This window comes from Lynx canadensis, chromosome A1 (genome assembly GCF_007474595.2).
Source record: "Lynx canadensis isolate LIC74 chromosome A1, mLynCan4.pri.v2, whole genome shotgun sequence".
In the NCBI taxonomy this organism is placed as follows: domain Eukaryota; kingdom Metazoa; phylum Chordata; class Mammalia; order Carnivora; family Felidae; genus Lynx; species Lynx canadensis.
Window position 1 is genome coordinate 112,615,755 of NC_044303.2, and position 70,294 is coordinate 112,686,048.

The window sequence follows — 70,294 nt, forward strand, 5'->3', positions numbered from 1 at the left end:
AGCTGGGCAAGCTGCGGGCCTGGAGGACAGAGACTTGTGAGGAACCCAGCACACCACCGCCCCGCTGTCCCCGCTGCCAGCCCCCCCACACCCGCTGCGCTGCCGGATGACCCGTGGCCCCGGGGAGGGCGCAGCGGGGAGCGCGGGCCTGGGGCTGCGGGGGTGCCGTGCAGCGGGGGCGGCGGGTCGGAGGCGGGGGCGCCCGGCTTCCCCGCCCCTCGCGGCCGCTCCCTCCCGCTCGCCGCCTACTTAACCTGGCCCGCGGCGGCGGCGCTCTCACTTCCCGAGGTCCGCGTCCTCTCGCTCCATGGCGCTCCTCGTGCGGCTGCTGCCCCTCGCCCTGGCGCTGGCCCTGGGCCCCGCCGCCACCCTGGCGGGCCCCGCCAAGTCGCCCTACCAGCTGGTGCTGCAGCACAGCCGGCTCCGGGGCCGCCAACACGGGTAAGCCGGCCGCCGCGCCGGGGGTGGCCGCGGGACGGGCCGGGGGCGCAAGGGACAGAGCGCAAAAACGCCGAGCAGGCAGCACGGGGAGGCCGGAGGGACCGGCCCTGCACCGGGTGAGGGAATGAGGTGGGGGACCTGGAGGGCAAGCCCGTGGCACAGGCTTCGTAGAGGAAGGGGTGGGAGAACTGAGCGGCAACACCGGCCCTCGGGACCAGAGCACCGGACGACCGAGGCTTTCAGCTTCCTCTCCCAGGGGTGGGAAGGGGGAGTTGGCGGCCGTGCCCAGAATAACCGTGGAAAGGTGGCCAGGGCAGAGAGGAAGCCCACCCGCAGGGCACATGGTCCAGTGCAGCCAGGGCCTTGTCCAGAGAGCGCCTACAGATGTGGCACTGGAGCGGCACAAGGTGGCACCGTCCAAAGCCCATGGGCTCCTGTTCACCTGGTCAGGCTCCACGCCCACCACCTGGCTCCAGACAGTGCTCACCAGGCACCCCAGGGGCCGAGCGGCACCTCCTCCCCTGCCAGATGAAGAGCAGAATTCCGTGGGCCTCACGCACGCTGTGTAGACTGGGAAACTGAGTCCAGAGAGGACACATCCCTTTTCTCTAGTCCTGCACTGGAGCCAACACTGGAATCTGCCTTAAAACACTAACTGGGATCATAAATGTGGCACATGATCCTCGCAGATATTCCTTTGAGACACTGACACTGATGTGTTGGCTGAAGGAGGCAAACCCAGGCAGAGGGTCTGACCTGGTAAAGACACCAGCCCAGACCCAGGCAGGGACAGGTGATATTTCTACATCCCAGACTAGACCATCCCGCTTCACACTCACCCGGGCTTTGCCATAGCTTCCAGCCCGTCCCGTTGCACCAACTCTTTTTTCACAAGTAAGTAAAACCATACGTGGATAGAGTCATGCCACTGGGTCTGGCATTCTAACCCAGGTGGTGCCCTGGGCACATGACTGGGCAGACCTGTACTCAGGTCAAAACTCACTGTTGGGGGTGACTACAGGTGACTTCAGAGGCCTCACCATGCCTTGGCTCCCCACCCTTAGGAGTGCTCCAGGGGTGGGTGCTGGCTACCCCCCACAGAGAGCAGTTGTCCTAGTTCCCTCTGCCTTGGGCTTACCTGGCCTTTCAGGTGCCCAGGGCTGCGGGGAGGGGGATTTCTGCAGACTGGCAGGGTGAGCTGTGGCCTCAGTGCCCTCCTGGAAAGAGTAGAGCACGGGAGAATGTCCTGGGGTCTTTAGGGAAAGGGGAGAATCACCTTCGACTGTGGCTGTGTGTACAGAAGGGTGAGGGGGCAGCTCAAAAAGTTGAGGGGGATCATAAGAGACGTAAAAGTCAAAAAGTGTGCGACTGGCATCTTCATTGTCTCTGCCCAGCTCACCTTTCCCCTCTTGCCTTTCTTGCCAAAGAAGCATGTTCTGTTTGGGTGCCGCAGTCTGCGTGGGAGGTTTCTGTTCCTTCTGTACGTTAGCCACTAAGTCAGGAGAAGGTCCCGATAGCATGCCGAGCAGTGCTGTCCCCCAGAGTGGGATCTCCATGCACACCACAGTGAAGCTTCCCCAAAGGTGTTGTCAGGGCTCCACCAAGAGTCATCTCGATAGAGAAGCTCCTTCCCTTCAGAGCTCAGAAGAGACAATGACCAACTGAAAAATAGGACTTTTTTTTTTTTTTAACAAGGCGAGTGCTCTTTGTTATGGATTTCAGATATTAGCTCAACTTCCTCTGCACCCCTCTTCCCCATGCCCCTGCAGGCCAATCCTGTTGTTTTGCTTCTTGGGGGGTGCAAAGGAAGGCCTCTAGGAAGGCCTATGGAGATCGGGGATGGGCAGAATGGTCTGGGAAGTCACACACACACACCCTCCCCAGTAAAGTGTGGGTGTGCAGGCAGGTGAACTGTGACCAAACGCTTGCAGGCACGGTTGCATTTCCTGTGATCTAACTGTCCCTGAGAATTCCGAGGGACTGCCTGGCCTTGCACATAGGTGTGGCACCCTGTGCAAAATGGGTAACCCTGTTCAAGCCCCAACCCTTCATTCAAAGTGAGAAGTGGCGGAGAGGGAAGAAAAATCTGCTCTTTTCAGGCAATGCGGCATGCTCCAAGACGTGTAGGAGAACTAGGAAGTGTGCCTTGCCCACGGACAGCGTTTTATCACCCCACACCCCCATCTCCACCACAGCGCGGGAGGTCGGTCGTTCGTGTTCCCATCTTACAGGTGGGGAAACTGCAGCTTAGTGGGATGGAGTGACTTAGTCCCAACATGGGAAGCTGTTCGGAGAGTAGAGACTATGATGTGACCTCTTGACTCCCAGCTGCATCCATGTTGCTACAGGGAGGGGAAAAGAAATACGGACAGAGAAGTAGAAACGCATTTGCACTTTTTTTTTTTCAACGTTTTTTATTTATTTTTGGGACAGAGAGAGACAGAGCATGAACGGGGGAGGGGCAGAGAGAGAGGGAGACACAGAATCGGAAACAGGCTCCAGGCTCTGAGCCATCAGCCCAGAGCCCGACGCGGGGCTCGAACTCACGGACCGCGAGATCGTGACCTGGCTGAAGTCGGACGCTTAACCGACTGCGCCACCCAGGCGCCCCCGCATTTGCACTTCTGACTCCCAACATCCAAAACTGGACTGGATTTCCTGAAGCATTTGAGTTTCTTTTTTTTCTTTTTTTTAATGTTTATTTTTGAGAGACAGAGCAGGAGTGGGGGAGGGGCAGAGAGCGAGAGGGAGACACAGAATCTGAAGCAGGCTTCAGGCTCCGAGCTGTCAGCACAGAGCCCGATGTGGGGCTCGAACTCACACCAGGAGATCGTGACCTAAGCTGAAGTCAGACGCTTAACCCACTGAGCCACCCAGGTGCCCCAAGAAGCGCTTGATTTTCAAATCCGAGTTGAACAGCAGAACTGTTGTGCTGGAGGCAGAGGGCCCAGAAATGGCTAGGTCATTTCTATTAAACTTCAGCCTAGATTTCCTGTGTATACAGCCCACCCCTCCCCCCGCTGCTGTGAGTGGGAGCCACCCCCAGCCTCTGCTCCTGTCTCAAAGGGGCCGCAGCAGTGGAAACTCACTCCACAGAGGAATGTTAGAGCCACATCCACAAGAGACTCACTGAAGATTCGCCAGCCGCCTACGGAAAGTTGCAGGGAATTCATCGACAGTAATTGTTTCCTGCTTGGGCAGATAGAAGAACTTCTGAGGGTGTACAGCAATAAACAGTACCTAGGGCTGGAGTGTGGCCAGCGGGGACTCTCCAGGGGTTATTTGGGGACGGCTGTAACCTGTGAATCCCAGGCGGCAAACAGAGGAGCAAGGTGGCTTCGGTTAGAATCCTCTGGAGACTGTGGGCATCTGGTCAGACCCAGCTAGGACTAAGGGGACACGGGCTTACCTCCCTGCCAGCCTGTGATTTGCCGCCCCCCCCCGACTTCCCTTGCCCTCCGCTTCTTATGCCGACCCATGAATATTTAGTGTGCCTCTTTGGCCCGTGCACCTTTGCCTCCTAAGCCACAAACTGGACAAAGAAGTGACCTCCATATGGTAGAAGAGAGAGGGCAGAGAAGCAAAAGGTCAGTGCGCCCTCCTACCTAATAACCCGATTCTGACTTTTTGAGAGCTGACCGCGTTCCTGTAGCTAATATGATGGGGATGGTAGGTGTAGCTGTTGCTGCAGTACCCATGGCCTCCTGGCAACAAGTGATGATTGCTAAGCACGTTTTTAAAGTGGAGGTGATATATAAAAATGACACCTGAATCTCTCAGGACACAGAGGTTTTGTGGAAGCCCTCAGTCTCTTCGCTTTGTTTTCCTCCGACTTGTGGTTCAGCCGAGGAACTTCCTGCCTCAGGTCAGGGAGACCCCCTCCCAATTGTCTCCCGCTACACAGCCACAGCTAACTCCTTTCCCCCGGGGCTCCTAATGAAGATCCTACCACTGCGTGGCCCGAGCATGGTTTGGGTCACGACTCCATACGTTGGTTAAAAGACACACCAACAAACCCCCCCAGCTCTGGGAAGGGGGGCTTCTCAGCAGAACCCTGGGCGTTGCACTGAGCTTTTCCAGCATTCCCGAGAACTCCTCCGAGTGGGTGGTCCCAGCAACAGTATCTTCAGCAAGGTCATTTCCAAGCTCTTGCTTCACCCTGACCCAGTGCTGGGCCCCATGTAGAACGTAAAAGCGAGAACAAGGCAGCGCACCTACCCTCAAGGGTCTTTGGGGGGGTAATTGGAGAGAAGAAAGATATGTACTCTGATCAGTTTTGGATTCTGTTTGGTACCAAGCATCAAACAAGGGCCGTATTTTGGGGTAGATTTGCACAGGAGAGGGTCACCTGGGACACTGGAGGAAGCCTTTCTGGGGACAGTGGACTCAGGCAGGGGCTTAAGTAGCGAATGGCTGAGAGTCCATTGGGAGAGTGTCGCCTACCGAGGTCCTCACCTCAGCCAGCATAGTAGTGTTCAGAGCCAGGCTCCTGGCTTAGGGATGTGGAGCATGTCTGTGTGGAGCTGCCTAGGAGGTGCCGGGCTCAGACTTTGGCCTCCTCTCATGACAGAGGGGCTGGCTATGTGCACTGGGATGCCCAGTTAGAGCCTGTGGACATTTTGGCTCAGAGGGGGGTTGGGGGTGCAGAGAAGGGCTGGGGGCTTCTCTCAAAGCTGCCTGGCTTCACAAACGTACTACTTAGCTAGCTTTCTCAATCTGTAATGTGATCTAAAAATGTTAAGATGCTTTTATTTACACGGACCCACTACCTATGTCAAAGGATACTTCCATGAAATTATGTCAGTGTGCGAGATACACTTTGACAGGGTTTAATTTGGTAGGAAACTTGCAGGGGAGCTCGAAATCAAGGGAGACAGTATCTGCCCCCGAGCCACCCCGCAGGTCCCAACACTGACATGACTGTGCCTTCTCCATATCTAGAACATTCTAATGACCCATTCTAAAACATTCCCATGACAATTCTAGAACATTCTAACGACCCATTCTAGAACATTCTAACGACCCTGGAAGGCCCACATGGCGGGAAGGACATGGTAGGCAGGTAGAGGTGCCGACCGTCCTGCTGACACCACTGCTTTTATTTCAGCCCCAACGTGTGTGCTGTGCAGAAGCTCATAGGCACCAACAAGAAGTACTTCACCAACTGCAAGCAATGGTACCAGAGGAAGATCTGTGGCAAATCAACGTGAGTATCTGTAAGCACTCGAGACTGCCAGCCACCTCAGAGGGCACACTGCACGTAAGCCAGTTGCAGGGCCCCTGGGCCAGGGCCGGCCTTCTGAAAGGTTAGGCTGCCTAAGGAGTCACGCAGATGCATGTGCAAACGTGTCACACAGCTGTGTCCTGGGGAGGGGCGCTTTTAGGAGGCTGGCCAACTTTTTTTTTTTAATTCTTTTTTTTTAATCTTTATTTTTGAGAGAGAGAGGAAAAATGACAGTGCAAGCAGGGGAGGAACAGAGAGAGAGGGAAACCCAGAATCCAAAGCAGGCTCCAGGCTCTGAGCTGTCAGCACAGTGCCCGACGCGGGACTTGAACCCATGAACAGCGAGTTTGTGACCTGAGCTGAAGTCGGATGCTTAGCCGACTGAGCCACGCAGGTGCCCCAGGAGGCTGGCCAACTTTGGTTTGCGTTTTTAAGGCTCCTGACAAGACTTGGATACATTCTTCAGGGCTGCTGTGGGATTATAAGCAGCATAAACCATCGTGTGTGTGTGCATGTATGTGTGGGCATGCTTCTCAATACTCACCAAGTGGTACAGAGTCAGTAGAGATGCCACTGACCTGTGTCTCTAGGAAAGAGAGCCCACTGGTGAACTTACACAGCACTCCTGCTCTGCAGTCATAAGGTAAACACCCCCAAAAGACTGGATGCCTAGAAACATGCATGTTATGAGGCAGCAAACGTGTTAAAAACATAGGCTCAGGCTCCCTTGCTTCAGATGCTGGCTGTGCCACTTAGTTGGACAGGCAGCTTCACCGTTGGAACCCTCAGTTGCCTCATCTGTCAAACGGCAACAACAAAGGACTGCCTTACAGGATCATCATGAGGATTGAATGAAGGAATGCATTTAAGGCTGAATAAGGTGCCTTGCATATAGTAAATGCTCAGTAAATGCTACCTGCTGTTATTTGCAGATCTAGGCCATGCAGACAGTGGTGAGAGTGCCAATGGGGTGTGGACCAGTGTGGTTACAACAGGGCTTTTCAGTGCCTCTGTCAGCATCCAGGGAGGTGGCATTCGCTCCAATTGTGCTGCCTGGTGGAAATAGGGTGGCATGCATGTCCTAACAGAATTCCTGGGAGGCTTAATCTGTTTTGGCACCAACAGTCAACCGATCTCAAAGCTGGCTCTCTGCTACAGACAGGAAGAAGTGCTATGAGAAACCTCCTGGGCCACTTTTGAGGGCCTGACCTTCCTCTTGTCTGCATACTAGGAGGATTAAGAGCTTCTAAGCCACTCTCTTGAACTCTTTCCCATGTTAGGGAATTTTAAATGTATTGCTTGGGACATTGCTTTTGAGTAGACTTCTCCTTCGGCTTCATAACCTGCGAAGGAAGGGAAAATGCTCTTTCCTGAAAATGTACATAGAAAAGAAATATCCCAGCCTGTGACCCTGACTGCTTTAGGCAATTATCAATCCTGGTATGAATCAGGAGAAGTTAGGGCTCATGGCAGAGCAGGGGAGAGACCGGCAGCTCCCTGGGAGCTTGTCAAGGCCAGATCCATGACAGCTGGCTCTCGCTTGACCACACCCAGCCTCAAAGGTAAGGGTTGAGTGAACTAAGAGGACGTACCTTCTGGGTTCAGTTGAGTAAACACCCAGCAGTGTTTGCTGCCATGGACAAAAAGAGATTAATGCAAATTCTACACCATACCTCCTTCCATGGTGTCCTTCCATGGTGTTTGTTACACAAACAACAAAAAAGTCTTTAGTACTGTTTGATTTTTCCCATGTGTGTGTATTATCTACTCGATGTAACAGTGAATTAATTACTTAATTAAGCATAGAGGTAGGCCGCACATAATTGCTTCTTGGAAGGTGACCAAAGACCTGTACCGAGCAAATAGCCCTTCTACATCTCGGAACCCTGGGTTTCAAGAGTTGCACACTTTTGTTAGTCCTGGTTTCCCTCAAGATGAGACCCAGCTGTAATGTCAAGCTGGCCTCGGAGTGGCATTGGCTGTGGTATTTTGTTCAGCCTTGTGTAGAAGCATTTGCCTGACCAGTTAACCGTAGCTGGGTAACGTTCCTCAGCAGTTCCTGGCTGATACCCCTGTCAACGATGAGTCATAACCTTGGCTTATTGGCTCTCAGTACCTACACCCTTCTCATCTATGTGACAGGACAGGGCATAGGCCGCATAGCTGTGTGTTGGCAAATGTTCTCGATGGCCCATTCTTCCCTCGGGGAAGGTCTGGCTTTAAGAGGGTGGTGATGTGGTAGCACAGCAACCTTACGCCAATGAGCACAGGGGAAGCCTGGGGTAGATAGGGAATGGGCGGCTAGGCTGTGGGGGGGAAAGTGAGGTGTAGCGTGGGGTCACGCGGCGCCCCATGCCCAGCCCCAGCCGTTGACCCGGTCCTGCAGAGGCAGAAGAGGTTGCGTGCGCATTCAACTCTTCCATGTGGCCTTTGCTTTGGGCGACTTCAAAAACAGGAAATGAGGATAGGAAACCATGAGTTGATATAAAACTTCATGATCCGGGACAAGAGGGTCCCTTCCTGGAACATCACATGCAACATCGGAGGAGCTGACCTGGAAGAGGTCCAGAGGCCTCAGGCAGGGAAAGGGGAGGCAGTAGAACGCATCCCCATTCTCAGAGACTGAGAAGGAGCAGCCTTGTGGTTCACATGTGTACATGGACCGAGACCCGAGAGAGAGCTACCATCTGACCCCCAGGAATTCAGTGCCAGAGGTGGCCACAAAGGGAGGGGCAGAGGGCTGTGTTGGCTGGAGCTGACAAGGGGTCCCTCCAGCCAAAATGGGTCCCTTGGTGCATTTGTTTGGGTGAAGACGAGAGTGGGAAATGGGGAACATAGTTGTGGTTGGAGCAGAGAGGACCGTCTCAGCATGGGGCCGACTTGGGCAGTGAGAATTTTTAGGGAAGAGGCTGGAGCAGAGGTGTGTGCTGGGGTGAAAGGAAGCCAAGCATCTCGGGGAAGGAGGCAGCCCAGGTCACCAAGGGGCCCAAGTCTGGAGGAAGAGTTTAAATTTGAAAGCAGACAAGTGGCACTAAACCCACGGCCTCTGGGTGAAGACTTTGCAGTGTCCAGTCACACAGAGACCTGGGACCCTGAAGCCACTTGTTGGATGCTTGGAGGCCCTGGATTCCAACTCCATGGAGGAAGGAAGGGGACTGGCCACACACTGTCCTCCAGTCAAAGGACAGAACATTGTCAGACGGAGGTTTTGCTGCATTTCCAAAAAGAGAAGAACCTGAGTCTTTGGTGCTGTTCGTCTAGCTTGCCATATGGATTTTATTACAGGAAGTGGTTACCAGTGGGCCCCTATTTAGCGACTTGAGTGAATTTTATTACTTGGAAATTCACATGAGCTTTTATTTCAGGTCCTAAAGAGCACCAGCACGATACAATAGCTAATCAAGCAAAGAGGGTTTGGGGGGAGACGGCATCCCATTCCGTGATTTCAGGCCCCAGTCTGATCAGTCACTGTAAAAACTTTATATGCAGCGGCTTGAGCAATGCTGCAGGAAACGGTGGTCAGGAAACCTCGCCGCCTCTCAACAGGCCTCCTTTGTGCGAGCCCCAGGAGAGGGAGGCCTGCTTAACGGCCAAGTCGGGTCAGAGTTGACATCACGGGGACGTAGCAGTCATCGTTGGAGCGCAGGCATCATAAACGTGGCACAGGCAGGGCCGGCAGGGGAGCCGGCAGTTAAGAGTGGTAGCTGTCCATTCTAAGAGTCTTGAAGTTATTTTGTGAGTAACACATCTCACGAGCTCAGCAGCCGGTTCTTCGAAGCCAAGATGAGCTGGCGGGGCACACCCCTTTCTCTGGGAGCAGCGTTGCTTTGCCCAGGGGCTGAAGTATGAATACTTCTTCAGCACTGTGTTAAGGCTGCAGCACCCAAGGCAGCGGGGGTATGGCCGAGCCTTTCTGTCAGCGGGCAGAGCCATTTCCAGTAGGTCTCACGTTGTCAGGGCACCTAGGGACATCTGCAGGGAAGCTGAACAAGAGCCCTCCTGTTCCTCCCCGTCCTGTATCCCACAGCCTTGGTCCCATGAGGAAAAAGAAGAGGATGGTCCAGGGACGCCAGGCTGTCCCCGGGCCCACAGCGGCACTTCCTTCCTTGTTTGATGTTCCTTGTGTAGTCACCTGGGATAAACCACTTCAAAATAACTGAGATCGGACGTAGACCAAACACCGGGGGTTCACCGGACATGTTGGCCGTACAGGTTTTCCTGAAGGTTCTCTCCCACTCTGTAAATTCCAAGGAGGCAGGTTAGCTGCCAGGGAATTTTGCTTGGGTGAGAATTTACACGAATCCATGTACCATCTGGGGTAATGTCCTGTGGTAGGTGAATACACCCCCGTAAAGACGTCCACGTCCTAATCCCTGAACCTGTAACAGTGTTACCTGACCAGGAAAAAGAGAGCCTTTGCCAACATGATTAAGTGAAGGATCTTGAGGGGGGAAGATTATCCTGGGTTATCTGGTGAGCTCAGTATAATCGTAAGGGTCCTTTTAAGAGGGAGGCAGGAGGGCAGAGTCAGAGAAGGAGATGGTGCAATTAAAACTGAGGTTTGAGTGATGGGACCACAAGCCAAGAAGTGCACGCAGCTTTTCCAGATGCTGGAAAAGACAGATTCCCCCCTAGAGCATCTAAAAGGAATGCAGCCTTTGGTTTTAGCCTCATAAGGCCGCTTTCTGGCTCTAACATCCAGAATTGTAAGACAATAAATGTGTGTTGTTGTGAGTCACTAAATGTGGGATTATTTGTTACTGCAACAATGGGCAGCTGATGCAGGCCCTGTCTGTTAAGTGCTATAGATGTGTGATGGGGGATTCGTCTATCACGATGTGATTTGATCAGTGGCCACCTGGGTGGCTTAGTTGGTTGAGAGTCGGACTCTTGATTTCGGCTCAGGTTCTGATCTCAAGGCTTGTGAAATCGAGCCCCACGTCAGGCTCTGTGCTGACAGCTTGGAGCCTGGAGCTTGCTTTGGATTCTGTATCTTCTCTCTTTTTGCCCCTACCCCTGCTTGCAGTGTGCCTCTCTCTTTCTCAAAAATAAATAAACATTAAAGAAAATTTAAAGGTGCTGTCTTCCTCATGAACCAAGCTGGACGCTGGTTGGTGATGGGGCCTTTGATGGTGGACAGTAGGTTAAACAAGCCCTTTTCATGGGGGAGCTCACAATTTTGATTTTGTACTGGGGGCTCAAGAAAGCTCAGCTGAGTTTCCAAGCCAGGAGGACAGGAAAGGAACCACTCCACATGGGCAGTCTGTGGGGGGGGGGGGGGGGGGGCGGGGGAGGGACAACTGATGTCTAGACCATACTGGGCTGTGTTTGCTCTGTGATTCTGCTTGGAAATCATGACGCGTTGAGCGGTTTACCTTCTGTCTCGGGCTGCGTTCCTTGCCCAGCCTACTTCCAGAGTCTGCTCAGTCCCTAGATGTTCACAGCCGTGACAGCCAGCCAGAAGTGTGCAGTGCACTTGGAGAGAGTGATTGTTTTAACTTATTATATTAACTGCTCGGAAAATGACTTTGGGGAGAGAAGTACCAATGCTTCTGTCTATCTGATCATGAGTAACTCTGGAGGGGAATGGCAGAGAGCCTCCCAACTGTCTCTATTCTTAGACCTTGGACCGATGCTGCCTTTGCCTTCCTCCTTTAAATGCCCCTCTAAATTGGGCACCTTTCCTCACCTTCTTCCTCAAATTGTTCTTCTGACCAGGGAAGCTGGAAGGAGAATATTAGTGTCTAATGGTCCTAGAGGATATTCTTTTTCTGATCTCAGGTCTTTACTTACTGGACTGTGTTAGGTCAAGGAAAAGCCAGGAGCCTCTCTTGAGAACAGCTTGCGCTGATGAGATTTGATTCAGAGACCAGTAGATGGTCCTCCCTGCACAGGGAGGCCAAGAAACTAGGGAGACGCAGATGGAGGCCCCCACAGTGTCCGTCTTTCCTGTGTTCATCTTAGAGAGACGGCATCAGCTGCACGAGCCTGTGAGGGTCCCCAGCCACATCTTCCCACGTGTGTTCTCCCCGGGGCCAGAGACCAAGGAGGACGCACGCTGGGCTGACGACAGACACTGCTCGTCCAGGAGCTCGGTGGGCTGTCTTCTCAGTCTGCAACTTCCAGCTGCCCTCTGCTTCTCTGGGGCCACACGGACCTGTCCTGAGAAGAGCTGGTATTGTGGGGTAGGGTTGGGAGTAGAGAAGTTGCCAGCCGAGGCAGCGTCTCGGCCCAGGAGGCTGTCAGGCTGGGGGTGAGGGGCATGGCCCGTGCCTGCGCACCTAGGGAGTGCCAAGGATGCCAGACTGTGGCAGCGGGAGTTGGGGGAGACCAGCAGGGCGAGAGGATGAGGAGAGAGCTTCCTGGCAGAGCCACACTCAGTTAATCAGGAAAAAGCCTTCGGCTGGCGGACTGAGCTCTGCTGGGGGTGACCCACGTCTAGCCGATGTGGGACGCGGCCGCAGAGAGCCCACGTGGCAAGGCACGGTGGGAAGGGTGCTGATGAGGGTAGGCTCTGGCCACATCAGAGAGAGCCCCTGGGTCCCCTTCATGTCAGATCGGTCTGCTTTTCCCCAGTCTGTATGTTGCCAAAAGCAATGGAGAAGGGATTAGACTCCATAAAATCCCAGGGGAGTCCTAGGTCTGTTCCTATCCAGCTGTGATCTTTTTTTTGTTTTTAACATTTATTTATTTTTGAGAGAGAGAGAGCATACGTGCTAGTGGGGGTGGGGCAGAGAGCGATGGAAGGAGAGGATCCCAAGCAGGCTCCAGGCTCTCAGCACGGAGCCCAAGGTACAACTTGAATCCACAAACCGTGAGATCATGACCTGAAGTGGAAACCGAGAGTCAGAAGCGTAACCTACCGAGCCACCCAAGCGCCCCCTAGCCAGCTGTGATCTTAAGACACCCTTTTGCCCCTGAACACCCTTTCAGCTCTCTGGTTCCATCCTAAGTATCCTTCTCCATGCTGACACTTTCCTGCTTAAGTAGGTCTCACCTCCCAGATGCTTAACCCCGCCCGTTTCTCCCCGATGCAACCCACTCCCCCCACACATGACCGTGTATACGCGGCCACAGAAACTAGTGAGTGCACACTTGAGTTGCTTTTCTCTGTCCTCCGTGAAATCCTGGTGAGGCGCCTGAGCTGTGGAGCTCTGTCTTGCTTTTTTGAGGTGGAACTCAAAAGGTTCCATCTGGATACCCTGAGAGAATCCATTGGCCAGCACAGCTGGGGGCTCCCGGGTGTGGAGTGTGCAGCACCCATGTGCACAGGGGCCCCCCCAGGGTGAGGAGAGCTTTGAGGAGAAGACCCATCCTCCAGCCGTGCTACTCTGATTTCATGGAGTGCCACCCAAGCACTTTTGGAAAGAAGCTAAGCTTTGGCGGACCTGACCGTAATCCCACCTCTCCACCTCTCCAACCCCAGCCACAGAGCCCTGGCGTTTATCAGAGGAGCCCTGGGATCCCGCGTATGGGTGTCCCGTGGACCTATGGGCCCAAGGCTTGGAGCTCTTCCCAGACTTATCTGGGAGAAGCCAGTGGACACTCTCCTTCAAAAGACAACTTCTCTGCCCCCTACAATACTCCCAGGGACTAGGACCATGAGTGTGAGATTGGAATGAACCTTGGATATCACCTAGTTTAACCTCACCCCATTTCGTAGATGAGGAAACTGAGACCCCGAGAGAGAAGTGGACTTTCGAGGTCACAAGCCAGGTCTTCTAGCTCTAGTACTGTTTCCATGACACCACACTGCCTTTAGAATCAGTGGCATACCTTTGCACATCAGTCAAAGCTTACTTTCGTTGCAGAAGATGACTTCAGTTTCCGAAAATAAAATTGTAGGTTGGTCGACATGAGTCCTGAGACTATTTAGCCCTTACAAGCAGAACTCTTATGGGTTTAGGGATAAGAGGTTAGAAGGGAGCAGGATGAGGGAAAGGCTGGAGAGGAGGAGGATGGGGTGGGCAGGAGGATGGAGGGAGCCGGGCAAAGAGGAATATGCGTGGCTCGTCACTCCTTAGCCATTTCCCAGAGGACTGACTCATTTCTGGCAAAGCGATTCCTGTAGCTCCCTGGCTGCCTGAGAATCCTAGTCGGTCTGTCTCTGAAACACCCCCTGGACGACAGATGAACCTGGCTTCGTCTTCTCATGACTCACCAGGGCTTCCCTGAGCTGACTCCTGTTGAATTAATAAGAGCAGAATGTCCTGGGCTCATGGAGAGCAGCCTCCCCAACTCCCAAGCCCGCATTTCTCCCCCGTCTGCCCGCCTGTCTTTTAACGAGGTTATTGAACATCCTCTGAGAGCCCCATGGTGAGCACCTATGTGTCAAAACCCGAGTTCAAGTCTGAATTGTCTCCTGTCCCGAAGGGACAAGAAAGGAAGGGGCAGGGCATAGCTGCTCACATCTGGTTACAAGGCTGCCAGAGAGGACTGTGTTCACTGCCAGTGCAGGAGTGGTCTTCGAGAAAACTTGGGGATTTGATCAGAAGCAAGTCTTGCCTAGGTGTAAGCTTTTAGAACACTTACTTCCTTGTGATATTTCTTGGAATTCTCAGTCTTTTTGGTTCCCCAGAACATGCGGTTAGCTGAAGCTGTGTGTTTCAGACCTCCAGAAGACAGCAACTGTCCCATAATATACTGGCCAGAATTGGGAGAAGGGAAGTTTTTCTGCCAAATGATTTCAAAGTTTAAAACTGTATACTGCCAGGGGCGCCTGGATGGCTCAGTCAATTGAGCATCTGACTCTTGATTTTGGCTCAGGTCATGATCCCACTGTCGTGACACCTGCTGAGCATGGACCCTGCTTGGGATTCTTTCTCTCTCTTTCTGTCTTTGACCCTCCCCTGCTTGCTCTCTCTCTATCTTTCTCTCTCTATCTCCAAACAACAATAACAACAACAACAATAACACACACACACACACACACACAACCCACAAATTGTATACTGCCAGTCTTGTTTTCATCCAGGTACCAAAGAACCTTGCAAACTGGTGACATCAATGATGTGGTTCTGGAGGGACGATAGGATGAATTGGTTGAGGGATGAGGGTGAGTGGGGGACACTTTGCTATGTAATCCTTTGTATATTTTCAATTTGAAACCATATAAATGTTTTTATTGATTAACATTTTGTTTTTATTTTAAAGAAATGAGAAAAAAGAGCTTTGTTTTTTACTTTAACTTTAAAAGTGTTAGAGTTTGATTGTAAAGACAGAAAAACTTGATGATCATCTATACACTGTCCTTCTGGGTCCTCGAATTGGAGAGCAAATGACTGTGAGAGACTGAATCCCATGACTGTTGGAAGATACACACGTACATTTTACAGATAAGGAAATGGAGTCAGGAGATGGGACTGGCAGGGGAGGTCCCAGTTGGTTAGTGGCAGACTCAGCCAGGACAGTTCCGGGGCTCCCCTTCCTCCTCCCTGCTGGCCCAAGAACGCTAACCATGGGGTTCGCCGTGAGTTATGCTGGAGATAAATTCCTGGTGGGGCTCTTTTCTAATCCTGCTATTGAACAGGCCACCACAGTCCCCTCTGGATTGCTGGAGGGATGGCGACCATTAGGAACATTCTACAAAGCTGAGGAAGAGTGACAAGGTCTTTGCTCCGAAAGGCACAAATAGGACTGAGAATGAATGATCTCCTCCAAGACGGTACAGTGTTGTACCATCGTTTCCCTTCCTCTGCCTGTGGACGCCCTTCCTGGAGTGAGGACTGATGACAGCCAGGAGAAGGGGAGCCCCACCTTCCCCTCATGTGTGTGTCTCATGTGTGTGTCTCATTGCAGAGTCATCAGCTATGAGTGCTGCCCTGGGTACGAGAAGGTGCCAGGAGAGAAGGGCTGTCCTGCAGGTGAGTAAGCCAGGCCTGGCCCGTTGGTACAGTTGGAGGGAGATGGGGAGGGAGGAACACCCATGTGAGAGGCAGCAGTGTCCATGGCGGAGGGGGGGGTGGCGCGGGTCTGACACACAAGGCTGCACAGACAAGCCCCCCACGTGCTCTCTGGTTCTGGGCTCCGTGCGAGGGCCAGAGCATGGAAGCTGGGAACACGGAGCTTCCCGCCCTGCTCCTTCCTATGCAAGCTGACCTCCTCACGGGGCTAGTGGAACAGACTCCAATTCCAGCCGGCCTGTGCTGGCCTCCCAGCCATGGGCTGCTGGCCTTGTTGTCTCTGGCTAGGAGTGATTTCTGATCAGCTCTGCCAGAGAGCCAGGCTGGAGCACGAAGCCACCCCTCCTCCCTCTGTCAGAACTTGGCTCATCACAGTCCAACGAGAAGAGCGGTAGACCAGGCAGGATCACCCGGAAATGGCATAGGGAACCACCAATGGCCAAAGACTGTGTGGCCCCTGTGAATTTTATCAGCTATCAGGCATAGCCCCAGGGGCTGTGCAGAGTGGGAGTTTTAACTATGAAATACTTGCTGTTGATTCGTTGAGCATGTGAGACGGAGTTAAAAGGAAGGGGCACTTTGGTTGGTACCAAGGTCTCGAGGTCATGGTTGGCGTGGCGGGAGGCTCAGGTGGAAGGCAAGTGGGAAATAGGCAGTGGAGAAAGGAGAATGGCCTCTGAGAGGAGCTCAGCCTCTGAGCCTTCCCTCGCGCCCTTTGAAATGGACGGTGAGCTCACTGTGGGAGGAGAAGGCCCCTTGTGGGACATAACATTTTATTGTTTGTAAGTATACAAAGAACCTGGAAGGTCTGTAACGCTCTTTCATTCTAGTAGAGGCCATTAGGAACCCAGTTGGGACAACTAGACGAATCAGAAGGCCTGGTGTGTAAATAAGGATATCTATTTCCGATGTCCATTCCTGCTGGTACTCTCTAAATGTCTGGGAACAGAAGCTTCATCTTGCGTATGGCTAAAAGATGAAAAATTACCAATTAGTTGAGTCCGAGTAGGGAGGCGTTTGACCTACGGAGCCGCTGTAAGAAGCGTGTGACACACGTGACAAGCTTGAGGCACATTGAGACACAGTGGACGTGTCTGGGCTTTCCCGCACACTTGTCCCGCAGCTGTACCCATGCTCTCTGCAGCCCAGGGAGGGGGCCGTCTGCCTGGGGTGGGTCCCACAGCCTGTGCCTCCTCTGTCCTCTGCCCCCACAGCCCTACCTCTCTCAAACCTTTACGAGACCCTGGGAGTCGTCGGCTCGACCACCACCCAGCTGTACACAGACCGCACAGAGAAGCTGAGGCCCGAGATGGAAGGGCCAGGCAGCTTCACCATCTTCGCCCCCAGCAACGAGGCCTGGGCTTCCTTGCCAGCTGTGAGATGCCTGCCTTACTTCCCAGAGGGGGGTGCTTGTGGGCATGAAGGATGAGGCTCTTTAGTGCTTTCCCACTGTTTCAGGAAACGTCTTCCTTGAGCCCTCAGAGAAAGCCGGGGAACCCGAGTTAGAATACACCTTACCAGGTTGCCTCCAGTGCCCCATCTGTCCAACTGAGCTCAGCAGACTGACTTTGGTGCTCACGGAGGAGAGGTCCTTGGCAGAATGGAGGCGTGGGGCCATTGGGGTTTCAGAAGCGCCTTTCCCAGGGTAACGAGAACCTCCCCCCTTGAACATGTGGTCTGCAGCTAAGTGCAACTCTGGCCTTCCTTCTAGGAAGTGCTGGACTCCCTGGTGAGCAACGTCAACATCGAGCTCCTCAATGCCCTTCGCTACCACATGGTGAACAGACGAGTCCTGACAGATGAGCTGAAACACGGCATGGCCCTCACCTCCATGTACCAGAATTCGGACATCCAGATCCACCACTATCCCAATGGGGTAGGGAGTCCCCAGCTACACTTCCCTGTGTCCACACCAAGCCTGCCCCTGGTCCGCATGTGGGGCTGGTTTCTGGGGTTTTGTCCTGCAGGTGAGATTGGCCGGAGGTAATCCCTGCCTCCTGCGCCTGCGTCTCCTCAGGCCCTCTGGGTCCACGGGTGTGGAACCCGCCTTCTGCACCACGTTTTCCCTTCCTGGGGCTTCAGGCCTGTGCCTCCGATGTGTCAACCACTCCTCCTCATTTCTTCTCTGGGCAGATCGTGACCGTCAACTGTGCTCGGCTGCTGAAAGCCGACCACCACGCAACCAATGGTGTGGTGCACCTCATCGATAAGGTCATCTCCACCGTCACCAACAACATTCAGCAGATCATCGAGATCGAGGACACCTTCGAGACCCTTCGGGTGAGGGACTGCCCTGGGAGGGGAGCCAACCTGGGGACACACCACCTCCCCAAAGGGCCTTCTTGTGTGGGAGAAGCAGAGGATGTCTCCATGTTCATGAGCATTTAGGGGACATGGAACAAGCTCCTCTAAGTGCCCACGAACAGGAAGGGTCCACTTACCAGATGCTCGGCTTGACCACAATGAAACATCATAATCCTCTGCTGGAAAAAAATGTCTCTGCCCGTCTTCTCCTTTGTCAAGCTTTCCTTTCGTGACTCCCCTGGAAAGTTCCGTGGTCTCCAGCTGCAGCGGGGCAGGTTCCAGAGGGGAGAGGGCCTTTCCTCCCAGGCAGTGGCTCCCATACGTGGGACTAGAATAATGGCAGGCTGCCTGATCTTCTGGAACACATGTTCCTACCATGGGGCCCTGCTGCAGCCATACCCGTGTCTCCTTTGAACCCAGACTGGCAGTGAGGCCACCAATGTGGACATGGGAGGCTGGGTTTGACTTCTGGCCTGGCTTCTGACCTGGCCACCGAGTACTGTTCCTTCTGCCCTTCCCAGCAGGCATTTGTCTTACAACTGGAGTGGCAAGCAGGCATTGCTCTTGGCAGTGGCTGCTGAGAGGAAGTGAACACAGGCTGCCCCGTCAGTGGTTTTGCCCTGATTCAAGGAGAACTTCCTGACCACAAAGGACACCAAGGGGGGTGGGGTAGTTCCTCCCCTGGAGATCTCCAACACAGAGAGACAAACACCCTGGGGCTGGGCTGCCTCTGAGGTGGCCTCAGGAAGTAGCTCTGCAGGAGACTCTGCTCTCCAAACTTTCCCCCTGCTTTCCTTCTGGGTCACTCCAAGGGCAGGGGTCTGCAAGGGAATGATGTCCCTACAAAGTTGGGGGCACATCTTTTGATTAACCGTAGTTGACCCCGCTGAGTAACCTCCTCTTACTGTTTAGGTTTGGCAAATATTCCTTCTTTCCTTCTTCCTCTTTGGATCCCCCTAACGCCCATCCTTCCTCCCACTAACCCGTACTTAGTAACACCTGCTACTTCCCAGGTATTGTTCCGTGTGCCAGGGGTATACAGGTGAACAAGATGGACCAATTTGTGTCCTCTGTGGCACTTCTTATTTTTTCCTGGGGAGACAGACAAGATGCACACGAGGTAGCCATGGATTGTGCTGGGCATTGTAAAGTCAGTGAGTAGGGAGCAGAGGAGGCCAGTTGACGCTGGATGGTCAGGGAAGGTCTCTCTGGAAGAGGTGACTTTTGAGCTGAGGACTAGAGGATGAGAACGGCCAGTTAAACAAAGCACAGGGGCAAGAGCACGGTCAGCAGAGGGGAACAGGTCGAGCAAGGAGGAGGCCAGCAGGGCCAGAATGAGGACAAGTACGCCCACAGAGCGTGAGGCGGGAGCAGCCGGGCCACCAGGGGCCGGTCCTGCGGGGCCGCAGACCGGGCACAGGCGTGTGTCCTCATCCCGAGAGCACAGGGAGGCGCTTGATGCTTTTGCAAGATATTCTGGCTGCTCTGTAGACGCGGGTGATGGGACCCTCCCACTCCTGGAGTTCACCCAGGTAGTATAGCTAGTAGTTCTTTATACAACGTGAGGACAGAAAGCCCTAAGGGTATGGCGACAGACCCCTTCTCAGTTGCAGAGTGGGGGTGGGCATGGGGCGATCGGGGGTTGGCTACCTAGAGAAATGACATTTCAGTCAAGTCCCAAAGAAGGAATAGGGGTCAGAGAAGCAAAGAAAGAAGGAAGGGCAGAGGGAATGGTGGGGCCAAAGCGTGGGGGTGGGAAGGACAAAGCCACGTGAAGTCACTGAGAGCTAGCCGGAGGGGTAGGAGCTCATCAAAGCTCAGAGAGGTAAGCTTTGGTTCGGCTCTCCATCTCGTCTTGGGCTTCTACACAAGCCTAAGGCCCTTTGAGGCAAGACTGGTGACACCGTGTGTGCCTCTTGCCTGCGGAGCATCCCAGAACCTTTAGGGAAACCTCCATCCTCTCCCCGCCCCACAGGCCGCCGTGGCCGCCTCTGGGCTCAACACACTGCTTGAAGGTGATGGTCAGTTCACGCTGTTGGCCCCGACCAATGAGGCCTTCGAGAAGATCCCTGCTGAAACCTTGAACCGGATCCTGGGTGACCCAGAGGCCCTGAGAGGTGAGCACCCCTCGGCTCCTGCTGCCCCCTCACCGGAGCAGCAAGACTGAGCCTAAGGCCTGCTCTTGTCCAAGACAGACATGTGGCCTGATGTCCTGTCACAGGCCAGACATGCCACCTGACATCCTGTCTCATTGCTCCCAGCTGGCTCCATCTCTGCCGAAGCCAGAGCAGAGCCATGGTTGGAGGGGCGAATACAGAATCCAGCCACCTTTGTCTAAATGACACAGTTGGGCTGAGGAGCAAGGCAGAGTTGGAGGTCCAAAGCGGGCCCTGGCCAGACTCAGAAAGAGCTAAAGGCCTGAACGATCAAATCCAGAGCAGGGCATCCAAGCGGGCAGCAGCTTGGAGGTGTGGGGAGGAGATGGCAGGTCCTGGCATCTTGGAAATGAACCCATCGTGCTGACCCTTGAATTCTTCCTATGTCTGGCCAGGGGCCTCATGGATAATTGAAAATTACAATTAAATTCAGTTACGGTCAACTTCATAGCAGAGTCCCTCAGTGCTTCCTCAGTGGGTTGCTTAGCTAGGGGTGCATTGATTATTGGAAGGACCATGCACGTGAGAGAAGGGAGGGGAGGGGAGGCCCAGCCCTCCCTGCACCCTGCCACTGCCCCCTTCAGCTCCACGAGTGCTGAGCTGCTCCTGCTGATCGCGAATCTCTTGCAGAGAGGAGTTGGTCCCAGGTCCCCTGTGGACCCCAACCCCACTTAGTCATCCCAGCTATAATCCAGGGGTGACATCATTTCTTTTGAATCTATTTAAACACACCTTTGAAATCTACAATCTACAATACCTACTGCATTTCAGGCACCCTGTAAACGTAAAATGTTCTCCTTGCAGCCACGCAGGGACGGGTGAGGGCACATTTCTGAGAGCACAGATGGGGATCTGTTGTGTCCAGATGTTGTGGTGCCTCTGTGCCTGGCGTGTGGCAGGAACTGGGGCCACAGGTCCCATGGGAACATGGGAACATGGTACAGACTTGCCTTCAAGGAAGTTTAAGCCTAGCTGGGCTTAAAGACAGGCCGTGGGTTCTGAAGACAGGCCGTGGTGACAGAGATGCCCCCACCCTCATGGGCACCTGCAGCTCGAGGCATCCCAAAGCTTCCTGGAGGAGCTGAGACTTGGGTCCATCTCAGCACACTGAACTTGCCATTCAGAGCTATGCTTCCCATAACACCTGTTTTGTGCAGAGCACATTTGCATCTTTGTAGATATCAGAATTCCTGATGAGAAGAAAAAGGCACTAATTTTTCCCTTTTGCACATCTGCCTTTTCCTGCTCAGTAACCCATTTGCTCTAAGCAAGAGCCCTCTGCACAGGGCTCTGGCTGGCGGGCTTGAAGGCGGAGGGACAGGAGTGCAGCCGGACAGGCTCTGTTGTTTCTAGTGGGTTGGCAGACAAGCGAGAGGCCCGAGCTGGCGTGCCTTGTTGGAAGACTGGCTTCCAGCCCTGGCCCTGCTCTCCCTCCAGTGGCCCTAGTGGGTCACCCCACCCTGCCTTCAGTTTCCTTCCCTGAGAAGCTAAATCCCGAGGCCTCTTTCCCATAGCGACCCAGCTGTCCTTTCTCTCCCGCCGGCCGAAGGGCGTCAGCACTGGCTTTCAAGGCCCCCAACGCCCCTGCAGCAGCCCTGTGACTCTGCAGGTCCTCAGGGCTTCCTCCTGTCTGTGACTGTGCGGTTTTGGTTCTCACACTCGGCACAGATTGAGACGCGCCTCTGTGGCGAGAACATAAGACAAAGGGCCCTGAGTGGCCATCTGGGAACTTGTTTTGGGTGGCTGGGGTCATGCGCTCCCCCCCCCACTGCCCCTTGCAGCTTCCTCAGGGCCCCCAACTTCTGCCCTGTCCCTGAAGGACTCTTGGACAAGTAAATAAAGGATTCTATTTATGATTTATGGGTGGGGTGAATGCAGTGGCAAAGACCGTGTCTTTTTGGTCACTATCCCTAGCCCCTAAGCAAGGTCCTGGCAACTAGGAGACCCTTGGGTAAAATGAACAAAAACAGATAAAATGAGCAAATACTCCCAGAATTCTCATTTGCTATAGTTTCCATCTTTGCCTCCCACATTTTACATTTTCTAAAGGTCTGTCGATAAAAAGTCCCAGGGTGAACTCACTTTAAGATTCAGGTACTAGTAAGAGAATTCCCCTTAGATTCAGGTACAAATGAGCCAGTCATTAACACGTGTTGGGCATTCACTATTGCCCAGCACCGTGCTGGGTACTTCACGTTCAGAGCTCACACTGCCCCCAGGAGAGGAATGCCGAATCATCTCCCTTGAGGAGGAAACTGAGGCTCACAGAGGTTCAGTGACTTGTCTGGGGCCCCAACCGCTGGTGAGTGGCCGAGCTGGGATTCAGACTCAGGCAGTCTGCCCGCGGAGCTGGGCTCGACTCGGGGCAGCAGCAGGAGGAGGGGAGGACCCGGGCTTGTGTGGTGCCCCAGCCTCATGTGAAGGGCAGCGTCAGAGAGAATAGAATCGTTACAGCCATGGAGGCTGCGTGCTGGCCTCTGATATCAGCCTGGAGCCAGCACCGACTCGACCTGTGTCCTTTTCGACCCCCAGACCTGCTGAACAACCACATCCTGAAGTCAGCCATGTGTGCCGAAGCCATCGTCGCAGGGATGTCCGTGGAGACCCTGGAGGGCACTACGCTGGAGGTGGGCTGCAGCGGTGACATGCTCACCATCAACGGGAAGGCCATCATCTCCAACAAAGACATCCTGGCCACCAATGGTGTGATCCACTACATCGATGAGCTGCTCATCCCAGACTCAGGTGAGCCAGGCCTCCTAGGCTATGGCCCTTCCAGGCCTCCTGTCCCCTCTGGCATCCAGGGTGGAGACACTTGGGGAATGTAGGGATCTGGGGGGCCATTTCCTTGCCTGCACGCAGCTCACAGCCTCTCAGGAGAAAGGGCCTGGGCCCCTGTTGGGTTGCAGCCGGGACTGAAGCATCTTGAGCTGCCGGCCTAGGAGTCCAGGCGTTTCCTTGGAGGCAGTGGAGGAAGCTCAAGGGAGGTTGAAGGGAGCTGGGGAGGGAGCCGCTCGATCACAGAAGAAGCCTTTCAGAAGATCTGCCTGCACAGAGGGCCATTTGCTGACCTCAGAGCATGTGCCTTCTCAATGATGCCCAAGCATCCCAGAGTCGCTGACCCTGGGAGAAATGACCGAATGGACTTTGGCTTGGGTTTCATTCAGCATGCTAGCTAGCCCCATTCTGGACTTCGAGGGAGGTCGGTTGCTCAGGAGTGAAGCAATTTCACAGGAAAAAAACCAAACCAGAAGAAGACTTTGTACGGGTGTGGTTGCTGGCATTATCTACTACTCAGAAGCCATGACACGGATGGCGCTGCCCTGCTGCAGGCATTAGCCGGTGCCCTGACCAAGGGTGGGGACAGAGGCCAGCCCCTGCTCGCCTGAACCTCCCCTCACTCCCCTGCCCAGTGAGACCTGGGCGACCAGTGCCCTGATGACACGAGCCCGCTGCGCCCCAGCAGTGCCGAGAGGGCTGTTGACTCGCAGGATGACATTCCTGCTGGTGTGTGTCACGCTCTGGGGTGGACGGATGATAAATGAAAACAGCACTTCTAACTTTTGAACCTGCGTTCTCTTTCCTTGCAGCCAAGACGCTGTTTGAGTTGGCTGCAGAGTCGGACGTTTCCACAGCTGTTGACCTTTTCAGACAAGCTGGCCTTGGCACTCATCTCTCCGGAAACGAGCGGGTGACCCTCCTGGCCCCCCTGAATTCCGTGTTCAAAGGTAACATGGCGACAGCAGCCCCAGGAGTTTGTCTCTGGGGTAGCTGCCCCCCCCCACCACTGTCACCTCTTGCAGCCTCCTCCCTGATTGCCAGCACCCTGCAGAATGTTAGCACTCCCACCCAGCTCAACAGAAACCTCGGAGGCTCTGGCACATCATTTGACAGAGCAGAGAATGCATTTTGGCGATCTGGTCCCCAGAATTCAAAAGTTCACATCTGGCCGGAGAGCAGAGCACTCTCATGCCTTTTTATGTACAGAATCAATCGCCCATGTGATCATCAGAAGGTCAGAGTGAGGATACAGCTGAGCTGTGGTCATGGGGAAGGCGGAGGAGGGGCCCAAATGGTGTCCATGCCTTCCCCTCCCTCCACGGGCAAATATCCAAACACCCTCGATTATCTAGAGCTTTTTGTTTGGTTAATTTGCAGAAGATGGCAGATGTTAAGGAATTTGGCAGCCTCACTGCATTTCTCAATCTCCCGTTTCCAAACTTAAGGAGGGTTGGCCTTCTCACTACATTGGTCTCTCATTCTCTTCCTTTCTGGAGCATGCCTCTGGACCTATGCACACCTTCCCTTACAGATGGAACCCCTAACATTGATGCGCGCACAAAGAATTTGCTTCTCAATCACTTGATTAAAGAGCAGCTGGCCTCCAAGTATCTGTACCATGGACAGACCCTCAACACTCTAGGTGGCAAAAAACTGAGAGTTTTTGTTTATCGCAATGTAAGTTCTGGTTCCCCAATTGTCCTCTTTCTTTGTCTCAGGTCTAAGAAATGGAAGCTGTATTAGTGGTAAAAGAACATATATGTCTATGTCTATGTCTATGTATGTGTGTATATACGTATATATTGTATATGTATGTGTGTATATATATACATACCTATTATATATATATATATATATACACACATAAAATCTCAATAAACAGAAGCTTGCCTGAGTATGTGTGTGTGTGTATATATATATATACTGATTTCTAATAAGGAAGGAAGGAATTTCTGGAAAGTATCTTATTTGAAAGGATCAAAATGGGAAACTGGAGAAGGATTAGAATCTCCTTTGCTGGCAGCCTTTGGGAATAAACCACACAGCAGTCTCAGCTGTCTGGGTAGGCAGCCGTCAGCCTCAAGCTCAGAGTGATGAACAGGGGAGGAGGAATGGAAGTTTTAAATCCTTGGCTTATGTGAACAGAAGCCCCTTTAACTGAATGAGCACAGCCCTTCCTGGTCCAAAAGGCTCTTTTCTCTCTTCTCCAGTCTCTTTTCTGTCTTCAAACCCAACAAAATATCAAACAGGAAGCACACCACAATGCAGTCCTTCCTTGGAACTAGCCAGTACCATTGACTAAAGATGGTTGTCATCTGTTACATAGATGAGTCAATAGACTCAATCTATTGATTTGACCACTGTTGATGGACACCACGTGTGATGGGATATTCTCATTAGGGGACCTCTCTATATCTTTAATGGGACCCAATAGCCATTTTTTCTCAACACAGTTTTTATTTTTTCTCTTCTGGAGAAAACATATTTTATCCTAGTCTTAATGACCCACACCAGTGTATTTCCATTGATCTTTGCGGATGAAGCCATCGGCAGGCAAACGCCCTGACCAAATTATGAGGCCCCCATGTGGGAGGATAACGTGCCCTTTCTCTGCTCCTCTTTTGCACAGAGCCTGTGCATCGAGAACAGCTGCATTGCCGCCCATGACAAGAGGGGCAGGTATGGGACACTCTTCACCATGGACCGAATGCTAACCCCCCCAATGGGGACCGTCATGGATGTCCTAAAGGGGGACAATCGCTTCAGGTAACCAGCTTCTCCTAAGTGGTCATGCTGGGGCAGGACGTTGGGTCTCAGCTATCTGTCAAGCTCCCCACTTCCTCGGGGATTCAGTTAACGCTGACAGTGCACTGGTCACCTTCCAGCCTGGGGATCTGGGAAGGGTGAAGGTCAGACTGGAAGCTTATGTTGATAAAAAGGGTTATTTCTGGGAATGTGATCCTCACAGCCTTGGGAACAGGGAGGGGGCGACATTTTTATATTGAAGTCCGAGGAAGACATCATATTCTCTTTTTAAAGTCCCAAGTAAGTGGAGAGCACCTGGTTTTGAGTGTGGTATGAATCTCGCTCTGAACGATATCCACTCATGGCACCTGGAGACTCCCAGCTGCTCCTTCTCAGGCTCCCTGTGTTGCTTTGCTTTCTTGCTCCTCTCTCTCCTTTTCTGACTTGCTCACTTACCACAGGGTGCTCTGACACCGGAGTCTGGGAGACCAGCCAGGCACTCCCCTGAATCATATCCCCAGGGCCCAGTGGCTCGGCCAGTCTGTGGGTTGGCCATGCTGCCGGCCTCTCCCTTCCTCCTTCCCTCTCTGGCCTCTGACTTCCGGCCATTTGACTGAGCTTAGCATTTATGGAGAGAAGATGCAGACTGGAATCTTCCCTCTTTGTGTACGAGCCGAGCCAAGCCGGGAGTGAAAACCAGCCAGGGGTGTGAATTCCAGTGCTGGGCCCCACCTACCCACAGTGGAGAGGCATTTGGGAAAGTGACCGCCCCTCTCCCCACCACAGGCAGGTGACATTTTCTCTGCTGTCTCCACAGCATGCTGGTGGCCGCCATCCAGTCTGCAGGGCTGACAGAGATGCTCAACAGGGAAGGCGTCTACACAGTCTTTGCTCCTACAAATGAAGCCTTCCAGGCCATGCCACCGGGAGAGCTCAACAAACTCCTGGGTAAAGACCAACTGAAGTACATTTTCCATGGTTTCTAAAGTGACCGTATCGGTCAGGGGACCCGCAGGAAACAGGTGGCACGTTACAGAGGGTTTCACTGGAAGGAACTTAATGAGGAGACTGTTTGTAAAACTATGGGCAGGAGGAAGGGACCAGCAAAGGGTGATGACACCCAGGCCTGGGGTTGGGGAGGAAGGTGGAGGAGGGGACAGGGAGAACCAGAGCTTCAGAGGAGGGACACAGGACAGCAGCCAGAGCCACACGCAGCTGCTGGCAGAACCAGGGCAAGGGGGCCAGGACTACCTTAGCCTCGTTCTCTTCCCGCATGCCCGTTGCTGTGGGCCTCCTATCAGCTGTGAGTTGGGGGGACACGGGGCAAAGGAGCCTGGACAATGTGCTTCAGAGTCATCAGCCTCCCTGGGAACCATACAAGGCAGAGAAGAGTGGAAAGGCATTGAGTGGGTAACAGCCAGCCTGGTCACTGAGACATGTCTGCCGCTGAGGACAGCGATAATGAAGCCATGTACCTTCACGAAACGTCCCTCGGGATAAAAGCTTTACCAACAAGCTATTCCTGGCCCTGAGAAATTTAGTTGAGGATGTTTCAGAGGTGATCCTCACAGTTCAGAGCTTGGGCTCTGGGATTAACTCAAAGCTGCTTCCCATCCTGGCTCGGACATTCACCAGCTGAGTGACCTCTAGCAAGTTGCTTAACCTCTCTGAGCTTCAGTTTTCCCATTAGAAAAATGAGAGCACCTTGCTGTGTGTTGTGTGGAATAAATGTGCTGCTGGGCGCTGGGCACGCGTCCTCCCTCGGTGATGGCTACGATGAGGAGGGGGTGGGGTGGGGGTGCAGTGTTGAGCTTGCCCTTGACACACACACCTCACAAAAAGGTGAGCCTGAGGAGGGAGAGGAGGGGAGGGGGGAGAGAGGGAGGAGGAGGAGGAGGAGGAAGGATCTTGGCCAGACCTTGGGGCCCACATCATAGACACCTTCCTTCCTGCTCTGGAGCAGGAGAATAGGAGATTCAGGTTGCAGGCAGCCCCGAGCTGAACTTGTGTTCTGTTTAAGATTCTTTATTGCCTGGTAAACGCCTGTCTCTTTGATGCTGACGTATGTTCCCGAGAAGAGGGGAGAAGTTCCTTCTGAACGTAAACTTGTTCCATCCTCTCTGTGTCCAGCAGGACTGCAATATTCCCCAGTGGCCTCGGGCCTGTTCGGCCTCCCTTGCGTGTTCGGTCGTGCAGGAACAGGGACGGGGTGGGATGTTGGTGTGCCCAAGGCTGCCCACACACACCTTCTGCCAGGTCCACGGGCAGGAATAGCCCCCAGCCCTCCTGGGAGACAGAGACGGAAGGCCGTCCAGGTGTAAGAGGTCAATCCAGGTGTTAAATGTCTCGGAAGAAAGAAGCCTCTCGCACCCCCGGGGGCCGGCTGGGCGCAGCAGCTCCCGGCAGCATTTTCGTGGAATGGGAATCCGTGGCAGCCAGGCTGTGGGTGTTTGGAAATTACTTGGTACCTGGTGTCTCCATCCCACGGGCACTGATGTGGATTTGTCAGTAACCAAGTGAACTCTCCAAGATGCTTTAAAACTTCTCCCGTTCTCAGTTTCGAGATGCTGGAAATAGCCATCCACAGGCCCTGGGGAAATCTAGCCACTGGGCTGGGACTGTGAGTGTCGGGGCGGCCGTGATGGAGAGGAGAGGGCAGCTGGCGGCTTCAGGCATTGCCTCCCACACTTAATTTGGAAAATGCCTGTGCACCTTTATGAGCAATCGGATGCTCTCCCCAGTTGGTGGAGGAGCTGATGTGGGCTGGAAGGAATGTTGAGACGTGACGGGAGGGGCGCCGTGGAGGGAATGCCCCCCTCAGCCCTGACCTCATCGGCTCCACAGCCCCCCCCACAGACTGCAGCTGTTGACTCTTTTAAGTTCTCCCTTCAGGAAACAGCGGCCGCAGAATATGCATTTGAGGGCAGAACGTGTAAATATTTCACTACTGTGTTATAACCATCGGGAGCCATGTTGATGATGAAATGTCCCAGATGCCGGGGCTGGAAAGGTTCCTAGCTTTCCAAGCAAATATTTAGCTCATGGAAAAATGAGTCATACTCATAGAGGAGTATGGATTAACTCCTTCTCGGCATCACAGAGAGCTCTCGCTTACCCCATCAGCCCCCTGACTGCCGAGACAGATGCAGGGCCGCAGACATGGACCTTTTTCCCCTGAGCCTTAGGCAGGTGGGGGGGGGGGGGTCCGAGGGGTGAGCACACGGCAGGTGCTCAAAGAGTGCTCGTTACCTGTTAAGGGAGTTCTCCATCTCGGGCATCACCACTCGCATCCCCTCTGGGCCCTCCTTGACCATGCCAGTGACCAGCCTTGGAATGAACTCTGCTCTCCCTTCTTTCCCATGAACCTGCAGGCAATGCTAAAGAGCTTGCCAACATCCTGAAATACCACATTGGCGATGAGATCCTGGTCAGCGGAGGCATCGGATCCCTGGTGCGGCTGAAGTCTCTCCAGGGGGACAAGCTGGAAGTCAGCTCAGTGAGTGTGTTTCAGAACAAAACAGCCGGCCGGGCACCGTCCCTGGGGTTCCAGGGCTTCTCTTGCCCCTGGGCCAGCCTTAGACACACACACAGTCTTGAAGATTCACCTTGAATCTCTGAGTGCATTCTGTCCAAAGAAAGAAAAGAGAAAAGGGTTTTCAGGGAAATGAGGCGAGACTGTGGCGGCATACAAATAAGAACTCTCGGATTTGCTCAGGAATCAAGCATCCGACTGGCCCTGGGAGAGGCCATTAGATCTTCCTCCCCTTAAAGAGACGATAGGCAATTACTTACGCGTCTTGAGGGATCAGTCCCCCGGGCCCCTTCCCGCCCCATCTCTTCCAGTCTGGGGCTCACTGAGCTGTACCACGTGCCAGACCATCCCAAGAGCCCTTTCCTTCAGATGCTTGGTCTGCAAGCTTTCCCTTGCTTTGCACTTTGATAACACACATTCCGCTCTGAAGCTGCCTCAGGGGGTTCCTACCTTGAAGAGAGAGAACAGATAGCTGTCCCTGCTCCGTGAAGCTGCCCGTGGCCTCCCTGGCTGCACCTGGCAAGGTCACTGGGCTTCCCCATGGAGGGACCGCTCTTCCAGTATGTGGCTGGCTCGGCCTCTGCTGCCTGCTCCTCTCTCCCGTCCTTCCCCCATCCCTTTGCATATCACTTTCCCCATGAGGAAGCATGGCAAGGGGTAGGAATGTGATGACTAGTTGACTTCTGCAGGTCACCTGAGAATCTCCCTGCTCCTCGTTTGGGGTGTTGGGATGCTGTCACAGGCTTCTGTTCTTCCTTCCCCCTTGGGATGACACCTGAGGTTCAGGAAGGACAGAGAGAGACACCCGGGTGCGCTTCCTATGGGAGAGGTAAGGCACTGAGGACGAGTGGAAGGAAGGAGTCCTGCACCAGAACTGGAGGCCCAGCTTCTGTTCTCAGCCATCCCACCCGCTTAGCTTAAAGGAGGCACCTGGCCTCTCTTGAATCTCTGTTTCTCTTCTGCTAAGTGAGACGATGACATCTGTGTCTTTACCACATGTCGCTGTGAGGACCAAGTGACTAGCACGGAAGGGTGTTTTGTAAATTACACCGGGCTGAGGCACACAAGGGATTAGAAAGAGTCCGCCAGACTGAAGGTGTGGCTGGCAGGGACCGTTCCATTCACCAGGTGTCCCTCACGCTTAGCACAGGCTCTGGCATCCAGAACTGCTCAGTAAGCACTTGCTGAGAGTAAGATACGTACGGTCTATGTTCAACAGTGGTCTCTTTTTCTCCCAGAAAAACAATGTAGTGAATGTCAATAAGGAGCCTGTTGCTGAAGCTGACATCATGGCCACAAATGGCGTGGTCTATGCCATCTCTAGTGTCCTGCAGCCTCCAGGTAAGGCCCTAAAGTATCCCATGGCCCCGCAGTCTGCGGCTGACTCTTCTCCACACAGTAGCTGGTACTCGACAGGAAAACTGTTCGAAGCAAAGATTAGTGTGCAACGTGCCCACAGAGGGTCCGTGGCCAGCATCGCTGTGGCTGATCCAAAAGTGAATTAGGAACTGTTGGTTTCAAACGCGCTACCCCAGAAACTCAAGCCAGATTTCTTTTTGTTGAATTGCCTGGCTGTCTTCACCCAACTCAGACACAGACACAGACGCGGATTTCTCACACGTGGATGCTGGGAACGTGGTTCCAAGCACGCTTCTTACATCTCGCCTCATGGGAGCTCTCTTTACCTCCAGCAAAGTTGAACTTGAGTCCAGCCTCTGTCTGCACTGTGCATTCACCTTTCTTGGAGCTCTCTCCCCATGGGCCAGATTCCATCCACCGTCAGTTATGAAAAATTTTAAGGGAAAAATTCATTGGCGAATGTGAGGCAGGAAACCCAACAGTGCCCCTCAGTCACGGTCGCTATGAATGCCGTGCTAATAGTTTTGCTCTCACCAAAGTTGCCTTTTCTTTCATCGCCAGCCATCAGACCTCAGGAACGAGGGGATGAACTTGCAGACTCTGCACTTGAAATCTTCAAACAGGCGTCTGCATATTCCAGGGTAAGACGCGGCTAGGTTTGCCTGTGGCCTCAGCACCCTTGGTGCCTCTTCTTGGGCCCCTGGTGGGGGAGGGCTCTCTGGGTCCCTGTCTTCCTTGGCTGCCCTCCCAGGGCTCCCGTGAAACTTCTCCTCACTCCCATTCAGGAATCCTTAGCACTGGCCTGTGTGGAGTTCAGAGAAAAGAACCCAGGCAGCCCCTGTACCTTTGTGGGCCAAAACCAAGGCCTATAAACCAAGGCCTCTGAGCCTCATTCTATGGGGAAGCCCATAGAATGCTGGTGAAAACAGATAAAGCTCTAGAATCCATCTATCCAACCAGGGCAACCCATCCCGAATCAGCCTTACAGTGTGGCCTCTAAGTCACCCTCTGGTTTCCATGATGTGGCCCGTCTTGGGTGATGCTGGGGCTCTTCAGGGTAGTGGTGAGGATTCTGGATACAGGGCAAGTGTGTGTGTGGAACCTCCCTTCCTTGCTCCAGCTTCCCTTTCCTTGCAGAGCCTCTCTGATTCTTCCTGGGCTTCTGTTCCTGCTCCCCAGCTTGCCCAGGGCCTCCTAGAAGCCCCACTCAGGCTCCTTTGCTGCTTCGAGTGAGGTGGAGCCCCTTGGGAATATGGGCACCTTACAGAAGACAAGAGGATGTGGCTGGAGGTGGTTCTTTCCCCAGAGACCCAGAGCTGGAATATGTCCTCTGCTTTTGGACAGAGAGGTCTCCTCAGTGCCCCTTGAGAAGGGTTCTTGGCTCTGAGCTCCTACTCCTCAGGGCCACCCCCTGTGCCGTCCCAGCTGTCCAGGCTCTAGGCTTTGGTCTCTGTGGAAGTCAGGTTTTATGGTCTCCCAGGAATATCCACCTCAGACTCTAGTTGGTTGGGGCTTACACCTCACTTGGGGCTGCTGAGACTAACTGAGGGGCTCCCTGGGGCCCAGCAGCTACACATTCCCATTCCTCTCCCTCACCCCTGGCATTTTTTGTGAGTAGTGTGGCAGGGGGCAAAACCATCGCTGTGAACACATGCAGGGACAGCTTTCACTGGAAAACTTGACACTTTGTGCGTTTTTTTGTTTGTTTGCTTTTTCAGGCCGCCCGGACCTCTGTGAAACTAGGTGAGTCTGGCCTGGATTTGAAGTCCTTGTATACTAACTAGTTTGGGCCTTTCCTCCAAGCAGGCCCAAACGTGCCATCTGCTGTATATAGATAAGAACGTCATGGTGCAATAAAACCAGCCTGGCCTTTGGGGTCAGACGCAGAACACCCACTTCCCTTCTCCATAAGATGGAGATAATAAGAGTACCAACATTTTAGTCTTGCTGCGAGTTTTTGGCTTTGGGAACCCAGCTGGAAGACAGAGAAAATCCCAGTTCAGAACATTGTTGAGTGAGACAGCAAGGCTCACCAACCAAAAAGCACCCGGGATGTGTGGGAGAGAGTGGCGGAAGGGGCCGCCAGCCATGCGCTTGTGACTCTGACGGTGTCTTGACAGACAGGGGCAGTTTGCACGTCTCACCCTGAAACTTCTCTCTTCCAGCTCCTGTCTATCAGCGGCTATTAGAGAGGATGAAGCATTAGTGCGGAAGATGTAGGAAGAACGCACTTCGGCAGCTCCCTGCCACTTTCTCTGAGTTTACCAAAGAGACTGAATGTTTTTGAAACCAAATATCACACACACTTCAGTGTATCTGGGCGGCACCATAATGAGATCTGAGCCCTGGGTGGGTGGAGGGAGGAGAGAAAGAGATGTCCTTTAAATTGTTTTCCCCCTACATGCGGCTGGTAACCTACTCCATGCAGAGACCTGGATGTCACTGCCTGAGAGTCGCTTCCAAAAAGGCCCTGTCCCAAACGTGGAATTTCCTGCCCATGCCAAGTGCTCTGGAAAAGGGAGCTGAGGTTTTGTGGAGCTCACAAAACACGAATCACACGCTCCAGCATCCTGGTGGGGGGGGGGAGTCCTGGCGTGGTCTCTGTAAAGCTCTTTAGCAACTGGAGAAATGGCATCATTATAAGCTATGAGCTGGAACTGCTCTTTCCAGCGCGTCTCGTGCCTGCACGTGGTTTGGACACTTCTTTGTGGCCCTGTCCAGGTAGGAAAGAGAGGGCAGGTGGAACACGCAGAGCCCAGGATTTTCCAGGTGTGGCAGAGCCATCATGTGTTGGTGAAAATAAAACCAAAGGAACATGTGCCTGTGTGGACGGGACCTGTGTGCTGGTCTGGGTATTCACGAGGGATAGGTTTCTGTTTCTCGCGGTTCGCGGGTCCTTCTTACCGGGGCTCCACCCGCAAGCAGCTGCAGTAGCCCTGAAAGGAGCGCTGAGGGGACCGTTTGTGGGCCGTGCTGAGTTTTGCTGAACTTTTTTCCTTTTCAGTCTCCACAGGCCCTGGGGGGCTGAGTCCTCAGTCTTCGCTTTCCTCCCCAAGTACCCATCTCCCTTGCAGCCTCGTGAGCCCCGCCTTCGGGTTGGACTTTTGAATGCTCAGCGTTCTGCCCTGTGAAGAACTTACAGGCACAGTCCCATTATACAGATGAGGAGACCAAGGTTCCGGAAAGGGAGAGCCACTGGCAACACAGAAAATAGCTGAGTTGGGACTGCCTCCCAAGCCTTCTGCCTCCCAGAGACGAGGCAGGGGAGCCGTTCAAGGTTTTCTAGACCCAGACCCCCTGTGCGGACCCACACACAAATCCCTGCCCCTGCTCCTTTTGTCTTCTCCGTTTTGAAATATCCTCAGCACAGATAGGCTAGTGCAACCGGGGCATCACCACTCCCTGCCTATGTGGCCTTCACCTCTCAGGGCCTCTGTTTCATCATCTGTACCAGGGGGATGACCGTATCATCTCCTTCCTGGGTCCATCATGAGGAAGAGATGAGATGATCCTGGTAAAACGCTTAGCACAGCATCAGGTATCCTTACTCCCGTCCTGGTGTGGGGGATTGCTAATTATCAGTGCAGCTGAGAGCCCTTCTCTGGTTCTGTCTCGAAGGCAGCCCGCTTACTCGGAGCAGGGGGTCAGTGCTGCCTCCCACACTCTGCCAGGGCTGTCTGGCTCCAGCAGGCGGAGCTCATTCCACATCCAGGACCCCGAGACCCAAGGACGGTGCGTCCGTAGAGCTACTGCTGGCAATAGAGCCCCTGCCCCGCAGCCTGGGGAAAGACAGACGTTACTTCTCACACCTTAAGGTCACTCATCCATCGCCCCAAGGCGCTTCTCAGTGGCTCCACAAATAGCTGTGTTAGGCTCTGTTTTCATGAAGCTTCCCTGCTCATGGGGAAGCGAATTGTGAATCTGCTAGTGGCACTACCCCCTGAGCTTCTGTGACAGATGACGGACAATCTGAGGAAGTAGGGGTGGAGGAAGGGATGCCAGGGAGCTCCCGGAAATGGGAGGAGTGAGAGCAGGTTCAGGAGCTAGCCTGGGGGCAAAGGGCTCTCGGGGAGAGGGTGCCCTGAAAGGTGACATTTAGCCCCTTCTGCGGGCTGGTGCTGTTCCCACAGCTCTGCCCTGCTCACCTGCACCCAGGTGCTGCTGGTGATGGCTAGCTCTCACAGAACTGCTGCAGCCATACCTCACTTAAGCACCCGAAATGCACACCCCAGACCTTCCAAGAAAACACCAGAACCAAAGAAGTGGTTGGTGTAACTTTTAAAGATCCCTTAATTTAAAATAAAAATCAACACAAGTTCCTTAAAAACGCCCTGTGTCCCTGCGATCCCTGCCCTGCCTCCACCCCTGCCTCCCCAACTAGGGGCTCCATTCTTTCAGCTGCCTGTGTCCTCCTTGTGACTGAGCATCACACACAGCCTGGCCCTGCCTTCCCCTCCTGGGCAAAGAGGGTCAAGCTCCCTTTTTTGGGTCCTCAACACCCCGACCCCCGCCTGTGTTTTTCCTGGAGACCCTGGCTAAACATTCGGTGCTCCCATCTGGGAATGGATGCCCAGGGCTGGGGGAGCGGCCCCTGGATGTTTGGGGGGGTGGGCGACTGCTGGAGGGAGGTGTGTGCCTGCCCTGTGTCCCCTTCCAACAGAAGGCCAGAGGCAGCCCAAGCCTGGGCCGGCCCTGACCACTGAGCCCCAATGAGGAAAAGGAAGGAGAGGGAGAAGGGAAGGGCTCTGCTTGGCTCCCTTCTCTCTCTGCTTCAGCCACTGGGTGGCTGCCAATGCCTCCGGGGTAGAGAGGACCACAGAGACCCTGAGCAGGGCTGTGCCTTTCCCACACAGGGCCGCCTGGCTCTGGGGCCAGAGGAGGGAACCCTGCACTGGGCCATGCACTAAATGCCTTATCTTTCCTGGTCTTTACAGTCTTATAAAATAAGCGTGTATGAGTAGTTTTCATTTTACTGCTGTGGAAATGGGAGCTTAAAGAGGACGTCTGCCAGATGGCAGACCGGGCAGAGGCTGGAACATAAACCTGGCCCACGTGGCTCCAGACCGCACCCTCTCAAGCACTCTGCCTTCTCGGCCCCACTCACACTGGGGTGTCTGGCCAAGTAGGACATGGTTCTGGGGGGCTGGAAAGGGTGTGACGCCCCCACCCCTTCTGAGAAGCCCCAGAAAGCCTGGTCTCTGTTTGCACAACTTAGACCGTAACTTGTTTCTGTGCTGCTGGTGGCCAGGAGGGGGTCAGCAACAGCTGCGGGTGCCCGGGCCACAGGGATGTCAGGAAAGAAGAGAGGAAGGGGATTTTGCATGCAGGGAAAATGCCTCTGTGCTTGAAGCCATATTCAGTGTCATGGTCTGAGAGGAGCTGCCCGGAATACTGTGCTCAGAAATCTTTCCAAAGCCAGGAGAGAAAGCCATGGAATGAGGGATGGGCCCAGTGCCCTTTCCAGACAAGTCAAATGAGGCCATCTCTGGCCATCCCAGGCTGGCGAGGACAGAAACGCATCCCCTCCGTGGGATCCTGTGGCCAAATGCCGGACTGAAGCAGTTTGGGGAAGTACACACACTCACAAATGCTCACACATTCGTATGCATGTGCTCTCACATGGTCACACGCCTGCACACACTCATTTTCACATGGTCACACACCTGCACATGCATGCACACACTCTCACACACTCGCACACTAACTACCCCCCCCCCCCACACACACACCCTTCCGCAGGCCTGAAAGGCCCCAGAGCCTGGGGTGCAGGTAACTGGCGGTGGCAAGGGGACTCTGGGACCTGGGAGAGGAAGGGGAGCAGCAGGGTCCCACTTTCCCCCCCAGGAACCTCTGGCTGTGGCCTCAGGCCTGTTGGCGGCAGACCGCACACGTCTGAAGCCTGATGATCAGTTAAGTATTTTTTCACGTGTGTATCTTCTTTGGAGAAATATCTATTCAAGTCTGTGCCCATTTTTGAGTTAGGTTGTTGGCTTCGTGAATGTTATAGAAGTTCTTTACATACTCTGGATATATTTTATTTCGTAAAATATATGACTTGCAAATATCTTCTCCCATTCTGTGGGTTGCCTTTTTACTCTGTTGATATTGCCCTTTGATGAATGGGAATTTTTCATTTTGATTAAGCCCAGTGTATCTGTTTTACTTTTGTTCCCTATGCTTTTGGTGTCATACCCAAGAAATCATTGCCAAATGCAATGTTGTGAAGTTTCGCCCTATGTTTCTTCTAAGAGTTTTATCGTTTTAGCTTTTATGTTTAGATCTCTGTCCCATTTTGAGTTGTGGTGTCAGAGTCTAACTTCATTTCATGCAGACCCCAGTTTTCTCAGTAACATTTCTTGGCAAGACTGTCCCTTTCCTGTTGAATGGTCTTGGCACCACCTTTGCAAATCATTTGGCCATATCTGCAAGGTTTTATGTCTGGGATCTGTTTTCTACTGGCCTATATGTTGATTTTTATGTCAAAACCACACTGTTTTGATTACTGTAGCTTTGTAGTGAATTTTGAAGTCAAGAACGTGAGTTGTCCGACTTTGTTCTTTTTCAGGAGTATTTTGCCCAAGCAGAGTCCCCTGAGATCCCAAATGCATTTTAGGATGGATGTTTCTATTTCTGCAAAACAAAAACAAACAAACAAAAAAACGTCATTGGGATCTTGGTAGAGATTTCACTGAAAATGTAGATCACTTTGGGTAGTATTGACACATTTGCAGGATTAAGTCTTCTGGCCCGTGGACCCAGGATATCTTCCATTTATTTTTGTCTTCTTCAATTTCTTTCCATAATGTTTTACACTTTTCAGTGTGTAAATCCTTCATAGAACCTGGGTTAAATTCATACCTGGGTGTTTAATTTTTTGATGCTATTGGAAATGGCGTTGTCTTCTTAATTTTCCAGTTTGTGTTTAAAGGATTGCTTTGGCTTCAGGGTGGAGGGAGGGAGTAGAAAGAAGCTGGGAAGCCAGTCAGGAGATTGTTACAGTCATGCGGTCAAGGGACGGCGCAGGACCAGGGTGGTGGCACTAGAAACGGGAGGACATGGAAGGATGAGATCTATTCTGGAGGTGCAACAAATAGAACTTGGAACTGGGTTGGAGGAGTGGTGTGAAACAAGAGGAGAATTCAAAAGTGCTAATGTTTCCACCTTGAACATCTGGCTGAAAGGTGGTGCCAGTTTTTTCTAAAATGCAGAAGAATGAGGGAGAAGCTGTCGGGAGAAGAAAACTAATTGCTCTACTTTGGATGTTTCGAAGCTGGGGAAGCCAGTTCAACATCCGGCTCGGGTGTCAAAGAGGTTTTTCGATATCCGAGCCTAGAGCTCAGGGAAGAGGTCAGGACCGAGTTGCGGTGTTTGGGAGTCATGACACTTAAGGGTTGTTCACAAACGGTGCCTGGGTGAGATCACACAGGTCAAGAAGAGTGCCTTGGGTTTCTGTAGCATCCAGAGGCCTGGCCGAGCCAGAGAAAGCTGCAGAGGGACCCGAAAACTTGTGTGTGGAGCCCTGGATGCCAAGGGAGGAGAACCTTTCCAGAAGGATAGAGTGTCAGCTGTGTTAAGTTACTGGTATGCCCATGGGATTTGACCACATGAATGCCCTCAGTAGCCTTGGCAAGAACATGGTCAGTGGAGGCAAGAGGACTGCATCTGGAGTGGGAGGGCACAAAGGTGAGACGGATACGTTTTGTGGTCTGAGTGTGTGAATAGATGCCCTTTTCAGGGAACAAGTGCCCCGAAGGGGGGGAAAAAAACCTGGACATTGTCCATTCGTTCAGCCTCCTCATTCATGTCTGGCTCAGAAGCCCCTTCCGCCATCCCCCATGCATCCATTATCATAGCCTTCATCACTTATTTGGAGTAGTTTTCCATTTCCTTTCTGCCTCCCCCTCCTAAAGAGTGAGCTGCTCTCAGGTAGGGACTCTGTCCCAGCACCTGGCACGGGGCCCGGCTTGCGGTAAGCGCTCAGTAGGAACTACCCCAAAGCCTGGTTTCCAGACAGGCAATAGCTCCTTTCTTCAACAAGGTGGGCTCAGGCCCCTTATCTTCTCTGAAAAGGAAGAGGAGTCTTCCCAGATACGGGGGATGTCCTCTGGAGGCTGTTACGCATGTGGATGGGAGGAAGCATGAATCCAGGGCTCTCCTGAGGTCTCTCCCCGGAAAGCAGAGGGTGGCCTGCTCTGCTCTGCTTCAGTCCACTTTGGCTAAGAGGCCTCCCCCTCACTCAGAGGGGACACCCGTGGGCCAGCAGGCCCCAGATGGAGGAGGATGTCTGGTCCAGACGGCAGACATACGGCTGGGTAATCACGCCATCAAGCAGGTGACTTCATCTTGAGTGGGTGACCTGACTCTCTAACCCCTCTGGGGAGGAAGTTTCATGCTTAGGTAGTTTTCACCGTGTGCAGGATCCTCTCCCTCCAGTTCTATTGAAGGAAGAAGGTCTGCGATTGGGAAGCAGCAGAGACAGAGGGTAAAGACTTTGGATTAAATATCCTCATTTGGGCGGAAATGAGTTTTTGAGGGAACAGATGGAAAAACCACTCTCTCCCCTGTCAGTTGGGGCCAGTATGTCCCTATGGCTTCCTGGCAACAGCCCATAAATAATTCGAGCTCAAGGAAGCCATCTGCATGCAGGGACCTTTCCCTGATGACAGCGCTCAGTCGGGCTCCCAGAGGTGGAGAATGAGGCAAACAGACCTGGGGGTGGCGTCGCCACACTGTGATCGGTCGAGGAGGGGAGTGACCCGAGGCTAGCGTGCGCGCGCGCGCGCGCGCGCACACACACACACACACACACACACACACTCCTGTATCCTCAGTTCTTCCAGCACACAGGCACAGGAGCTCAGAACATATCTGAGAGCAAAGCAAGAATAGACTCTGACCTGCCAGGATGCAGCCTCAAATCCCAATTCTACTGTGACAGGAAACACCACCAATCAGACCCCGTCGACTTCCAGCCTAGAGCAGGGCTTCCTCACCCTCCTTGAGCCCTGAGCTCCTGATGCAAGCTGGGACCCTCTCCCAGGGACACGGGCGCCTATAGTTTGAATGACCGCTGGCCCTTGAGCCCCGCCCTAAGCACATTTCCTACTGGCTGAAATTCTCTAGCACTGCGAGCTTCTTGGCACCAAGTTCTCTGCCTCCCCAGCATCCCACTTGGACACACAATGTACACCAATAAAGATAGCATATATTTATAAAAGAAATATAAAACATTTATATAAAATATAAAATATACACCAGTAAATATAAAATGTGGGCCATCCCACAGCAGCCCAGTTTCTGAGCCTGTGACAGTGCACACGGGCTGTCCGTCAGAGGCACAGGGGTAGCTGGACAGCAAGGGACTTGAGAGAGCCGTCACCAGGCCTGATGGGGAAAGGCCTTCTGGGGTCTCATGGTGTGGCCCACCCACCGGCGCAGATGGAAATGGTGAGAAGCCCCGCGGCTGTCAGGAGTGTGAGAAGACCTTTCCTCAGAACTCAAAACGTTTTTAACATGAGAGAATCCACCCCGATGGGAACCCCTGTGCCCTTGAGTGATGGGGAAGCACCACTATGTGGGGTTTATAGTTTATATCCTTGTGTCGACTCGACCACAAGGACACCCCATACAGAAAGTCAGTCTTGGAAGGTGGTTCTCAATAGCCTACACCTTTTTTGGAAATCATGGAATTTATACCAGTAAGTGATTAAAAATAAAAGCCCTTCAGTCATCTTTCTAACCACCTTTTAGCTTGAGAAAAATCCTAGTTGTGAACTTAGTTTTATTTCCTAGTGCATCTATCATATTTGTGTTCATGTTTAAATTTGATTTGAATTTGATTTACTCTAAGACAAGAATTCAGGGTCTCTTTTTTAAATGTTTATTTATTTTTGAGAGAGACAGTGAGAGCATAAGTTGGGGGGGGGGGAGAGTGGGCAGAGAGAGAGGGAAACAGAATCCAAAGCAGACTCCAGGCTCTGAGCTGTCAGCACAGAGCCCGACGCGGGGCTCGAACCCACAAGCCATGAGATTATGATCTGAGTTGAGGTCGGATGGTTAACTGACTGAGCCACCCAGTCACCCCCAAAATTCAAGGTTTTCATGAATAATGTCACCTCCAATCTTTTATCCCTCTGCCAGAAATTCAACAGTTACTTCCTCCCCTATTATGTTGTTTTGTCTTCTCAGAGATACTTTTGATTTTTATTCATATCGGCTGTGTCTCAGGACCATGTTTTCTCATCTTCTGTTCCTTTCATCTACCTAGCTGTGCTGGCACCTGTACCACACCCCATCAACTGGTGTTAATTTAACATCTTTTAACACCTTGGAGTCAGATTTCTTTGCTTTTGAAGGTAACTTTTTTTCTTTTTGTGAAATTAACACTTTCTCCTTGTAAAAGTTTCAGAAAATGCAGAGAAGCGGGGGAAAAAAAAAAAGTAAAAATCATCTATACCTCTATCAACGAGGGACAACCTTGGTCAAATTATTGGAGCAGGTTCTGCCAGATTTTGTTTTTGAGGCAAATGTGAGCATATGTAACAGCTCATAATCTCCCTTAATTGTGCTAAAATAAATTATTCACAAGTCTCAAAATAAAAACAAAACAGGTGTTGTGGTAGACGGAATTTTGGAGGGGGCCTCCGTGACCTTGGCTCTGTAGTGTTACTCCTTTGTTGGCAAAAGGGAGATGATCCAGGTGGGTCCAATCTAATCACACAACTATTGAAAAGCAGAGTTTTCGCCAGCTGCGGGCAGGAGAGGACGTTAGGCCGACGTGGTGTTTTAGGACGGCTGGAGGCAGAGTTGTTCTTTGAATTCAGAGATGGTCAAGTGGAGAACAAAGCAGGCAGCCTTTAACAGTGAGGGTAGCTCCCACTGAGAGCTAGCAAGGAAATAGGGACTTAGAACCTACTACCCCAAAGAACTCGGCTTGACCACCCACCTCAAGGAGTCTGGAAATGGATCTTACTCCAGAACTTCCAGGTAAGAGCCGCCCCCCGCACCCCTACCGCCATACTGTCAGCCTAGGGGATGCTGAGCAGAGAACCCACTCAGAGCACTCATGGAACTGGGCAACAGTTAGTGTTGTTTTAAGCCACTACGTTTGTGGTAACTTCTTACACGGCAGTTGAAACTAATGTAGGTATTTAAACTAGTGAATGATTAAAAAGGAAAACACATTTATCTTTCTAACTGTATTTTCAATATTAGGAAAATCACTTTGGGGAATAATCCTGTGGATTTAGTTTCATTTCTTTCTACTCGGCATCTGCAGCGGCCTCTCGATTGCTCTGGTTCCAGGGAAAGCCTGTGTCAAGATGGGGTCTCTGGGGCTGGGATTCGGGGCCAGGCCTTGTGAGTCCCCACTGCGCACCCACTCCGCGAAGCGGAGTGATTCCCTGCCCGTAAAGCTCTCCCAGATTCACAAGAGACTTGTTTTGAGCTGGGGGTGCTCCTAGGCACACCCTGGTGGGCTAGCTCACCCCCAGGGCATCCACACAGTGTATCTGACAAATTAGGAGCCTGTGAGCATTCAGAGGGCCTCCTGGGAACAAGTCCCCACCTTTGCATTTGAACACACGGAAAAGCCTGAAAGTTGTTATCCTATAGCCGCCAAGGGTGGCCTTAGGACTGACCCGTGAGAGAGGAATTGAATCACAAAGACTCTGGGGCTCCACCAATCTCACCCTCTGGTGCTTATTGTAATAAACCAAGACCTCTCTTACTGAACGCCTAGCTTTGTGAAGCCTTATGCTCCCTATATTACACTCACCTTCTCTTTCATTATTGTTTTCGTTTACAGAGGGAGAAGCTGAGGGTCCAAGAGATTGTATAATGTACCCAAGGAGGCACCGTTAATGATTAAGTGGGGATTCTGACCCCGCTCTGACTCTAGACTCTTGTCACCATTCACTACCTTGGGTAGCCACGGGGAAGGACTGCCTCAGCAACAACCCAGAGCAGTGCTTTTTATCCTGCTGCATGTTAGAGTTTTGAGCAACCTTCTAAAAGCCCTAGGCCTGGACTCCAACAGATATTTGGACATGAATGGTTTTAAGGGAACCTGTGCCTCAATAGTTGAGAACCTCTCTTGGAGATTTTAAGGTGAAGAACCGCGGTTCTCTGCCAGTGTTATGCAAAAGATCCTTATTAGGGCCCTCCTTACTTACGCAGATGCCTGGGCCTCCCTGGGAGACTGGTTCAGCTGGGGTGGGGTAAAGACCAAGAATTAGCATATTTCACCCCCAGCCGTGTGTGCTAAATAGCCGTCCGTGCTATTTAAACTTGCTGAAAATGAAGATTCCAATTCTAAGTCTGAGAAGGAACCTCAGAGTCTGCATTTTAAACAAATTTCCAGCTGATATGAACGGTACTGGTCCAGGGGCTACATTTGAAGTGGCCAATGTCCCAGCAGACTTACAAGTACCCTAGACCAATGTTTCTCAAAGTGTAGTCTGGGGACCAGCAGCATGGTGAGCAAACTTAACAGAAAGGGAAACTGGGGGGCCCCACCTCAGCCTTACTGGATTAGAAATTCAGGGGGTGGAGTCAGCATTTTGGATAAACCTTCCAGGTAATTCTGATGTGGGGTACGTTTTGAGAACCACTGAAAAATCGGCCATATCTGGGATAGCAGCTCAGGGCTGGCAGAGAAGGGGTGTCTGCTCTCTTCGTTGTTTCTGCCTTGGGCTCCAAAGGCAGAGCTTTGTTTCCCCAGGAGGACAAGCCAGTGGAACAGGAAGCAGGCAAGGCTTCCAGCAGCCACACTGGAACCAGCAAAAATTCCCTAGTTTCCTGACAAGGTCTGGGGCAGCCAGGTAGATATTGTGAGGCAAATATGGAAAACTGAACATTCTTGAAGGATGCAGCACAGTTAGGTCGAGTTTTTTCTCAGTGCATCAGTTTCTGGAGCCTAAATACCCTTTTCTGGAAAGCAGTGGGATTTCCCTGGCTTGAGGAAATAAAGTGAGCTCTTCTGTGAAAGGAGAGGGTGGGATTATTTCTCACTTTGAACATTGATTCAGTCTTTCTTTGAGTAAGTACATATTGAATGCCTGGTGTATACCAAGCCCTCTGCTAGGAAGCAGGGTGAGAAATGGCAGAAACATTTATTGTGTACCCCATCCCACCAACCCCCTGCCTACCCCAGAGGCAGGTGCCAGGATCCTCTCCCCTACAGGTCACCAGGTACCCTTTATAGGGACACATTCCTACATTCTGGGAACATCTAGCTTTTAAACAGGGGCCTTAGGGGGCATTCTGATGGGTTCCCCCTTTTTTTTAAAGTAGAGCATGAAATAATAGGTATGCCTCTCTGAGCTGGAACCTTGCGTCCTGAAGAGAGAAGGGCTCAGGGCTGAAGGCGAAGGAGCGGGAAGTACAAGAGCCTGGGACCAATGGGGGCCCAGTGGCCTCTTCTGTCCAGGAGAACAAGTCCAGCCCTCCAGCTCCCTATTCCCTGAGCTGGGCAGTCACATGAGACCCCCTTCAAAGTCCACCTGTTCTGCCTGGCCCCGCACAGAGGTTTTTTACATAGCAGGACACCACCTGTAGGTCTCTTGATAGCTAAGGGCTGAGAGCTCCACACAGAAGAGAGAAGCCGTGTTTTAGGGATGCTGTGACAAGTCTGCAGCAGTGAGCCTCAAGGGCCAGCCAGCCGTGGAGGGCAGAACAGAGGAGCACGCGGTCTCCACTTCACCCTCTGCCAAATACATAAATACGTGGATTTTTCACCCTGCAGTGTGGCTCCCCCCCCTCCACCCCGCCATCCCTGCCCCAGCTGTTGGATTAAGGATCTGGGTGTCTCCAGCCATCCTCCCCAGATTCAGGTTCAGGGATCCCAGGGAGCTCCTGTCACATCTCTCTGCCCCTCTGGAACATCCGGCTTCTGTATCCTTCTAATTAGACCCCAACAGCTTTGAGCATTTCCTTGCTTTTTTCATAGACCATTAGCAGGTGACCCTGCCATGTGGAGGGTGAACTGGAGAGTGCTAAGACCAAGCAGGGAGCCCAGCTGGCTGCTGTCATGGAGTCTAGGTGAAAGGTGATGGAGTCAGGATGTTTGGGGACCAGGTTGCAGTGGCAATGATAAGTGATGGAATTAAAGATTTATTTTACAAAGTAAAATCATTAGGACTTGTTCATTAACGGCTTGAATGGGGGCGGGGGGGGATGACGAAGACCAAAAGATAGCATCCAAGTGGGTAGTGCTGCCATTTCCTGATGGGAAGGAGCGAGGAACATGTTTGGGTGGGTAGAGGGAGGGAATCAAGAGTTTGGGTTAATCAAGTTTGAAATGTCAGAGATATATCAGGTAAGCAATTGGATATTAAAATGTGAAGGTCAAAAAAAACCTGGGCTTGAGATCTGCGTTTGGAAATCATCTGCAGCCTGGGAATTTAATGCCGAGGGTTGAGTAAGGTTACAGGGGGAGGGAAGAGGGCTGGATAGTCGCAGAAAAGATGGGAGAGCCATGGGACCTTCAACCCTTGGGAGTCCAGAGAACAAGAGTCCGCAGAGGAGACCAGGAAAGACAGGCCAGGAAGGCAGGTGGGAAAAGGGGACGAGTGGTGTCAGGAGGCTTAGAGCAGCAAGTGTGGCTGAAGTTGGTGGGACAGAATAAGGTTGGGAAAGGGAATTGACATTTGCACTTAGCCTGAGGGTACCTCAGCTGGAGAGAAAAGCTCTTAACCCAGTGAGAGGAGAAAAGAATTGAAGGCTAAGAAAATGGAGACAGAGGTGCTTTGCCAAGAAGGGGCGGGGGTGGGGTGGGGCGGGGAAGTGGGGGGTGTTGTCAGGGGAGGACATGGGTTAGAAGGAACCTCTTTGTTGGTGTAGGTCTTAGTTTTGTTTTTGGAGGGTTGGACCATGCTAAGGCCGGTTTGTAGGACCATGGGAAGAACCCAGTAGAGGGGGAGAGGTCGGTGATGTGGGAGGAGGTTAGGGGAATCCAGGTCGATTGTGATGGACCCATGCTCCTTTTTCTGCGCTGGGAAGGTTCCTCCCAGATGCTGGTGCTTGCTCGTGGGCTGGGGCTGCTTGCTGCTCGCTGCTCCCTGCTCCCAGTCCCCTTTCAGGATCTCGTGCCTATCCGGTAGGGAGCAGAGGGGGTGCGCCCGGGACCTCAGCCTCCCCGCCCACCACCACAGTGTCGGAGGAAGGGGAGGCAAGCTCTTGGAGGCAGGGTGCAGAGGCAACAGGGCTGAGCCGGTGCAGCCAGAAGGCAGAACAGGGCGCCTGCAAAGACTCGGAAACATGCAAAGACTTAGAAGTGTGGTTTGCACAATGCATGTAGCCTGTCCAGAGTCAAGAGGGCTGGATAGCAGGCAGGACCGCTGGTTGCCTGTCCCAGAACGGCTGCAGTGTTGAGACCAGGGCTTGGAACTGTAGCCCAAGAGCACAGTCATGTCAGGATCCCCTGCCCCACGCACAGTCTCAGCCTCATGGGGCTTGTAGGGATTTTGGGGGGAACCAAGGGTCACGCCCCCCCCAACTGGACCTCTCCGCAGGGAATTTGGGCTGCGAGTATCTAACACCCTCAAATGTGCCTTAACTCAATCTAACCTTGAAAGGGCTGGATGCCCTGGGTACAGCAGGGGTCAAAGATGCTGCCCTCCTCATGCAGTTTATATTCTAGAAAGACCCCTCACATTAAACAAAATCCCATAAAATGTCTAGGATTTGGGCAAGCGTTATGAGGAAACCAGTAAGGTACCGGGGTGGGGGGTGTAGATAAAAGGAGAGATTGCCTTTTGATTGGGAGGGAGGCATGCATAGGGACGGCCCATGTGAGTAAGACAGCAACAGGCTGCCACAGGAGGATTCTAGGACTTAAAAGCAAAATCTGGGGTAAGATAGGAGGGGGAGGTCTCAGCTGTGGTTGAGCCAGCAGGTCCTTGGGGAGCTTGGTATATGCAAACAAAATAGTCTGGAAGGGTAAAATAAGAATAAATGGCAGTAATTGTTATTAAAGTTCCGGAGGCTCTCTAAAACTTGAAATGAAATCCATGATCCATACTACACAGTTTTGATCTTGCCCCTTGACTCTCTTGTCTGGCATTTACCGCCCCCCCCCCCCCCCCGCCTCGCCCCGTTGCAGGTATCTGACTGGTCAGCCTGTCATACAGAACTAGTCTGACTCTGGGCCCAGAAGTGACCCTTTCCATAATCTCCTTCAGGCTATCAAAGCTACACTGATATATATTATCAACAGATAAGTAACGGGGCAAAATGAAGACTGAAAGAACATAATCTAAAATTCTCAAAAAGAAGGAATTAATACAGAGAATTTGAGGACAAAAGGGTCAGAAAGCACCCGCGGGTCTCGAACCCCAACGAGAGGGTTGTAAGGTTGAGTAACCACATGCGAAGTAACCGCTTGAGCTAAAGCCGACCCGAGCGCCTGGCTGCAATTTCAACCTCTCAACTGTAGTGGTGTGGAGTGACGTCTAGGGGCAGGGCTGCATTTCTCCACGCCCCCAGAGCTGCTGGCCTCGCCCAGTCCTGCCTGTTCCCCGGGAGCTTGTCCTGTTCTCTTGGCCCTCCCCTTCCCGCAGAGCTGAGGGAGGGGATGAGAATCAGGAGGGAGGGGATGGGTTTGCAGATCGAGGGCTATGAGAAGCAGCCAACCCTTGGAGAAGTCCTCCCCCGCTAGAAACTTGTCAAGGTGTCCTTGAGCAGGCCCAGGGAGCCCAAGTCTCAGTAAAATCTCCCCCTACAGCCTGTGATCTTGCCTAGGGCTAAGAGACAAGCTCATTTCATCTCTATGCCAGGCCCTTGAGCTGGCCCCTAGTGACGGAGTTCGTGATGTGCAAATGCTTTTGGGATGGGGCGTGAGTGAACTAATGAAGGATTATCCGGTTTCTGGACCCCAAGGTTCAGCCCAGAATTGAGCTTGGAGGCTCAAAACTTGAAAGCCTCAGGGTACCTGGGTGGCTCGGTCCGTTGGGCAGCCGACTTCTGCTCAGGTCATGATCTCACGGTCTGTGAGTCTGGAGCCCCATGTCGGGCTCTGTGCTGACAGCTCGGAGCCTGGAGCCTGTTTCAGATTCTGTGTCTCCCTCTCTCTCTGCCCCTCCTCTGCTCCTACTCTGTCTCTCTCAAAAATGAATAAACAATAAAAAATTAAAAAAAAACCTTGAAAGCCTCATAGCTCATAAGTAAGTCCTCTCTCAGGGATAAAGTAGGGCTAAGTGTCCTTCCTTTTTCCCATCCCATGGCTGGTCTCCACTTCTTTCCTATTGGAGGATTCAGGAGCTGGATAGAGACCTGACATATACAAGTGTTAAAAAAGGGACTCAAACCTCAAGCATAATAACATACCCGTTTAGAGCATACAGCACCATGAAAAGCTCCGGGTTAAGCTGTCTCATTTATACCCTAATTGGTAATGTTGCCCCATTTTGTAGACAAACAGACTCAGAGTTTAAGAAACTGAAACAGTAAGAAATGGAAAAGTGGCACAACTACTCAGTAATAGAACCACAGTGTGAACTCTAAGGAAAGGGGAAGAGTTATCTGTAAGGGTCTGTCTGCCGGTCTTACTTTAAAATGTTTCCAACATCTGGTAAGCTCCACCAGACAGATAAACCATTTTATTCTTTCCCATTTCCCTGTGCCTGGCACAGTGTGGGGGCCACAGTAGATAATCTATAAACACGAGTGAGTGAGCAACAGGAAGAGTTGGACAGCTTTGTTGTAGAAACTGGCCTAGAAACTCGAAGCTCAAATGTTTGACTGATTGGTTTTTAAAAACATGTTGTGTGGAACAAAAACCGCACGAGCAGTTAAAGCCAGTACAGGTAATAAAAGCCACCCTTAACCTAATTTTAGGTATTCATCCTGATCCTTCCCTATTTTTTTTTTTTTTTTAATTTTTAGACAGAAAAGTGTGTGCGTGACATGGTGAGGGAGGGAGGAGCAGAGACGAGGGAGAGACAGGATCTCAAGCAGGCTCCATGGGCCCACGGAGATCGTGACCTGAGCCGAAATGAAGGGTCGATGCTTAACTGACTGAGCCACCCAGGCACCCCAATTACAGCTTTTTTTTTAGTGAGTTGGCTGTGCCTCCTTCCTAGTCGTCTTTCTATAAATTTACATAGGAAGGTAAAATTTAAATAAAAATAGCTTCATTTTGCTTATGTCTCTCTTTTGTTGGATAGGATGGGACTCCAGTGACCCGGCTTTGTGGGAAACTCAATTGTGTCTGGGAAACGATCCCACAACAGTGTCTGGAGATCTCTCCTTATTTATAATAGCTCCCCCAGAGTACCAGGACATGAACCACGATGCGTTCCCCTGGTAGGATTAGACACTGAAGTTGTTTCTGGATTCTTACTTTGTTTGTTTTTAACCAGTTTTACAATCTTTTTTTTTTTTTAATTTTTTTTTTTCAACGTTTATTTATTTTTGGGACAGAGAGAGACAGAGCATGAACGGGGGAGGGGCAGAGAGAGAGGGAGACACAGAATCGGAAACAGGCTCCAGGCTCCGAGCCATCAGCCCGGAGCCTGACGCGGGGCTCGAACTCACGGACCGCGAGATCGTGACCTGGCTGAAGTCGGACGCTTAACCGACTGCGCCACCCAGGCGCCCCCAGTTTTACAATCTTGCTCCGCTGAACATCTTTGTACAAGTCTCCTCACCGAAACAGATGAGTGTTGCTTGAGGGTGAATTCTCAGCAGCGGACGTGCTGGGCAGCCGTTTACACATTCAAAACTGTAATCACCAAATTGCCATCCAAAATTAGGGTATTAAGAATATCGCGTGGGATAGAGGCCTGGGAATTTGTGCCGAGACACTGTGCCTCTTTCAGGCCAGGTGCATGGGATTCTGTCAGCTGTGAACTCAGTTCACCTGCCGCCAATCACGTCTCTGCAATCCAGCTGCTGGTCTGAGATGGCTCAGGGTTTGGAGCCTGGGGTCTGGGTTGAGGAATAAGTACTGGGCAGCAGGAAGGGGAGGACTCAGCGGGTACGTTGCGGGTGCTCCCCCTGGTGGGCAGATGTCCCTTGACAGTAAGGAAATACACCTGGGAAGCCTAACCCGGTTCCGTCCACGCCTGCTCCGAACCCTCAGCGAAGGCCTCCCATTCTTACAACCCAGCCCAGACTCTGTTCGCCAGGTGATCCGGTACCTGGCTCCTTTTCCGATGATACCTGGTGCCCCTCTCTTGTTGCCTTGTCGCGTCGCCGCCACACTGCCCTCTCTGGTTCCTCAAGCATGCCTTTTCTAGCTGCTGTGCTGTGTCTCAAAAAATCTTCCCGCCCTTCAGTCTCATTCTTTAACACTTACCTCCTCAGAGGGCCCTTCCATGAACACTGCCCAACGGGTGTTAGCACCCACCTTCTTCCTTGTCACGGCAGCTGGTGTTTTTCCTCCGTGAGCAAGTCCACACCTAGATCAGCTCAGACATGTCCAAGTGCAGAGGAGTGCAGTGTCCTGAGGACGGGGGTCGTATCTGTCGTAGCTGTGCTCCCTGGCTCCCAGTGCCTGGCCTGGCCCCTGGGTGATGGCATGCTCTGGGCACTTGTTAGAAGAATGGCCGAGTGAATACATACGTGACGCTATTACACGCAGTAGTAGAACTGACCTCGAGAGCTAGCAGGGGTCAAGCAGGACATACCTTCTGGGGTCTGGGCTCTTGTTGTCTCCATGGGATAAGAAAATGTTTTTCCTGGGGTAGGTTTTTGTAAGAGGTACTGCCCTGGGGATGAGGCAGGGGGACAGAAGGCAGGGGACATTTTCCTCAGGAAACCTCCCTCCCCATGGTCTGTAAGATTGACCATATTATGTGCTCGCTGAGCAAACTCAGGCCCAAAGAGGCAGAGGAAGAGACACCCCTAGAGTCAGGCTCAATCCCTTCTTTTGGTCCAAAGGAACAGAGTCTGAAAGGAGGACATTCCCCCACTTGGGACATGGTGGCCTTTCTCAGTGGGGGAATCTATAGTGGCTGCGACAGGGTTGTGGACTTCCCCCAGACAGCACACCATTAGAGTTCATCTATGGTGCACCAGGCCTGTCAAAGATGATTAAGGGGTAAATTTGGCATTTAAAATCTTTACGGTCTAGAGACCGTTGCTGTGGAAGATGTCAAGGGGCGTGTTGGGAGTGTGTAGAAGCAGAGCAGTCACATATGGCCAGGTTGTGCGTAACTCAAATCTGGGCTCTGCCCTGAGGAATGACCACAGTGTGAACAGTGCTGTCCGTAGTCAGGCCACGCACAACCTGAGCAAACATGTGGCTGCTGGTGAGGATGGGGTATGTCGCCTGGAATTAGGGCATCTGTCTCAGGAGTAAGAAGAGAAGAGAAGATAGACCTCAAGGGAGCAGCAATGTGTAGGGGTCTGTGGAAGGTGCAAAAGGCAGAGATAGAGGAGGAGGACCAGGTGTTACAGAAGCCAGCAGAAGATGAACCCAGGCGGAAGTGCAGCTAGCAGTGCCCAAGGGTGTGCCTGGGGAAGCAGAGAAGGGCTCCCAAGTGGCAACAAGGAGTTGGTTGGTGACCTTGGCAGGAGTGGTGAAGATCACATTCCCCTTTTTATAGGGATGGATGGGATGTAGGGACAGAGGGAGGGTATTCAGCTCTTGCTGGAAATTGGCTGTGAGAGAGAGGGAGCAAGTAGTGGCCTGGGTCTTCGGGACTGGGGAGAGCTTCATTTTCTAGCGGCCTTTAAGATGAGAACCTTGAGGGGCCCCTGGGTGGCTCAGTCGGTTAGGCGTCGAACTTTGGCTCAAGTCATGATCTCGCCATCCCCGAGTTCGAGCCCTGCGTCAGGCTCTGTGCTGACAGCCCAGAGCCTGGAACCTGCTTTGGATTCTGTGTCTCCCTCTCTCTCTCTGTCCCCCGCCCTCATTCATGCTCTGTCTCTGTCTCTCTCAAAAATAAACATTAAGAAAAAAAAAAAGATGACAGCCTTGAACATGTCTGAATGCTGTAGGGAAGGCAGTAATAGTAGCCAAGGGAAGTTGAAAACTCACTAGAGAGTGTTTTCACCAGGATGACTCACACAGCAAGGCTTCATGGAGGGAGAGAGTTTAGCTCTATATTAAGCAAAGACTCCAGATGACAGCTAGTCAGAATTCCAGAAGGCTTCATGGAGGTGGTGTGCCTTAGTCCTGGGCATCAGGGGCCCCTTTTAAAAAATTTTTTTTTTCAACGTTTATTTATTTTTGGGACAGAGAGAGACAGAGCATGAACGGGGGAGGGGCAGAGAGAGAGGGAGACACAGAATCGGAAACAGGCTCCAGGCTCCGAGCCATCAGCCCAGAGCCCGACGCGGGGCTCGAACTCACGGACCGCGAGATCGTGACCTGGCTGAAGTCGGACGCTTAACCGACTGCGCCACCCAGGCGCCCCAGGGGCCCCTTTTAGACCATACTCCAGGTGACTGGAATACTCAAGTCACCTCCAGAATGGCCCCGAGTGTCTCTTGGAGTCTTTGTGAACCTTTCCCTCCTCACATCCTCCCTAGAACAGTCCATTCCCAAGGGGAAGCCAACTCATTTTTTGAGGTTAGCGTTAGTCTGATTCCACACCAGGAAAATCCATTGCAAGGAAACAAACCGATATCCCTCATAAACATAGATGTGAAAATTCTAAATAAAAGTTTAGCATATAGAAGCCAACAATCTACAAAAATGCAATGTATCATGACCACGTAGCCTTTACCACAGAAATGGAAGGTTGGTTTAACATTTGAAAATCAACATAGTTCACTATATTAATAAACTAAAGCCCAGAGAACACATCATAGCAATAGATGCAGAAAAGACATTTGAAAGTCCAACGTCCATTCCTGATTAATCAAACAAACAAACAAAACAAAACAAAACAAAACAACTCTCAGCACCCCAGGAACGGTGGGGAATTTCCTCAACTTGATAACTAGCACCTACAAGAGGAGCCCATCTAACAACCTGCATAAGTGGAAGAGACTAACAGACTTTCCCTACTAAGATCAAGTAGTTAACAGGGATGTCTGCTTTTAGCACTTGGATTTGACATTATACTGAAGGTTCTAATCAGTGCAGTAAGTCAAGAAAAAGTAACGAGTTACCCAAATCAGAAAGGCAGAAGTAAAACTGTTTTTAGGAGCCAGTGACACAATCATCTATGTAGAAAATCTGACGGGATCGCAGAAAAGCTACCAGCACTGATGAACAAGTTCAGCAAGGTGGCAGGACACAAGATCAGCCTACGATTCTACTTCCTTTCACAGCAACAAACAACCAAAAATGAAATTGAAGATAATACTATTTACAATAGTACCAGAAGTTATAAAATCCTTAGGGATGAACATGGCAAATGATGTGCAAGACCCATGGACGAAAAACTAAACTTGGCTGAGACAAATTTTAAAAATCAAAATAAATGGAAAAAACATTTAGTTTGTTCATGGATCACAAGACTCAGTATTGCTCTCACGCCTCACCACAGTGTTCTATAGATGTAATATACTCCCAATCGGAGTCCCATGTGGCTTTCTTTTAAATTAAAAATTGATGAGCTTGGGGCGCCTGGGTGGCGCAGTCGGTTAAGCGTCCGACTTCAGCCAGGTCACGATCTCGCGGTCCGTGAGTTCGAGCCCCGCGTCGGGCTCTGGGCTGACGGCTCAGAGCCTGGAGCCTGTTTCTGATTCTGTGTCTCCCTCTCTCTCTGCCCCTCCCCCGTTCATGCTCTGTCTCTCTCTGTCCCAAAAATAAATAAACGTTGAAAAAAAAAAATTAAAAAAAAAAAAATTGATGAGCTTATGTTGAAATTCGTATAAAAAGTAATAGACCTGTATTAGCCAAAACGACTTGGAAAAAGGGTACAATGGGAGGGCTCACCTTACCTGATTGGAAAAGTAAAAATCAGATGATGATAATGGCACAGAGATGGACAAATAGATCAGTGGAACAGAACGGAGACTCCAAAAATAGACAACTGATTCTTAACCAATTTGCAAAGGCAATTCGGTGAAGAAGGCGTGGCCTTTTCCACTAATGGGGCTGAAACAATTGGTTATCCATATAAAAAAGTAAGTTTAAGCCATGTTTCCCACCAAATATAAAAAGAAATCATAAAAACTTTTTTCTTAAAAAACTTACAGATCATAGACCTAAATGAGAAACCCAAAACCCATAAAGCTTCCAGGAGAAAATCTTTTTGACCTTGAGCTAGGCAGAAATTTTTTAGATACAAGAGCAAAAAGCCTGATTGAAAAAAAAAAAGATCATTTGAATTAACTTTGCTCTTTGAAAGATGCTGTTAAGAGAATACAGCCAGGGACTGAGAGACGAATCTTTGCAAATCACAGACCTGAAAAACACAGAATAGAAAAGCTCTCAAACACTCCACGTCAAGAAAATAAACAGCTCATTTTTCAAAAAAGGGCCAAAGGTTTGAACAGACATGTCACCAGAGCAGATACAGGGATGACACAAAAGCACATGATAAGAAATTCTCAGCATCATTCTTGTTGAGGGAAATGCAAACTAAAGTCACAGTAGGATTATTCCACTACACATTTGTCAGAATGGCTAGACTGGGAGAGACCAGTCCAAGTGGCAGTCACAGCCTAGGGTGGGAAGGAGCTGGAATTTTCTTATGCACTGCCGGTATGAATGATGAGGCAAACCTGTGTAAGGCAAAGTTGGACAGTTTCTTAAAAAGTCAACATGTTCATAACATACCAGCTTCTTCCCTCCCAGGTGTTTCCTCAGGAGAAAGGAGAGCATGTGTAGAAACCAAATCTTGTACATCAATATTCCTATCAGCTTTATTCATAATAGCCCCAAACAGGAAACAAATAGTCAAAAACTAGTCGATGGATCAACAGTCTGTGTCGTATCTATGCAGTGGAATACTACTCAGAAATAAAGGGGAATGAAATATTGGTAGTTTCATCAACATGGATGAATCTCAAAAGAACCATGCTGAGGGCTGCCTGGTCAGTTAAGCGTCTGACTCTTGATTTTGGCTCAGATCATGATGTCAGGATTTGTGGGTTCAAGCCCCACGTTGGGCTTGACATGCGCTGACGGCACGGAGCCTGCTTGGGATTCTCTGTGCCCCTCCCCTGCTCACTAGCTCTCAAAATTAATAAACTTAAAAAAAAATAATGATGCTAAGATGGAGAAGCCAAATGAAAGGAGCACATGTAATATGGATCATTTACCTAAAACTCTAAAACATGCAAATTAATCCCTTTTGACAGAAAGCTGAATAGTGGTTGCCTGGGGATGGTAGGGGTGGGGTGGGAGGTATGGCAGGGTGGAATTATACAGGGGGAGGGGTCTTTGGGAAATGTTAGATGTGTTCACAGTCTGATTGCAGTGATGGTTTCATGGGCGTATACGTGTGTTCAACCTATTGCATACAGTTTATTGTGTGTTAATTGCACCTCGATAAAGCTGTTGAGTATAGAGGCTCCTAGTATGTTGATCTCCCTGTTACTCTGCTTTTCTTCCACAAATGTCAGGAACAAGTTCCGTGATGGGCCATTAATAAGAGTTAAACATTAAGAAAAAGCAAATAGACTTCTCTGAGTATGTGTGAGCGTGCTGTTTGTGAGACACAAAAACAGAAGACATTTTTCTCACGTGCCCAAAGAACCAGAGGCTTCAAAAAGTCACCGTGTAATATAATTAACAGCAAGTATTTATTTACCAACCAACTTGACTCCCTCCTTGAGTCAGATTCTTGACAAATGCATACAATAATCCTTTTGACCCTCCCGATAAATTTAGAGTAGTGTGACAGTTTCGAAAATGAGTGTCAGAGGCATCACGTCAGCTTTCCAAAAGTGCACAGCGAAGGAGTGGCAGGGCCGGGATGTGAGGGGCCTGAGATGGCTGCACTTGTTCCCCCCCCCCCCACCCCGCCCCTGCTCTGTGGACCCCTCCCTGCAGACAGCTGCCAGTTGGGCTGGTGTTGAAACAATAGGCCAACTCCGTCCAAGAGTCCAGTCCTCCAAGGTTAGCTATTGTGCATAGAGCTATATATAGCTGACTTTGGGGAAGAAAGAGAAAATAAGATTTACTTTTTGGAGGCTCAGAGGATTGAGGCAACTTGAAAGGTCCTCAGGGCTTTTGCAGACAGCGGCTGAAATGTCATTGGCTAAGCACAGTTGGAGTGTGGTTTCTTAACAAGGGAGGAGGTGTCCTGGCCCAGGGAGGTGTGACACGTTTCTCTGCTCAAAATAGAGACTGGCCATTTCCTGAGTGGGACTCAGCTGGGGGTGGGAAGGCAGCCCTAGCCCTACAGCTTCTGACCATTGGAGCGTCTTGCACCCCTGCTGGAAAGTGGGAAGCGGGGGCAAAGTTCAGGGCCCCTGAGGCTCTCACGCTGCGGGGAGGGGCGGGTGGAATGGGGGGTGGTGGTGACAGAGCAGACGGTGAGATGGCTGCTGTATTGATTGCTGGTGGGGAGGGGTGGCTCCCAACTCTGCCTGGTGCGGGGGTGGGGAGAGAGGGGTACAATGGGGAACGTGGGCTGAGGCTAGTCCTTACAAATTGCAGCTAAGGAGGTGTTGAGGCTGAAGTCTCTGGACATGGACAGAGCTCATGGTTCCTGTGCAGGCAGCCGCTGAAGAAGAAGGGTCCAGAAAAGGAGGCGGAGGCCTGCTAACGTCCCGGCAGTGTATGTGAGTATTGACAGGCCATTTTCTAACTGGGTGAGAACCAGCCATGCCCTTGAGTTCGGATCCTCCGCAGGTTCCAACTCAGTACCTGCTCCAGGGCTGATGTGAGCTGGTTTGCACCAGTGTGGCCGTGCTGGGGGTTCACTGCAGAGCTACTTTTGCACTGACTGGTAACTAGCCCCTGCCCAGACTCCCCCATAATGACTCTTAACCATCACAGCCATCATGATGTCATCCATCATCCCTATGTCCCATGGTACCCACTCCTCACCTAGCAAGTCCAGCTGCCCAAAGGTCAATGCCTAGCTTTGCAGTGGTTGCCTCGTGCCAGGGCTGTTAAATACATGAATATCACCTATGCTGGACCCAAAAGAGTAGTGCTCGTTCATTACTCTTTGCTGTCAGTCACCCCCCTCCATTCTAGATGCTTTCCTTGTATCTACAACAGTAGCAATAGCCATAAGACAACAGTAGCTAACAACAGTAGTTCATTAGATGCCAGGGATGGTGCTAAGTACTTTGCATTGATTATGCCATTTTAATGCCCATCCATCATTATAACCCTATGTGGTAGGTTCTGATAGTATCTTCCATTTTCAGAAGGAAAAAAAAACCCAAGGCCCAGAGAGGTTAAGCAACTTGCTTTGTGTCACACAGCTAGTAAGTAGCAGGGCCCAGTTAAAACCCAGGTCTTGCTGACTCCAGGATCTTTGCTCTGACATTATTCTATACGATAAGAAATAATCAAAAACAATGAAAAATGCTCCTAAAATTAAAAAAATTTTTTTTTCAACGTTTATTTATTTTTGGGACAGAGAGAGACAGAGCATGAACGGGGGAGGGGCAGAGAGAGAGGGAGACACAGAATCGGAAACAGGCTCCAGGCTCTGAGCCATCAGCCCAGAGCCTGACGCAGGGCTCGAACTCACGGACCGCGAGATCGTGACCTGGCTGAAGTCGGAGGCTTAACCGACTGCGCCACCCAGGCGCCCCCTAAAATTTAAAAGCATCCTTTTATGAAAGCCATTTCTATTCTGTACTGAGTGTCCAACACCTTTATCAGGCAAATTTCTTCAACTTTGCTGCTTGAGTGTTTCTAATACACCGTCTGCATTCGATGGCTATCATTCTCCTGCTGTGAAAGTAAGGGTGATTGTGCCAGGGGCATCCTAGTTAATCTGGCTGAACAGTGGCGCAAAATACTCCGTTAAAGAGGATGCAGGAGTCCTGACTGATGTCTGTAAGAAACAAATGGAAGTGTGAAGGCTCCATGCCATCCATTTGCTCCCCAGTCTCCAGAGCTTTCCTGGAAACCCTCCTTCCTGATTATTTATTGTGAAGTCATGCAAAAGCTGCTGACGTCTTATTGGCAAGGCTCTTAAGAGCTGCCCTGTTTCTGAAATCAGGCCACTTTCTGTGTTCCAGGAATTATCTAGTGCATCCAAGACTGGTCATGAACATGCACTCACCCGTTCAGTAACTATCTAGGGAGGACCCACCATGGATCAGGCACTCTTCTAGATACTGAGCAGAGAGTCACGGATAAAACAGACCCTGCCCCTGCCCGCGTGGGGCTTGTCCTCTAGAGAAAGAGATACTTGACACCTGACTGCAGAAACACAGCTAACTGTATAATTATGTCTTGTGATAAATGCCGTGAAAGAAAAGCAAAGACTAAAGTAAAAGATCTTCAATTCGATTATCAAAGATGTGAGAAGAAGCGATATTGCAAGTACTATTCAAGCTGACACATGAAGAGGCAGGCAATCACATGAAGGAAGGAGAGGGTCTCAGAATAAAGTTGCAGGTGGGGGGGCAGTGTGGGTGCAGGCCTGGGGTCAGGTGACACTTGGGCAGTTTTGAGGTCTTGAAAGGAAAAACATCTGGAGTTTAACTGCATGGGAGAGACTGAGAGGTGATAAGCCTGGATGGTGGGAGTGGGCCACATTTTCCGGGAATGAGGGTCTCTATAGAGCAAGTGCAGATGAGGGTTTAAGGCCTAAGGAGGGTGGTGGAATCACCCCCAAAACTATACCCTTTGCTAGGACAGACCGATGGACAATAGCAAGAAGAGGTCCCCAAAGCTCTCCTTACTCATGAGGCAGTTGCTTTGTGAATGGCATTTGCTTTCACAGAAAAATTTATCTCGGGCAAAAATCACATCATACTGGCAGGGGAAAGCATTCTTGATTAAAGTAAGACCCGACAGCTCACGTCTGTGAATGTGGCCCAGACTTGCAGGGGCTGGGATGATGCCTTAGGATTCTTCTAGTTACCACTGACAGAAACTACCTCAGATTAGCTTAGTTGAGGAAGAGACATGTATGGATTCAAACCACTGGGGAGTCTGAGGAGTCAGCTGGCAAAGTAGAGGTGTTCAAACTTGTCATCTCTTATCTCTCTCTTTTGGTCTTTCCCGCTCTGTCTTTGCTTCTTCTTACCGATTTACCACCATGTGGCTTCGTTCTGGACAGGCAAAGATGACGCCATGCTATTTCAGATGAAAGAGCTAGATTGTCGCCTACAGTCTGAGTCTCACCTTGCATCACCTACCTATCTCTGAGCCGATTGACAGGATGAGCCGTCTAATTGCCCGGTTTCAGTGGCACCGGGCCGCATGGATCAGACAGGAGAGTATGGAGTTCAGGAGGGGTCATTCCCCAGAGGGCTGCTGACAGACCAGAACACATCCCTTGTACCTAAGGGGTGCGAAACTTGTCCTGCCTCCGCATGTCGAATTATTTTGTTCCATTATTTTTATAAATTTTGTTAAAAAGTCACCCATAAAGCTGTCAATGTATTGCTAGCGTTTACTGCATAACCTGTTAATCATACCCACCCACTTACATACACACAGACATCTACATCTTTTATAGGCTTTGTTTGGTTGGTTTTTTGGGGTAGTCATTTGGTAGAATTCAACTTCAATAGTATTAACTTTTAATTTTTTTCCCAAGAAATGTAAAAATGTCCTCTCTTCCTCTAATCAGTGATGTCCCAAATGAAACTCTGGCTAATGCTCCTCTATTTAAACCTCATTTTGCTCCTTCTCGTCTTTTCTAACATTGAACACTGATGCTAGAATCCCCAGCATATGCTTGTCTGCGGTTTCGGGGTTAACCACGTAAAAATGCTGCAAGTGTATTTGGAGTGAAGGGACAGGGCTGAGAAGTCCTGACCCATTTCTTGAGTCCTTGGACTTGAGTTCTCTCCTGAGAACTCTCTCCTGTCTTTGCCCTTTGACCCATGGCCTGGTTGGTTTTGTTTTTGTTTTTGTTTTTTTGTCTCACAGAGGAACTCACAGCCATGTGCAAAGATAACAAAAAAAGATGTTCCCTTGCAGCTTTGATTGTGACAGCTTACAAAGTGGCAACACTGACATGTCCATCGGTTTGGTTAAGTGACTGTGTATGATGTAACACAACCCAGTACCTGGGAGTAACGCCAGCCATTTCCGCAGACCCCTCTGGAAGGTGCCCAACGTGTACTCAGAGAAAACATGAAATTGCAAAAGGGTGTTAGAGCCGTAGTTCACAAACTGATATTTCAATAAATATTTAATGAGTGGGTACTACTGACCAGGCTTTTCCATTGCCCTGTTGTTAAAAATTTCATCTGTTCTATTTCCTCAATTGTCTTTGACTTGAAAAATGGCTTCTCTTCCAAACGTTCTCAAAGAAGACGAGACAAGTAGGATCCGGGGTGGCTTTTGAAAACTACTTAGAGTTAATAGTTTGAATAACTTAGGGCAACATTTCCCTCCCTCCCCCGCCCCGTTTATATTTATAAAAGACCTCATTGGAAGAAAAATGTCACACGTGAACATTTGCACATATATATGTGGTTTTCCGACAGTCATAAAACCAGGATCACATGTTCTCTTCTGTACTGTATGAATTTTCCCCTTGAAGGTGAATTACTTAAATAACATAAAAAAGTACTAGTTCAGGGGCACATGAGTGGTTCAGCCAGCTAAGCGTCCAAGTCTTGATTTTAGCTCTGGTCATGATCTCACAGTTCCTGAGTTCTATTCCCGTGTCAGATCCGTGCTGAGAGTGCGGAGCCTGCTTGGGATTCTCTCTCTTCCTCTCTCTCTCCCTCTCCCCTGTTCCTTTTCTCTCTCTCTCTCTCTCTCTCAAAATAAATACACTTAAAATTTTTTTTAAATGTACTAGTTCATTAAAAATTTCACACACACACACACACACACACACACACACACACACACACATGCACGACGCACATACAAGGCTTTTCTCCCTGACAAGCCTCTCTCATTAGTGACTTTCTACTCTTTGGAAGGTTTGCCCCTTGTCACTGCCAGGTGCTTCTGTGATCCCCTCTGAACTACCTTTCCTACTAGGGTAGGAGCCATATTTAACCATCGTGTTGTGACTGTTTCCTTCCTTCCGGTGACCTAACACGTGAATGTCTTGTAAAGGTAGTCAAAGAAGATGAGGAAGAATGCAAGGGTGTGTTGGGGAACCATTCAGAGTTCATGGCCCAAATACCTTAATAAGAGCTTTAAGAAGTTTTTTTTTTTTCATAGAAGACTTAAATTGAAGAAAAATATACTGTGTGATCATTTTCCCAAGCCCCACCCGGTATGTGAGTGGCTTACAGCATTGCTCATTGTAGAGCAATTGGTTATTCTGACTCCTTCCGCAAATTAATTTACCTCAGGAAGCCACGTCCCTCTATAAAGGGGAGGGCGAAACAATGGGGTCTTTTACATTCTCGGTAATATGGGGCTCGTTAGCTAAATGCTGACTTTGTTGGGCTCTGGAACAGAGCAAAATATCCTAAAGCAAGTTCATAGCTGTAGCAAACTGGAAAGAAAGGGGACCCTCGCACCTGTGTCTGAGCCCTGGGTGGGGAAGGAGCCAGGCGGGGGTGTCTGGGGCAGGAGGTGCGCTGCTCAGGTGGCCTCCTCCCCCTCTCCTGGGGTCTAGGCCCAGAGGGAATGATGGGAGGGCCAGAGGGTGGCACTTAAACCTCTTGGGCCAGAGGTGCCAGAATATTGTATAGACCAGCAGTCTCCATGCAATTTCCGCCCCCCCCCCCTTGCTGATTTAATCACAACTGCCTCTTTGGGTAAAAATGTCTGAGCATATACTCCCAATATACATTATAATGATATGTGGAATATCTTATAAACTAAAAAAAAAAAAACCCAACATTTTAAAGATGAAATTAAAAAATAAGATAAATTTAATTATAAGACCACTTTTATAGATGAGATAGGAACAGACCTCTGGTCCCCATGGTCCCCAGCTGAATGATGAAATGATCCTTGGAACTTGTAGCTTTAAAAACAAGCAGCCTGCGGGCACCTAGGTGGCTCAGTTGGTTGGCCACCAACCACTGACTTCAGCTCAAGTCATGATCTCACGGTTTGTGAGTTTGAGCCCCGCATCGGGCTCTGTTCTGACAGCTCAGAGCCTGGAGCCTGGTTTGGATTTTGTGTTCCCCTCTCTTCCAGTCCCCTGCTCATGCTCTGTCTCTCTTTCTCTCCCAGGAATAAATAAACTTTAAAAAAAATAAATAAAAATTAAATAAAAATCAAATAAAAACAAACAGCCTAATACCAACCCCTATCCCCAATTTCCCACCAAAACTGAAAGTGGTCTCCTAGAAGGTACAGAAAATGCTCAAGGCTCATAATGCCTGAAGGAGAGCTTATAAAGTGAATCTGGGAAGAATTTCCACCAAATACAGGGCTAATTGAGCAGGAGAGAGGAAAACAAATGGTGATAATCCTGTGTCACTATGGAATAGAGTATCCCTCTTTCCTAGAAAGAAGGCAGAAAGAATCCCCAGCAAACTCCATTTTCTGCAGCAGCCTTAAAATCAGGGAGCATTTCAGAACAGGAGCCTGCCTCTTGGGACTGTCATTTCCCACCCACCCCAAGAACCACATGTTTGTCTTAAGTGCATCCAGAGACTGCAAATCACAGAACAGAGGAGAGCCGGGAGTTTGAGGGCGGGCAAGAGGGAAAGAGATGACACAGAGCATTTCGAAGTGCTGAGGACCCAAGGTCACTGCTTTGACAATAAGGAAGAGAGAAGAAATCTTTATAATAGCCCCTGACACAGGTGTGCCTGTCCCACTTATTCCAGCAATTCAATGCATCAAAGCCAGGAGTTGGGAAGGAGGAGAAAAGCCGTCTTAGGACAAGAGAGGCATGTGACAGAGTGATAGTCTGGGCCTTTATCCTTCGCTTCAATCAAGCTTTTTATGATTTTAGAGGGTTTTATGTTGGAGTTCAATGTAAGATTTTTTTCCCGAAAAAAGTTTCTGCTGAAAACCATGGTAGTCACTCCTACTGGACATTGGGAATTGGGTCATGAGCTGTCACAGCCACCTGCTCTAGTGCTGAATTCACAGAAGTGGAGTTGGGCAGCACACCTACACAGCTGCCCTGTGGGTAGCTCCCCCTTCGTGCAGAACCAAGTCGAGAAGGAGGAACCTGACAAGGGACAACTAAAACCCTCATGAAGAAGGCAGGATAGAAATAACATCTGAAGAAATACACAGGAAGAATGTGATAGCGGAAACAATGGATAGCAGAACCCAGAAGAACAGTTTTGAAAACTGTTTGGCATATCTGATAAACATAGCTTCCAGTAATAGAGGTAGAAAATCATGAAGAAAAAAGACAAGATGAAAAGGGGTATCAAGAAGTCAGGGAAACTGCTATATTAATGGTAAGATTAAAATCATCGGGATTGGAGGCAAAAGAGAACTAAATGCCCAGAAAATTAAATCACAAACATGGAGGAGAAACTTCAGCAATCTTTATAAAATGCAAAGGAAACAGGAAAGGCGATCAAGATTATGAGAAAGGAAATTATCTACGTGGAGGATAAATAATAGAGACTAATTCCAACAAGTAAGAATCATCGTCAGTACATGTAGAACAAATATAACTGAAACATCGCAGGGATTTAAAAAAATCTTGTGAGGATGTAAATCAAAAACAAAACCATCAGAAAGGAAGGAAATATAGGTATTTATCTGATGTTAGGGGCAAGAACTCTTAACAAAGAACATCAATGATAGCAAATGTATTTATCAGAATATTAATGTACCTGCATATGTACTTTTTGAAAAGATGTTTATTTTGAAACAGAGTGCATACAAGTAGGGGAGGGGCAGAGAGAAAGAGGGAGAGAGCAAATCCCAAGCAGGGTCCGTGTTGGCAGTGCCCCTGGATGTGGGGCTCAATCTTACGAACTGTGAGATCATGACTTGAGTCAAAATCAAGAGTTGGACACTTAACCAACTGAGCCACCCAGACACTCATGTACTTTTTCTTTAAGTTTAAAGAGCATCACAAAATGGAGGAAATTAGAAATTTGGAAAATTATAATAAATATGACAAGGTTAATATACTTAATATATAAAGAGTCTTTAGAAACAAATAAGAAAAACAGTTTCCCCTTCAATAACCAACTTAGGCAAAGATTATAATAAAGACTCAAATGACTGATAAATATTTGAAAACATAACCTCATTAATCACCAAAGATATGCAAATACAGAGCAGTGTTAACATATAGATGCCTTTCACGTTTGCAGAGTCTTTGAAGGTTATCATACACACACTAGTTGGTTTTTGAAAAACACAATTGGAATTGTACTGGCCTTCTCCCACTTGAAGGACTCTTCTTATCCTTCAGGTTTCAGTTTGACCTTCCCTTCCTCCCAGTTCTCTCTGACCACTCAAGCTAGGTTGTGACCTTTCATTAGTCTCCATTGCACCTTACATTTTGTGGCCTTTATCTCAACCATAGTGTGACTATTTGTGTGTGATTTGTGTATTCAGTATTTGGGACCTCACTGAGACTGTAGTGGTAACTGAAGTTTATATTGAGAATTTATATTGTGCTATGAAATAGTTGAGTGCTTTCATGTGTCTTACTTCATTTAATCCTCCCAATAACCTTACGATATAGATTCTTTCCGTACTTGTTTTACGGAGGAGAAAGCTGATGACGTTGACAGAGGTTTAATGCCTTGTCTTGCGTGGTGGGGCTGGTACCTGCCTCCACTGGCTAACTACTGCTTCTGGTCTGAGAGTTGCAGGCTTCTTTTCTATCCAGATGGATCATCCGGAAGCCAAGCTCTCTCCCTCTAGGAAAGGACTAGGTCTTTCATTTTCTGGCCCTTAGGCAGCACCACAGCACCCCTTTCTGAGGCTACTCCAGCAGATCAAAATTACATCTCAAAGATATAAAGTGGCTTTATTACAAAATACTAAAAATTCACCTTCCTTTTTCTTTCTTTTTTTTTTTTTTTTTGTTTCAGTACGCAAAACTTTATCCGTGTCAAATAGCTCCACATTTCAGAACGTCACATTCCACCATAAAGATACAAAGCAAACCCAGGACCCTTGAGGAATTCATGATTCAAGTGTCCAAATCCTTTCTTGGATCCAAAGGAAAATATCTTTTCACTTCCATATGCTCCTTTGTAAATGTCAAATAGATAGCAAGATAAACAACATCTTATGAGGATACAGGACATGTATGAGTTATTACGTCAAGTGGATGGGGGGTTATTGCCCTTTGTTTGCAAGGAGACAGCCATGAGGTCTGGCATGGGGTTATCTGGTGCTAGAGCCTGCAGGTTTGGGGGACAGAGATTGGGGGGGGCAGCTGGAAGAGAGAGAGGGTTTGCCTAATTAACATCTGTGACCAGCAGGGAGCAGGGAAAGAATTGTTGAAGGCATGCTGTTTTGTAGAATGGAGACATTTCTTTTTTTTTTTTTTGAGACATTTCTTTCAACCTCTAATCTGCCACAGCCCCCTTAATACGGGATTCGCACAAGAAACAAAGCAGCTCAGGGCACTGGGTTAAGAACCTGAGCTTTGGTGTTAGAAGGGTCTGCGTGTGAGTCTGAGTTCTATAGCTTGCCTGTGTGCAAATTTCTTAATCTTATGAGCCCAAATCTCCCGTAAATTTGGGGTCATGAAAGAGTTGTAATCAGAGTTACATGAGATAAGTACACAAAATGCTTAGCATAGAGCCTGGCATGTTACAGGCATTCAATATATGTTAAGCATTATTTCATAGCTGCGTCTCGACCTATCAGTCAAAATGACCTTTTCCTTTATATCTTAATTATTTTTCTTTAGACTTTAAATGGTTTTATGGAAACCTTCTACAATGAAGTGCATATTATCCAGGCTTATTAAATAGAATATACTAAATACAGCGAATGCCTTTGCTTTTGTTATACTTGATATACCTCAGTATATACACATAAATAATGTAGGAGTCTATAAAGTCGAAACTGGAAGTCTGCCCAGTCTGCTGCAATTCACTCTTATAGTCTGTGCCCTTCGCAACTTGGAATTTTCCTGAACATTGCATCAAATGGTGTGATGCTGAGATGCTCTCATCTAGAGCTATGACAATGTAGGGAGCATTCTACCCTTACACTAAATGGCCCCAGCCAGCCAACCTCTAGGAGCCCCAGGCCTCCTCCTTAGTCTTTCTACCTCTCCCTTGATGTCAGATGGTGGCCTTCCCTCCTGCTCCTTCCCACGTTAGTTAGGGGTTTCTAATCTCCTTTGTTGAGGAAACAAAACACCAAGTTGATTATAAGAGTGGGCTATTAGGACTGTGATCTCAGATATTTAAGATCCATGATAATATATTTCATTTATTTCTGAACTTATGGTTATAGCATAGAAAAAGGGGTAGCATCTCAGAGAGAAATCCAAAGACCTGATTCCTGGTCCTGGCCCTACCATTTAATACCTGCATGGACCCGGAAAAGTCACTGAACCTTGCTAAGCCTCAGTTGCCCCGTCTATAAAATGAGATTCATTAATTAATTCATCAAACTCTTAGTTACTGAGTGCTGCCTGTGCACCAGACATATTTCTAGGTGCTTTGCACATAGCAGTAAGTAAGAAAGATATCCTCAAATTTACATTACAGAAGTAGGGAAAGAGGTGATAAGCAAAATACATTCACCAGTTAATACCCACCATCGGATATCAGTGCTACCAGCAGGTGCCCCAAAGACAATCAGGTGGGGTGATATGGTTAAACGTGACAGGTCGCCTGTCTCCCAGGGTTGCTGGGGCTTCAAATGAGTTGCATCAAATGGTTTTGTAAACGATACTATGTGATATGAAATATAATTCTCAGAAAACGACAAAGTACCCATATATTTGTAATACCAACCACCCAAGCTTCTGTGATTCTCAAAGAAAAGGTGTCTCAAAGGAGAGAGGACATCCGGAGGGCCAAAGGTGGAGAAACGCTGCTTTCCAGTAAATAAAACAGTTGTCTGTATTTATTTCAATATTTTCCCTAAGTTTTCAAAGTCTCCCAAATAAGTGGCAGGGATAAGAGGATGGGAAGATTTCTTTTCTACATACAGAGGCAATCCTTGCTTATTACTTAGGCTAGACCCTGCCATTAGCACTGGAACGATAGATTGGGGGGGTGAAGCGGTGCTAGACCAAAGCTATGCAGTGTCCTTTGGCAACCCCAAACTCTCAATGTTTGCTTACAGATCACAGAACATTTTAATGGTAGGAGAGACTCAAAGTGCTCGAACCGCCACCAAGGAAGACCCATGAGACGTGACGATGAAGCAAATCTGGTAATGTGATAAAGACACATTTGTATACCTCGGCTTAGGATGGCCATCATTAGGATTTTCATTATTGCCTCAAACATCCAGTGAGGCTGGTATCTCATACTGTACGGATGAGAAAACTGAGGTCCATGGTGAAAACATCCTCCCCAGTGTGTCGCTGAAGGTATTTCTTGGCTTAGCGGCTGCCTTCGGATTCCCCCAGGAGCTCAGGCCACACTGGGTTTCTTCTTGGGCTTCTAGGCCCTTCGCACTCTGCCCACCCACCTAGGGGTCTTTGCTATTGCCCTGTCTTAGTCCATCCTTCTCTCCCTCCTGGTCTTCTGCCTCCTTCCACATCTTAAATACAGATTTTCCTGCTCATTTTTCTCTACCGTAGCACTTCCTTTCCTTCCAGGCACATATGAAGAGAGATCCACATACTTTCGAACACATGATTTGGTATATTGTTAATCCTCCCCTCATGAAGTCGACGTCTATGCCTGTTCAGTTCACTGCTGTCTTCTCAGCCCTGGGCACGGTGCTTATTAATAATTGTGGAAAAGCGAGTGGAAGGAGGGAAGGCAGGCAGGCTGACGGATCACTTGTCTTTGAAGGGTCAAAGATAAAATTAAAACTGTTTTCCCTGACGTTATATTACGAAAACGTTAAGGCATACAGTCAGTGGAAAGAATTGTGTAGTATGGCTTCAACGAAGGTTGTTAACTTAAATTAAGAGCTACCGATTGAAGTTCATGTTCAGGAAAACTGAATTTAAAGTTGGGTCGACTGGTTGCGGCACACTAGACATTGGACCAGCGCTCACTGCCAAGTGCTTTGGGAGTTCTCAGTTACAAAGCACTGGTTCTACACAAGGTGGCCCAGAAGCAGTACCTTGGACAGAAAGCTGCAGGTACCCACACACAGAACTGAGGCTTCCTCTCAGTTCCTGGTGACACTGGGTGTTGGGGGGACGGAACACATCTGGGCCTGGAGGGTCTAATCGAGACCACACGAGGCTCTGTGGTGCAGGTTGAATTGGTTCTCCTTTCCCACCCAGCTTCTTCTGTGAAATGGGGATTAATATGCCAGGCCTGACCTCCTCATTGCTCACTGAGATGGGATGATGGGAATCAGATGTAGGAAATACAAAGCACAAAGTGCCGTTTAAACGTAAGGGGTTATGGCAGGCGGCAGCCCACACAAAGCAAACGGGGATCTGTTTATTTTCCTTCTCGCTAATTTGCGCTGTTAATGAAGAATTCCCGGTTACCTCCCCGCTTCGGTCCTCTGGCAGGACTTTGGCTCCGAGCCGGGCGGCTCCTCCTGGAAACGTAGTTGAACCAAGGGCAAACCTGTAAGGGCCCCTGAGATAGTGCTCACTCCCCGGAAGCAGGATTGCTTTGAATATTTTGCCAAATCTCCTTCCCACTCTTGGAAGAAGATTTGAACCGCAGGAATACAGAAACAGTTGTGTCCGCCTGCCCTTTCCGTCTCCCCCGGCTGCACGGTTTCTGTCTCACATCTATCCTCCTACTCCTTTTCTTCTCCTCCCACCCAGATCCAAACTTGGAGGGGACCTTTTGCCCTGAATTTCAGCAGGAAACATAACCAGCAACCAGATGTCTGACTTTTTCACCCCCTTGGCAAGGATTAGCCATCTTCCCTGTAAACTTCCGGCCTTTCCTCTCCGTTAGATCTCTCAGCTTCTTCACGCTCCATCTCCTTTAGCTCATACACGTGAACACCCTCCGGAGGAGAAACAAAAGGTGGCCTGCAAACTGCTGCAGCCGTGTTGAGGATTTTATACACCCCGTTCAGTTAGTGGAGGGTCAGGGGATGCCGCGGCAGGTGGGGGTGGGGAGGGTAGCAGTTCAGCCCCTGGGTTCATTTGCTGTCTGGCTAGATTCAGATCCAATACATTCAGACTGGGTCCTCAATCAGAGAAAGAGATCAACAAACTACAACTTAAAACGGCACCCAAAGGGAAATAAATGCAAAATCTGTTACCATCAGAGTGACTGGGTGTGAAAAAAATAATTGGTAAGGCAGCTTTCCCAGCTTCTGGAATAGTGAGACCCAGATCTTCTCCGACTCACGGCAGAGGACTTTGGAACTGGGAGAGTCCTCAGACGGCCACTCTTGCCGTTCCTTCCCTTTCCAGGCAGAGAAACCGAGGCTCTGCCCAGGGGGAAAGGACTTACCCCAGGTCCCTTGATTGATGGCACAGGGGGCTTCCCAGCACAAGGGCCCACTTTTGGGTGTCGTTATACCTCCCCTGAGACATCTCTGGAAAAGCAAGGTGGCAGTCCCAGGTCTGGGCTTTGCCTGCCCTGCTGTCTCTGCCTCCCGTCTTTCCGTTCTCCAAACGGTCAGCTGGGTCTCCTTACGGTTCACTCTGATCCACAAGTCCCAGCCATGCAGCAGCAGCAGCAGCAGCTGGACCAACAATCACATGAAAGGGGAGAAGAGGCAGAAACCTTTTTTTTTTTTTTTTTTTTTTAAATAAGAGGAAACGTTTTCAATCCAGCGCTCTTGGCTTATCTATAAGGCAATAAGGAACAAGTGATTCCCAAAGAAGTGCATGAAAATGGGCGCGTTCTCACAAGAAACTTTTAAAAACGGATTGTAAGGAATTCTCAGTTGCACTCCTCCTGTCCCTCACACTCACTTTCCCCACATTCACCCGTGTCTGCTGGTACAAATCCCCATGCCACCATTGCTGGATGTGTGACTTTGGTCCAGTCACTGTCCCTCTCTGTGCCTTAGTTTCCTCACCTATAAAAGGGGGATATTAGTTCTTATTTGGCGATTATGTGAAGTGAAAGCTATGGCACTTTGCATGCAGTAGGTGGTTATAATAAACGTTTGTTCTCTTCCAATTTTTTTCCTTCTCTGGTGGAAGCCTGTGAACACTTCCCTTAGGGAGTGGGTCCCAGCAGGATAGGAAGGTGCCTTCTTGAAGCTCCACAGCACGTTGCTTCCTCACCCACCAGCATCTTGGTCCTGCAGTCCCGGCTGCCTCCAAAAAAAAGGATTGGTCTGGGCCTTGAAGGATGTGTTCAATTTGTCTAAGTGGCCAGGGCACCTAGTCCTGGCAGAGCCACTGTGGGAAATGTGTGCCCCTTCTGTCCTGGACCCACAACCAGGGCCTCTACCTCTGATGTTTCTAATTGTTCACTTCACAAAACCTGAATTTTTCTTCTAAAAAAAAAAAAAGAAAGAAAGAAACCAGGGCCCCAACATTAATGTAAATGAATCCCAAGGGGGGCCGTTAGCTTGGACTCAGAACAATGAGTTAATTGAAAGTGGTAATGAGAAAAAGCAGCTGACACTCATAAACCCATGGGCCAATGAGCAGTTCAATTCCTGGGCAGCGGGTGAGAGCCAGGCTTTCTAGCCAACCGAGATGTCAATGGCTTCTGAAAATAATTGCCCAAGGCATGCCGGGCTACGGGCGGGGACAGAGTTTGTCTATAGATCCTGTCACCTGGCTGGGAGCCACCTGTGCTGGCTCCATGCCCAGTGCTTCAAGCCCTGAGAACACCCTGCGCTTTGAAGAAATACCTGAGACCCAAGGACAGACGCTCAACTGGGGTATCATGTGAAAAATCGCCGTCAAGG

The 70,294-nt window shown here is 50.4% G+C and overlaps 1 protein-coding gene and 2 long non-coding RNA genes across 4 annotated transcripts; 1 reads left to right on the plus strand and 2 right to left on the minus strand.

Moving 5' to 3' along the window:
• The first annotated feature begins 210 nt into the window (after positions 1-210).
• TGFBI (transforming growth factor beta induced) lies at positions 211-33,262 on the plus strand. 2 transcript variants are annotated; one of them, XM_030318663.1, is made up of 17 exons: positions 215-441; positions 5,549-5,647; positions 15,464-15,528; positions 16,782-16,942; positions 17,279-17,443; positions 17,701-17,847; positions 19,847-19,988; positions 22,560-22,772; positions 23,618-23,755; positions 24,340-24,485; positions 25,438-25,574; positions 26,371-26,501; positions 28,925-29,049; positions 30,324-30,426; positions 31,006-31,085; positions 32,163-32,187; positions 32,610-33,262. In XM_030318663.1, the coding sequence occupies exons 1-17, from the start codon at positions 308-310 to the stop codon at positions 32,648-32,650; spliced, it is 2,052 nt and encodes a 683-aa protein (XP_030174523.1). In that variant the 5' UTR covers positions 215-307; the 3' UTR covers positions 32,651-33,262. The 2 variants fall into 2 exon arrangements, 1 of the variants encoding a protein (XP_030174523.1); XR_003969488.1 differs by lacking the exons at positions 32,163-32,187; positions 32,610-33,262 and having other exon boundaries at positions 211-441; positions 28,925-29,053; positions 31,006-31,060.
• On the minus strand, positions 8,970-12,383 carry LOC115516234. Its single transcript, XR_003969503.1, has 2 exons — positions 11,459-12,383; positions 8,970-9,902 (listed from the first exon to the last, which is right to left on the minus strand). It is a non-coding gene; the product is annotated as an uncharacterized LOC115516234 (long non-coding RNA).
• LOC115516203 lies at positions 14,848-18,462 on the minus strand. The gene is made up of 2 exons (XR_003969489.1): positions 18,009-18,462; positions 14,848-16,536 (listed from the first exon to the last, which is right to left on the minus strand). It is a non-coding gene; the product is annotated as an uncharacterized LOC115516203 (long non-coding RNA).
• Positions 33,263-70,294: the final 37,032 nt, after the last annotated feature.

What these genes read in the sequence shown, in the direction of transcription:
- TGFBI (XM_030318663.1), top strand. Translation starts at nt 308, where the DNA reads ATGGCGCTCCTCGTGCGGCTGCTGCCCCTCGCCCTGGCGCTGGCCCTG. An exon ending in CTCCGGGGCCGCCAACACGG is followed by an intron (nt 442 to 5,548) that starts GTAAGCCGGCCG and finishes CTTTTATTTCAG; the next exon opens with CCCCAACGTGTGTGCTGTGC. An exon ending in ACAAGCTGGAAGTCAGCTCA is followed by an intron (nt 29,050 to 30,323) that starts GTGAGTGTGTTT and finishes TTTTTCTCCCAG; the next exon opens with AAAAACAATGTAGTGAATGT.